Here is a 72089-nt window from a genome sequence, read left to right on the forward strand (position 1 = left end):
GCTGATCGCCACTCCCAAGAGTTCATTGAGGGCGTGCATTCTTTCTTACGTGTGGCCGAGGCAAGGAAACGCTATGGTTTCATGTGCTGCCCATGTGCCATATATAAGAATTTGAAGGAATATGCTAGCTCAAGGAGTCTTCATTCATACTTGTTGAAGTCGGGTTTCATGCCAAACTATATTTGTTGGACGAAGCACGGAGAAACCGGGGTTGTAATGGAAGAAGGTGAAGAAGAACAATGGGACGATGATGACATTATTGCTGAATATGGGGCCTTCAATGATACTGCAATGGGGAAAGCTGAAGAAGAGGTAGGGACAGAAGATGAGCCCGCTGATGATCTTGGTCAGGCCATTCATGATGCACAAAGAGAATGCGAAAGTGAAAAGGAGAAGATCAAGTTCGATCACATGCTAGAGGATCACAAGAAATTGCTATACCCAACTTGTGACGCGGGGCAGAAAAAGTTGGGTACCACACTGGAATTGCTGCAATGGAAGGCAAAGAATGGTGTATCTGACAAGGGATTTGGGGAGTTACTGAAAATCCAAAAGAAGATGCTTCCGAAGGATAACGAATTGCCCGCCACTACGTATGAAGCAAAACATGTAGTCTGCCATTTGGGATTAGAAATCCAGAAGATACATGCATGTCCTAATGACTGCATCCTCTATCGTGGTGAGGAGTACGAGAAGTTAGATGCATGCCCGGTATGTCATGCATTGTGGTATAAGATCAGGCGAGATGACCCTGGTGATATTGAGGGCAAACGTCCCACGAAGAAAATCCCTACCAAGATTATGTGGTATGCTCCTATAATACCATGCTTGAAACGTCTGTTCAGAAACAAAGACCATGCAAAGTTGTTGTGATGGCACAAAGAAGACTGTAAGGTAGATAATATGTTGAGACACCCTGCTGATGGGTCCCAGTGGAGAGCAATCGACAGAGAATTCCCAGAGTTTGCAAATGATGCAAGAAACTTAAGGTTTGGTTTAAGTATAGATGGTATGAATTCTTTCGGGGAGCAGAGCAGTAGTCATTGCACTTGGCCTTTTACTCTATGTATCTACAACCTTCCTCCCTGGTTATGCATGAAGCGTAAGTTTATTATGATGCCAGTGCTCATCCAAGGCCCAAGACAACCTGACAACGACATCGATGTGTACCTAAGGCCACTAGTTGAAGAACTTCTACTTTTGTGGAATAGACTAGGTGTACATGTGTGGGATGAGCACAAACAGGAGCACTTTGACCTACGAGCATTGTTGTTTGTAACAATCAATGATTGGTCTGCTCTAAGTAATCTTTCAGGACAATCAAACATGGGATATAATGCGTGCACGCACTGTTTTGATGACATTAAAGGTATATTCTTGAAAAAGTGTCGAAAGGTCATGTACCTTGGCCATCGTCGATTTCTTCCTGCGAATCACCCCCTAAGAAAGAAAGGCAAGCATTTTAAAGGTAAGGCAGACCACCAGACCATGTCGGGCAACTGAACTGGTGAGGATGTACTCAATATGGTTAAGGATGTGAAAGTAGTATTTGGAAAGGCACATGGCAGCGAACCTGTTCTGAACGACGCCGACGGTCACGCACCCATGTGGAAGAAGAAGTCCATATTTTGGGAGCTACCCTATTGGCAAGTCCTAGAGGTCCGTAGCGTGATCGACGTGATGCACCTGACGAAAAATCTTTGTGTGAACCTGCTAGGCTTCATGGGTATGTATGGGAAGCCTAAGGACACACTTGAAGCATGACAGGACCTGCGGTGTTTGAAAGAACGAGACAACCTGCATCCAGAGAAGACAGATGATAGACACCATTACTTAAGTCCTGCCAGCTACACTCTTAGCAAAGAAGAGAAGGAAAGTATGTTTGAATGCCTAGCAAGCATCAAGGTACCATCTGGATTCTCCTCGAATATAAAGGGTATAATAAATGTGCCAGAGAAGAAATTTCTAAACTTAAAGTCCCATGACTGCCACATGCTCATGACATAATTGCTTCCCGTTGCATTAAGAGGAATTCTACCTCCAAATGTACGTCTAGCCACCGTGAAGCTATGTGCATTCCTAAATGCAATTTCTCAGAAGGCAATCGATCCAATGGATCTAGCTAAACTACAGAATGATGTGGTTCAATGTCTTGTCAGCTTTGAGTTAGTGTTCCCTCCTTCCTTCTTTAATATTATGACACACCTCCTAGTTCACCTGGTCAAGGAGATTAGCATTCTCGGTTCTATGTTCCTGCACAACATGTTCCCCTTTAAGAGGTTCATGGGAGTCCTAAAGAAATATATTCATAACTATGCTCGACCAGAAGGAAGCATCGGCAAGGGCTATGGAACAGAGGAGGTCATTGAGTTTGGTGTTGACTTTATTCCCGACCTTGACCCGATTGGTGTTCCTGAATCGCGACATGAGGGGAGACTAAGTGAAAAGGGGACACTAGGGAAGAAACCATATATTGGTATGCATGACAATTATTTTAATAAAGCACACTACACAGTTCTGCAAAACTCCTCTTTGGTGGATCCGTATATCGAGACACATAAAGAGTTGCTCCGATCCGAGTTTCAAGGGAAGTCTGAAGCTTGGATTACGCGTCAGCACATGGAAACTTTCAGCGACTGGTTGCGAAAAGAATGTTAGGGTAACGAGAGTATTGATGAGCAACTTTATTTGTTGGCTAGGCAGCCATCGTGGCATATCCTCACATACAAAGGGTACGAGATAAATGGGAATACATTTTATACAGTAGCCCAAGATAAAAGGAGCATCAACCAAAACAGTGGTGTCCGCATAGATGCCACCAACCCTAATGGAAATAAGCAAACATATTATGGCCACATAGAGGAGATATGGGAACTAAACTATGCACCTACTTTTAAGGTACCTTTGTTCAAGTGCCAATGGGTAAAGGCAACTGGAGGCGGGGTAGCAGTCGACAACCAGTATGGAATGACAACTGTGGACCTCAACAATATTGGGTACAAAGACGAACCGTTCGTCCTTGCCAAGGATGTGAATCAGGTGTTCTATGTAAAGGACATGGCTATAAAACCAAAGAGAGGGAAAAACAACAACGACCCAATCAATGAGCCAAAGCGCCACATAGTTCTTTTAGGGAGAAGAAACATCGTCGGATTTGAAGACAAGTCAGACATATCAGAAGATTATGAAAAGGATGACCGAATTCCACCCTTCACAGCGAACAAAGACCCAAGCATCTAGCTAAATGATGAGGACCTATTATGTGATGTATTAGACCTATTATGTAATAATTGTGACTTCAGATTTTATTGTCGTGTTTTCATATTTTCTACGGTTTAAATGAATTTTTTGCTAGACGGTGGATTTCCCGTGGAGAATGTGTGATGAAAAACCAAATGATGAACGTTAATAAGATGTGAAAACTAATTTCCTGTCGAAAAACAATAGTTTTAATGATTTTAATTAAGTAGTATATTTTTGCATGGTGTAAATTGTAATTATTATTTACACTATGTCAAATATTTATACAGTAAAACAAAAGAGTTTAGTTTACAAATTTTTGTTGCGTATAATAATGCAAAACCAAGTCCAAGAATTTTTTTTATAATTTTTTGGATAATATTTTATTTATTAGGCAATTAATAACTCTCTGCATATTTATATAAAAGAAATATATAAAAAAGAAAAAAACTTATGGTAATTGGAGAAAGCGAACTGCAGCTCCCCCTTTGATCCACCCGGGACTAAAGGTGGAGCTTTAGTCCCGGGTGTATCCACTAGCTAGGACAGATCCCCCTTTACTCCCGGGTGGATCAACCACCCAGGACTAAAGGTAGAGCTGTAGTTTTTGTGGCCCGTCCAAATGCCCTTTACTCCTGGGTCGTGGGTACACCCGGGACTAAAGCTCAGACCTTTAGTCTCGGTTCTAATAATAGCCCAGGACTAAATATTCTTTAGTCCCGGTTGGTATCTCCAACTGGGACTAAAGGTATCTCTTTATAAACCACGCCCTAGTTCTCTTCCTCTCTGTCTCCGCCACGCTGTCGCCTCATCTTCTCCACCAGATCGATCCAGCAGTGCCGCCGCTCCTAGGCGACCACCCTAGCCTCGCCTCGTTAGCGTGCCTCTTCTTCGGCCAGCCAGCGCGCTTCTTCTTTGACCGGCCAGCAAGCCTCGCTCGTCCTCGCTGGAGCGCACGCCGTCCTCGTCCCCGGCTGCCACCTCGCTCGTGCTCACCGGAGCACGCCGAGCCTTCATCGTGCTGCCTCACCGGAGCTCGCCCGAGCCTTCCCCGCGCGCGTGGCCTCACCGGAGCGTGGCCGAGCCTTGTAATTAGTTTCTCTTGTATGTGCCTATCAGTAACATTATATGTTTGAGCGTGTTTGAGTTTCTTTAAAACACGACGTGCGGGACGGCGGAGAACTCGTGCTGCCGACTCCACACGGCTGCGGTGCCTAGCGGTGTGGCTTGTTTCCATCGGGAGCGCTAGGAAGGCGTCAGTCGTCGTTCAGCTCTGCCAGTCATGGTTTTGCGGTTGCGTTGCTCGTTTCCATCGGCTGTGGTGCCGGTCATGGTTCAGCTCTTCGTTCGTAGAATCGGAGCTCGAACAGTTGCATTCTTAGTTCGTGTTGTTTTTAAAGAACAGTATAAATGTAGACAACTATATGTATGTAACTGCACACATCCGATGAATAAGTACATAGAAATCATATCTTAGTACCTCCAAGGTGCTAAGCTAATATATCTTAAAATTAACGAAAGAACCAAAGTTATCTCGTTGTTGGGTATGTTGTTTACCATTAAAAAATAATTAACCACAAATACTAGCATTCATGCTGAGACTCAAACTATATGGACATGTTTCACCATAAAGATTCTGACCAATTGAACTATGACCTAGTATTTTTTAGCCTGCGTGATAGGTTGTTCATTTTGTTAACAACCTAAACTCCTAAAGCCTAATATTTGGCTTGTATAACACCATACAGTTCTAATTTATAATATGTAGCAAATATAGAACACATATTTGAGCATGATTTCATAAATTCATAGAATTTATGCATAAATTGAAATTGTTTAACAATTAACATAAATAAGTGCCAATAATTCAACATATCAAAGTGGCAACATCCATATTAGTTGAATTTGCGAACCGTGTTCATCTCGACGAGCATGTTCTCTACCGAGCGATAACGGACATCAAGGAGGAGCTTTGATTGTACGAGGGAGAGCGGCAACAGTCGTGGAAGACCGTGTTCCCTTCCTCGTAGAATCGGAGCTCTTCCTTGGCCAAGTACGGTGCCGTCCGGTGGAGAAATGCTCGCCGAGATGATCACGTAAGCAAGGTCAACTAGTACGGATGGTTATTTATTGAAACATGTTTTATTTTTTATAGATATATCTAGTGGAGTAAAAGCTAGATGGCTTCCCCGAGAGACAATATGGATGAAGAAATGATGAATATTATCAACACCAGCACTCAATTTGCCGATGGTGACCAGCAGGATGTAGATGATGGGAGTCAATACCTGGCTCTTGAAGAAAACCAAGAAAATATTGTGCAAAAAAATACTGGCGAGGTATATATATTTATATATATATTTGAATATTGTATATATATATATATTTGAATATCTATCATCTATTATGTGTACACATGATATTTATTTATTCTTTTTTTATATGTAGCCCTCTGGATCGACGACCACAACGGCGAAAAGCAAAAATATTCGAGGCCCGAAAAAGCCATTGGAGGGGCGCTACATAATATCGGAATTCAATATCGAGACAGGCGAACCACTTGGTCCACATGCAAGGAAATTCGTGCAACACTGTGGGTACCTTGTAAGGGACAAACTTCCGATCAGTGCCCGTGAATGGAAGCAAAAGATCAACGAGCCTCATGTTAGTTTTGTCTCAGATCTTGATAAGAATTTAATTTGGGATGATATCCTTCAACATTTCACGTTGCAAGCGGATGATTATGATGATATCAACGATAATGAATTGAAGGAGCTAGTTCGAAAGTGGGCTATGAAGAAGATGGCCACACAATTCCAGACTTGGAAGAAATCCCTATACACAAAATACGTCAAGAAGAACCTAACGCCGAATTTCAATACTAGTGACCCGCTCGCGAAGTTGAGGCCCTACTGGAATGATTTTGTACAGTATAATACATCGGAAGAGGGTGAGGAATGGGTGAGAAGGAACCAAGAGAATGCCCAACATAAGGTATACCACCATGGCATGGGATCAGGTGGCTACGCGACTGCCATTCCCAAGTGGGAAAAAATGGAAGCGGACATTCTTGCCAAGGGTATCACACCAGAATCACTCAATTGGCTCAAACATGCGAAGAAATTGTTTTTCGCTCATGGGGGAAGACTGGACCTAGAGACCAGGAAGCTGGTTCATGGCCCAAAACTTAAAAGAGCAACACAAAGATTATCTTATGCTCTACAAGCTAAAGCTATTGGTGCGTTCAGGCCTAATAAAGAGAAGGATGAACTGACGTATGCCATCGGGACTGCTGAACACAATGGCCAAACAAGAGGTTTAGGATGGAACATTTCTTAGGAGCATGGTTTCCCTAACGATAGATATACCTACAGAAGCCAACAGAGAAGGAAGGATGAGGAAACAGTGCGGATCAGCAGGTTGGAGGAATATGTTTGTGAGTCACGGGAGGCGTTGCTTCAAGCACAAGAGTGTGAAAAAACATGCAAGCTAGAATGCAAGATGAAATCATAAAGCAAGTGCAAATAGCAATAAGTGCCCAAAGGCAGGCATCAGATACATGAATCAACATTAATATTAGCCCCCTGATCAGTTAAAAAGCAGCTGCGCTTCCACGGAGTTGCCAAATCAAGATGACGTAATGCTATGTTTCCCTGTGGATGACATCACTGCACCGTTTACATCATGTGAGCTACATATTCTAAAAGAGAATGCCACAATCATGGTGGCTCTCGGTGTTTTTTCTCCTCTAGATCCTACCAAGACCCCAAGAATCCATGGGGCAATAATACCACCTGGATATGTTAGCGTCTCAGTGGATAGAGTTAACAAAGGTTTTATTGATCTGGCTCTTGACATTCCAGGAGGTGACGGGGAGAAGACTCTAGGAGAAGCAGAGAAGACATTCATACTATGGCGCAAGCGCTACATCATTATTCCCGGGGTCTCTAGTCCACCGCCGCTTCCTCAATTGCCAGACAATAGGTGCGGACAAAAGTGAACAAAAAAATTTTCACTAATTTTCTATTGACATGCATGATTAAAAATAACAATTTCTTATACCTAATTATTCTTTTTTGTACTCACACAGCAGGGTCTCCGCCAACCTAAGTCCAATTATCCAATCTCTAGATCATCATAGTGCTCCGAGAAATTAGGTGGCAACGCCACCACCGCCGCCACCTCCAAGGAGGTCTCCAATGCCTCCAAGGAGGTCTCCAACGCCTCTAAAGAGGTCTCCAACGCCTTCCCCGCCTCCCTTGATGACTAAGAAGAAGCCAGCTCCTAAGAGGTCTGCCCCGCAAACAAAGCCATTGGCCCATCAGCCGGCAAAGAAGAAAGCCACAACTAATCCAGTTATTCCCCAAAAACTGTCTTATGAGAAAAGTGAAAATGAATTAAATGCTGCATTACAAAAAGATGTGGACAGTTTCTTCAAAAAAGTGAAAAAGCAACGAGAAGCGAGGGAGAACCCGGAGAAACCGTACTTCTACCTACCTCCAGATCTTCTAAGAAAGAAGGTAGACCAGAAAAAGCGGGAATCTCAAAAGACCCTACCAAAATCGGACTATGACCGCTCTCTCACCAAGTCATTTGAGGCGGCGCAGAAAAAGACTAGACCAGGGAAAGGTGTTGCACAACTCAGACAACAATCGCAACAATCAGTCCCCCCTCTTGTTGTTCATAATGAATATGGTTCGAACTTAAACTTAGATGTCGATTTTGAGGAGCTGGCTCAGTTTTATGAGGAAACTGGTTTGGACCTTGCCCAAGTGCTTGCTGAAGGACCATCTGCTCCGAAAGTGGATCCTTAGAAAAAATTTGAACATGGAAAGAGTCTATACAACCCTGAGGCCTTAGGTGAACTGGGTACGCAAATGTACCTGCTAAACAAGTGGTACATGGCGGCGTGTGAACGGGGAGAGGCCTTTGTTCCTATCAGAGTTAGAAACCAACATTACTTCCATGGCGATGACGTTATATATGTCGAGTTTGTAGAATTACACCAACTATGCCACCTAGACTCTCGACAAAAATCTCATTAACTGCTATTGTTTGTAAGTGTGATTATTTTCTACTATTAAAGTATATATATATAAAGCTACATGTATATATATAAATTATATATCCTCACACTATATTTTTATATATGCAGATATGAGATGACAGAACTTAGAAAGAGAAATGATAATGATGTTGGTTTCATTGATCCAAATATCGTATTCAAACACCCTAACCCCCGCCTCAATGGAAAGCTGAACTCGAGAAAAATCTCATGAGGTTCTTAGTGAACCAACAAAACAAGAACATACTCTTCCCCTACAACTTCAAGTGAGTGTTAAATAATTAATGTCGATCATATAAACATTTGTTCAATTATTTGCTTACTAGCTAAGCTATCTCCCATATATATATATATGTTGACTCTAGTTAATGTCGATCATATTTGTGTATAAAAACATATGCAACAATCACTGGATATTGATGGTCATCGATATGGCCAATAGTCGGTTGAGCATCTTAGACTTGTTAAGAAAAGAGCAAACAGAGTATCAAGACATGATAGATATTATCAAAGGGTAATTTGGTCTTTCTAGCAACTATATATACCCCGACCTCTTAACTACAACAATTATTAAAGGTCAAATTAATTTTTTATTTTATTGGGCACAATGTTTGGAAAAGTTTCATTGAGGAACACCACATGAAACATTGCAAAGCGCCACTAGATGTAATCGCACACAAAGTAAGTACTAGCTACATTTATATATATATATATATAATTCAATTAACACCATGCATGCTTTCAATTCACCGGATCTTTTTTCTCGTAAAAGTGAGTTCTGAGGCAAGAACAGGGGAATAACTACTGGGGATACTATGTTTGCGAGTTCATCATGGCGTACGCAAAAAGAACTTCTGAAGAGATCCTCAAAGTAAGTTATATAAATATATTCATATATTCATAATTTCTTTTGTTGCTCATATATATATAAGTAATCACGTGACCAACATATATATATATATATATTAATACTTTTTTCTTTAATTTTTATTGAAGACTCTATGGTTAAAGGAAAAAGTCATACGACATGACCAACTGAAAGCAATTCAAGAGACCATAGCAGGATTTCTTAATGACCAGGTCCTCAACCCCGCTGGCGAGTTCTACAATGACGTCAACGAAACATGGAAGCCAAACCAGATGGAGTGAATTTGTTATCCCAAGGATATGATAGAATATACAATGCAAGCTTTATTTATAATAATATATATATATATATATATATATATATATATATATATATATATATATATATATTATATGTACATAAAATAACATACAATATATGTATATGCATGTAATATATATGCTAGTTTCATACTTTAGTTTGTATAAAATGTTCGAACATTATAAACGTGTAGAATACGTATATTAGTAGCAGCGTAGAATGCGTATTCGAAAACCTAATCGAAAACCAAAACGAATCATCAATTAAAAATAGAAACAAAAAGAGAAACCTTTAGTCCCGGTTGGCAATACCAATCAGGACTAAAGGGCCACCCCACGTGGCCAGACCGGAAGGCCTCTTTAGTCCCGTTTGGTCTTACCAACCGGGACTAAAGGTGCACCCTTTAGTCCACCTTTAATCTCGGGCGAGAAGCCGGGACTAAAGGAGGAGCCTTTTAGTCCTGAATTCATGCTCTCGGTTGAAAAACCGGGACTGAAGAGGTTCCCAACCGGAAGTAAAGCCGGTTTCCGTACTTAGTGCTCTAATTTCATAACGGAAATACATCAGCAACTGAGACTGTTTATATATAGTGAGCTAAATAGTGTTAACATAAATATAACCCAGAGGATCGATCCGATTCCGATCCACAGTACAGTGTGGTGTGGCCTGTGGCCATGCCCTGCGATGGTACGAGTACGGCCTGCAGTAGCTCTTTCTGCGCTAGCTTGTGGGGGTTTGGAGTTCCACGTCGCTTTTCTCCCATTTATTTATATAAATTCCCACGTGAGGTACTATTCCTAATATTTAATATATATATATATAGCTGTGTACCAAGACGATAGTCGGTTGAGCATCTCAGACTTGTTAAGAAAAGAGCAAACAGAGTACCAAGACATGATAGATATTATTCAAGGGTAATTTGGTCTTTCTAGCAACTATATATACCCCGACCTCTTAACTACAACAATTATTAAAGGTCAAATTAATTTTTTATTTTATTGGGCACAGTGTTTGGAAAAGTTTCATTGAGGAACACCACATGAAACATTGCAAAGCACCACTAGATGTAATCGTACACAAAGTAAGTACTAGCTATATATATATATATATATATATATATATATATATATATATATATATATATATATATATATATATATATAATTTAATTAACACTATGCATGCTTTCAATTCACCGAATCTTTTTTTCTCGTAAAAGTGGGTTCTGAGGCAAGAACAGGAAAATAACTACTGGGGATACTATGTTTGCTATAAATGTAGTGTTAGTCTATATGTGTTCCTTCCCACCCGAAGCGTGGGCACCCACGCTAGTTTACTATATATATAGCTGTGTTATATACTCCCTCCGTCTATAAATATCTATCATTTTCGCTTCCCAAGAAATAATTTTAACTAAATATATATATAAAAAACATTAATATTTACGGTACATAATTAATATCATTGAATCTAGTTTTTAATAATTTTATTTGAAAATACAAATGTTGCATGTATTTTCTACAAATCGAGTTCAACTTTCGGCATAGAAACCAACGGCGATAATTAATTGGGGACAGATGGAGTATAGCTGTGTTCACACGGGAGAGAGAACATTTACACACGCGCGATTGGATCAATTCTCCCAGTTGCAGAAAGATTGAGAGTAGTTAAGGAGTTGTTGGAGAGCGGTTTTTGTCCATCTTGCCAAAAACAAATAAGATTGGGAATGTGTTTTGGAAATTCTTAGAGATGCTCTAACTAATTGTTGGTTAAACTTTGTAAAAGTTGTATTTTTTCTGTACAAAATATGCTTATGTTCTAGCATGGAGTGTGTATTTTAGAAGAAATCAATAGTCAAAGATACTCATAAAAAACCGTACAAAGTCAAACACAACTAATGAAGCTGTATATTTGAACGAAGCCAGTCCAAAATATATGTCGTTTTCATAATTCTTATTAGAAATTCATATTCTTTCGAATAAACCATTAGTGAAAATGTTGCCACATACAGAACAGAACATGTACACTATCATTCAAAATGACATTCATTTTGGATCGAACGGAGTGGCGGAAGCTTGAGGTTAAATTTAGAAGGAGCCAAACTGGAATGTACATGGTTTAAGGAGTGTAAGAGTGGCCAATTTAAAGCTTCATTAGCAAAATATACTAAGATACTATAGCATCATTTATAGAATTGCAAAAGTGAGGAGAGGCCATGGCTCACTATGGCCCTAGTGAGCACATAGCATGGCCTCTAGACATGTTTTAATTTGTGCATCATATATTGAACACTAAAGGGCCTACCACTTGGATCCGGAAATTAATGACAAAAATTGAGTGCAATATATAACAACTACTCCCTCTCCATCTATAAAAGAATGCAACTATAAGTTGCGTAAAGGTCAAACTAGTTTAACTTTGACCGAGTTTATAGTAAATAGTATTAAAACATTTATGTCTCCAATTAAATTTACTAAAAAAGTATATTTCATAATTAATTTAATGATACCTATTTTGTATCATAAATGTTAGTATCTTTTATATAATTTTGATAAAACTTTAAATTATTTGACTTCTCGAAAAACGAGAATTGTATTTTTTTTTGGACGGATGGAGTATTTGATCTTTAACTCTAGCTAGCTAGCTCTTTCTCACCGGTTATTAACATGTAACTCTGATAAACACGTTAACATGTCATTTACTCATTTATGTAACGCAAGCACATCCAATTCTGATTTCAGAATCGAACTTCTATAGAAAAATATCAGTGAGCAGTCGTTGTGAATGCCTGTGTGCATCGACTGATGTAGAGAGGTATGGCAGGAGTGTGTTGTGTGCGGACGAAAAGTCCTATAAAAAGCCTAGGTAGTACTCGTAGCCAATTATTAATGTACATCATGTCATCTAGTGCTACTCTCTGTAATTAGGAACTGACTAGGGCTCCATTCGCTTCTCGAAAAAAAAAAACAAGCCGAAATATGTTGTTCCAGCTGATTTGTTGTGAGAAAAAAATACTGTTTAAACTGAAAAAACAAGTTGAAAAATACGGATTAGAAGATAAACAAACAGGGCCTATGAAAAGAAGTCTGATATGCCGTCCATTTAACTCGTGTCATCGACCACCCATACCCGTTCTACTACTACTACTGTTAGCAGATTTCGATTGCTTCTTGTTGTTGACCCTACATTGGTTATGTCATAGATATATCGTCAACTAGTAGCTACGTCATCGTGCAGGCTTGTGTTTAATCAATTCCTTCGTTTAATTAGACATGACTGCTGGCTTCTAAAAGTCCAAATAAAATGAACTACCAATAATACAAGTCTACGTCTCTCTTTCAAGCGGCTGGATATAGGATTATTATTATTAAATAAAACTCTTGTGACTTCTAATTTGTGATTACATGTTTATATATTTTACTTAACTCTTTGGTTATTCTAGCACTAGGACAAAATATATTTACACATGACCAATATGGATCAACATAGTCGGATGGTGGCTCTCCTCTGTCCTGAAGTCACTGTTAGAGTCAGGAATAACAAAGGCAGCCTCGGTAAATCAAAAAAATGAATAGCTAGCCAACAAAGCGTGGTGAGCAACTTGCGGACGTCGTCACCAAGCCGCTCGGACGTCTTCGACTCACGGAGCTGAAGGAGATGATCGTCATGGAGGGGTACAAGAGTTAGCAGTAGGATTAGGGGAAGATTGTTAGATAATCTACTGCTACCTTTTGTGAACACAGCAAGGGAAGGCGGCGCCGAAAAGACCCCCTGCTGTGATACTATAGTCGCTGCAGGTGCAGGCGCCGCACGGCTCACCTGCAGCGCTATAGCAACATGCAGAGGCTGGCGCAGAGTCAGCCCTGTATGTTATCTAGTTACTGTTAAAGCATGTGCGTTGTATTAGGACTAGATGGATAGAGTTGTATAAATGGACTACCATGACAACTCAGTAAAGAGAGTTCAGATTTGCCATCTCTCAGACAGGGCTTCGGCCAACGCTGGTGTCTTGTATTGTATATGTATGCTCTGTTCTCTCTTCTTCTTCAAGCTCTAGCCATAGTGCGTGGGGACGGACAACGCTTGTTCGTGGTCGACACGGCTAGTGGGTGCTCGGCAAGACTGATGAGTGGTTCAGTCAGCTGAGTCGATGATCCTGTAGGCCAACACACCCAACTTATTTAATTATCTGTATCACTATGCTGCAGGAAGTTTCCTTAAAGGCGGTGTAGCTTGCCTATGGGCTATGGCGTCCAGAAGTAAACATAAATTGACCACTCATGACTCATACTCAATTCCCATCTGCGGATTGGTTTGTGCCACTTGTGTTGCACATTCCACTGGGGCAGTCAGTTACACGTTATACATATTTGGTCCTGCCTTGGTCCCTCTTGTACTCTGATGTCTCTATCTTGATTGAGATGTATACTTCTAATCTATGCTTACTGTGCTCTCTGCAGGTACGAAGTTGTTGGATGCTTTGCATGGATAGGTTAAACATGCAGTTATGATGGCCTTGCCTTCAGTGGCGGAACTTGACTGGAAATTTTGAGGGACCACCACTTAATATAGTGAGAATACATGAGAAAGAGGGGATCAGTTCCATGCTTAAGCTTCAATTTAACCTTGAGGCCTAATGCTTCCCCCATGGATTAGCAAAAGTGACGGGAGCCATGGCCCACCTTGGCCATCACTAAGCTCCATCCATGCTTGCCTTAATCAACATACAACACATACACATGAAGATCGATCAAGTTCAGCTATTGTTTCATATTTTAGTTTGAATAACTGAAGAGTGTTGAAGGATTGCCTTTTTCTGGCTTGGTACAGATGGCCCCCACCCCCTTAGTCGCCTATTTCTGGCAGTGGCAAGAACACAGAAGGTTGCCGTCCTTCATTTGGTTGGAGACTTAATCATATCAGTTACCTAGATTATGACTTGACTTAAAATTCCTGTCTGTGGTTGGTGCGGAACAAAGCCTCAACGGTGCATGCTGATATGATATCTGGTCCATGCCATCTGATATTCTGATCTGAGACATCTAGATGCACCAAGCGAGCTGGGTCAGGTACTCTCATCAGGTGTGTGACATTGGGATTTCAGAGACAGGCTAGACGGTTGTACAGGCAGCACAATCAAAGCTTGAGATGTCGTCAGCCTAAGCTTGCTCTGTCAGGTCAGTTTTGACCTCATCTAACGATCTAATATACCTTTTAAATTGGACATTTTTAACAAAAGAAATATAGATCAGCCTAAGCACACGGCATTTTGTTGCAATTATTTATGCCAGTAGCATGCCAGGCTCAGTGTCTAGTGCCAGCGGTTGTGGGTTCTGGCTTATGCTGTTTTTCAATCAGCAGTATGTGATAGCTTGTCTCTGTTTCTTGGCCAGTAGGTTTAGTTGCTGTTGTGCATTGTAGATTACTTAGAACTCTTTGAGATATATGCATGGACTCTCGGAGAGTTTTCTTTTCTTTTTTTATTTTTTTTTATAAGCTCTCGGAGAGTTTTCTGTTGTTCTTCAAATGACATAAAAGGGACATATACTGAAGGACACGCCAATAATGTCTTAGTAATGGAATACTGTCATACATTCTCTGAGATACTGACGTCAGCAGTCTGAGTACACCTTTGGATTCAGTTTGACATGTATCTAACTAGTAATGCATTTCTACTTATGTTGATGATTTACTACTAGCTAGGCGACATCCATGCCAATAGTTTGCACTTTGCATCATGGTTCCAATTTTTCATTGCAAGTTGTCGCATAAATGCTTTAACACTTGTTCAATTTTGCATGGAAACATTGAACATTTGAAAGGAAATGGAATGATTTGCACTAAATGAATGCGGAAGTGTGGGTTAGGGGCGGGGGAGTGGGGAGGGATAGGGAAGAAAATAATAAAATAAAAATCAGAAGCTGGCAGGCTTTCTTTCTGCACTAAATGTGATCAGGGACCATCTGCTTGCCGATCGAGACTACAATTGCTTCACCTCTCTGCAGGTTCGTTCTTCTATTTATTTATTTTTCCTTGAGTACACCTCTCTGCAGCTTGTATATATCTAACAAAATAAAATAGTATAGTATGCTACTGCGTACGGCCAATAGATGCAAAAGAAGTGCGGCAACAAGTCATGGCATGCATGGTCTACTCCATGCTTGCCAGAGAAATGGAGCCTATCTCCCATTCAATTTTATGTTCTTGATGGGGTGAAGTTGGGTACCTATTGAAGGGGATCGTAACGGCTAAGAGGGAGAGTGAATTAGACAACTTAAAAAATTAACTCTAAACTATGGCATCTTTTTCTAACCCTAGCAAAACATATGCAATAGATAACCTATCTAAATGTGCAACTATGGTTTTGCTAGTGTGTTGCTATCTCTACCGCAAAAAGAGTAATACGATCGATGTAAATGCGGAAGCTAAAGAGCAAGGTAGAGATATACAAACTCCCGTCGACAACTCTGGTACTTTTACCGAGGTATCAAGAAGCGCGCAAGCTTCTCCCTAGTCCTCGTTGGAGCCCCTCGTAAGGAATCCCTCGCAAGGGCCAAGCTCCTGGTCGGGTAACTCCGTGGATAGCTTCGGGCTTTCTCCACACGCAAGTGGGTCTCCGACGTGCCTTCCGGCAAGCCTCTCCAGGATGCTCCCGCCGTCTTCACTATCAAGCTTCCGGTCGAAACGCCGCGGGCCTTGTTCCCTCCGGTACACGGTGGCGGCCACACCACAAACTCAGTTGGTGTGATGTCGGAAGACTACAAGCCCTTCGATGTACAACAATGGTGCTCGCAAGCACCGAATGGTAAGAGGTATGCAAACCTCACTAAACACTAGGCCTAAACCTAGAGCAAGCGCATAAGCGGTGGTCTAATTAACCTAAGCACTTCGCAAAGCACCTACGCTAATCACCTAATAAAACACTAAGCACTATGCAAGTGGAGATCACTAAAATGGTATATCAACACCCTTGGTATGTTTCCTTAGCTCCACTATCCTCATTTGGCCGGTTGGGAGTTGTATTTGTAAGCCCCACCGAGAAAGTAGCCGTTGGGAATAAAATCCCGCTTTTTTGCTACTGACCCGACGCGTTCGGTTGTCCCGACCGTTAGAGCTACGATCAACTGATCGGATGCTGCCAGCGTCCGGTCACATGCCACCGGACGCGTTCGGTCGTATTTTCGCCGCTCTAGAACCTCTCTGTACTCGACCGGACTCTGCTGTCCTACGTCCGGTCCAGCGTCCGATCGTTGCTGCTGACGCCTGTTTGCCGAGCCTCTTGATCGGAGCGTCCGATCACTTTCCTCTAGCGTCCGGTCCAGCGTCCGGTCACTTCTGTGAGCTCGTTTCTTCGTGATCTTGCGTATGGCTTGGTTTCCATCTTCGTGCTTGGAGTTTGCTTGATATCTTGATTCTTCTCTTGTGCTTCTAGGGTCTTGCTTATGGTGTTGATCATCGGATCATCATGTCGCCTTCGTCCAAGTCACGTCTTGCACCCTATTGAACTACAAAACAATCACTTGCAAATTCATTAGTCCAATTTAGTTGTGTTGGTCATCAAACACCAAAATCCAAAGTAAATAGGCCAAGGGTCTATTTTCCTTACAATCTCTCCCTTTTTGGTGATTGATGACAACACGACCAAAGCAAGCAAATAATAAAAAAATTTAAAATTTGAAAACTACCTATTTGCTAGGATGCAATGCAAGGGGCAAGATTATATGATGCTAAAAGATACTACTTGTAAAACTAAAAGATACTACATAAAAACTTATCTTGCCCTTGTAAAATGTCTCCATGTGGTATTATGGATTTAAGCCTTGCTTCCTACAAATTCTCCTCATTGCATAGACTAATCCATAATCCACTATCCTTGCTTTCTCGGACCATTACCACTTGTAGACCATTACCACCTGTAAATTTTCTAGCTTATGGCCCTACAAATTAATGCTTGCTTTTGGTCCTCTAAATTCTCTCTCTTTGGAATCAAACACCAAAAAGAAAGACATTAGTAGTACAAGGGAGGGTCAAACTTTGTGAACCTTTGTGTGTAGAGTGGAATAGGTCACAAAATTTGACTCTCACATTATATAGATTAAGCTTCCCCCTAAATATATGCATACATATGGTAGAAAGCAAGGCATATGCATATTTGGCAAATTATTGTTCAAGGGAATTTAATCTATATAATGCATGAAGAAAGCATATAAATATCAAAATGAAATCAACATGATGATATCGGTTTAGAAATACCACATGTGGAAACCAATTTGTTTTCTGCCACTTGCAATAGGTGGTGGATATTTGAAGTATGATGCTTAACTCCGGAGATACCATTTTCCTTGCAATGAGACTACTACACACATGATAAGCTTGAAAAGGTGTTAGTCTCAAGGCATCCAACTTATAGAGTAACCTCCCCCCTAAAATTGTGCACACAAGTGTGGGATACTTGTAGAAGTCATGTACATTGATTTTAGAATCAATAATACCACTTGAAAGATGACATCTCATGAATGTGAGAATCATTTTCGAAGATGATATTCGGGAGAAATTATCTATAATTTAGACTTTGGCACATACTAGATGAACAATCAAAAGACAAGCTATGTGTCATGCTTCTAAACAATTTTAAACCATGTAGGTTTGCTCCAAGGGTTAAGAATGAAACCAAGTAAGCCTACATAAGATATACCTAGTGTATGCATGACAAAAGATATGAGCATGCAAATGAAAACATAGGCATGAAAAGTAACTAGATGCTTAAAGATACCAATTTGTAAGAAATACCACTTATAGGAAATGCAAATTGATACTACTTGAAGGAAATTGAGTCTAGTTACCTAACATGAGAAGGGCAATTTGGGTCCATAGTATTCACTAACCCTCTTGGCAATGATTTTGTCCATCATGATGCACCCCATGAAATGCACACATACTTTGCCAAGTCTCAAAATTCCCCGAAGTCCATAGGACTTCTCACTTCCCTTTCGGGATCCAAACTTTTTTGGTGCTCTTCATGTTGGAGATGATTTCCTTTGGCACCCAAAAGCGTTTGACCTCATTGTTGGCATGCTTGTTCACCTTGATAGCCACCACCTTGTCATTTTTCTTCTTCTTCAAGAGATAAGGTGTGGAGGCCTTCTTGTCCACCTTGTTGGTGTAGGTGTTGGAGAGCTTGCTTGTTTGCTTTTTCTCCTTCTTCTTTGCTCCTCCCCCATTCTTCACCTTGCACTCATAGGACTTGTGGCCTTCTCTATGGCACACATAGCAAACCATGGTTTGTCCTTCATCAAGCTTCTTCACTCCCTTGATGGTGTTATCTTGATGAAGTTGGGCTTGCTTCGCCTTGCCTTTCACTTGAGTTAAGTCCTTGGTGAGGTGGGCTACTTCTTGCTTGAGTTGCTCATTCTCCTTTGCAACCTCTTGTGTGCATGTATCTACAACAACTTTCTCAACACAAACTTGTTTGCACAAAGGTGAGTCTAAATATAAATCATTACAAGAAGTAGATGCATCCTTTTTAGACATGTTAATGATAGAACTTTTCTTTTTTGATGCCTTGGTGGGGGTTGTGCTAACGGCTTCAAGATTAGCAACTTTATTAGTTAGCTCATCACAATGTTTGCACATGGTTTCCATTTTAGCAAGCAAACTTTTATAAGCATCTTGTGAGCTAGCTAACTTTTCTTTTAATTTTTCATTTTTCTTTACAAGTTGCTCATCATTGATTGTGCATGCATTTGTTGTTGCACTAGCCTCAAATCGCTCAATTTTAGTAGATAGTTCAATATTAAGATTAGCAAAGTTCTCATATTGTTCAAGCAAAGTTTTGTATGCCTCTTGTGAACTATCTAGCTTTTCTTTAACCTTTTCGAGCTTCTTTTGTTGACTAGTGCAAACTTTAGCATAATTAAGATTTTGTTACACAATTTCTTCATAAGAGGGTATTTCATCATTATTATCACTCTCACTAGAGGATGAGCTTTCGTTACCTCGTGCCATAAGGCACATACGAGAAGAGCTTGATGATGAGTGCTTGTGCCCTCGCCTCTTGTGATGGTGTTCTTCTTCACTTGAAGAATCATCCCATGTCCTTATTGATGTGAGGGCTTGTTTCTTGCATGCCTTCTTCTTTATCTTGGGTGTGGGCTTATTTGGACAAGCTTCCACAAAGTGCCCCAACTTGCCGCATCCATAGCATCTTTTCTTTCTTTGCTCATTTCTTTGATTTGTGAAAATGAGATCTTTGATTTGGATGGGCACACCCTTGACATTGAGCTTTTGGATCATCTTCTCTACCTTGTTGATTAGTTTGATTGATTCTTCATCAAGGTCAGAGGTGGAGGAGGAAGATTGATCATCATCACTTGAGTCTTAATCATCATCATCATCCTCATCTTCTTCAGCATCTTCACTTGAGGAGATTGAGCTTGAGCTTGTCTTAACTTGCTTGCCCTTCATCTTCTTTTTCTCGCCACATGCGAGAGCTTTGCCTTTGCTTGATGAAGAGGCTTCTTCTTGACCCATCTTGTGTGACATTTCAAATGCCGCTATCTTGCTAGTGACTATGGCCGGGGTCATGGTGCTCAAGTCCTCCATGTTGTAAGGATGGTGATGATGCTTGCATATTTCTTTTGTGGTAGCACGGAGATGATCTTCCTCATGATGTCCGCATCATCTATCTTTGTTAATCCTATAGAATGGAGCTCATTGATAATTAGATTCAAACGAGAATACATATCACGAACCAGCTCATCATCATTCATTTCGAAGGAATCATAATTTTGTTTAGCTAGATAATGTTTTTGCTCACGGACATTACTTGTGCCGTCATGGAGCTCTTGGAGTTTTAACAATATTTCATGTGCTGTATTTAAAGTGAATACTTGGTTAAACACATCCATGCTAAAAGATTCAAACAAGCAATTTTTAGCTCTAGCATTGAAATGAATTTCTTTTTCATCACTCTTCGTGGGTTTATCGGGATTCTTAATGGGTTTCATCCCGTCATGAGTGACTCTCCAAACTCTCAAATCAACCGCCTCAAGGTAGCAAGCCATTCTAGCTCTATAATAGGGAAAGTTAGTGCCGTCAAAGTGCGGAGGCCTAGAGGTATCCATCATAACCACTCTAATTAGCGTTGGCTCAACGACGGTTAAGCCAAAGGTCTAAATTGAGCCAACCGGCTCTGACACCAATTGAAGAGGACCGTGACGCCTAAGAGGGGGGTGAATTAGGCAACTTAAAAAACTAACTCTAAACTATGGTCTCTTTTTCTAACCCTAGCAAAACATATGCAATAGATAACGTATCTAAATGTGCAACTATGGTTTTGCTAGTGTGTTGCTATCTCTACCGCAAAAAGAGTAATACGATCAATGTAAATGCGGAAGCTAAAGAGCAAGGTAGAGATATGCAAACTCCCGTCGACGACTCTGGTATTTTTATCGAGGTATCGAGAAGCGTGCAAGCTTCCCCCTAGTCCTCGTTGTAGCCCCTTGTAAGGAATCCCTCGCAAGGGCCAAGCTCCTGGTCAGGTAACTCCGTGGATAGCCTCAGGCCTTCCCCACGCACAAGTGGGTCTCTGACGTGCCTTCCGGCAAGCCTCTCTCGGATGCTCCCCACCATCTTCACTATCAAGCTTCCGGCCGAAACACCGCGGGCCTTGTTCCCTCCGGTACACGGTGGTGGCCACACCACAAACTCGGTTGGTGTGATCTCGCAAGACTACAAGCCCCTCTGATGTACAACAATGGTGCTCGCAAGCACCGAGTGGTAAGAGATATGCAAACCTCACTAAACACTAGGCCTAAACCTAGAGCAAGTGCATAAGCGGTGGTCTAATTAACCTAAGCACTTCGCAAAGCACCTATGCTAATCACCTAATAAAACACTAAACACTATGCAAGTGGAGATCACTAAAATGGTATAACACCCTTAGTACGTTTCCTTAGCTCCACTCTCCTCATTTGGTCGGTTGGAGGTTGTATTTATAAGCCACACTGAGAAAGTAGCCGTTGGGGACAAAATCTCGCTTTTCTGCTACTGACCGGACACTGATCACGTCCTGACCGGACACATCCGGTTGTCCCAACCGTTAGAGCTGCGATCAACTGATCGGATGCTGCCAGCGTCCGGTCGCATTTTCGCCGCTCTAGAACCTCTCTGTACTCGACCGGACTCTGTTGTCCTGCGTCCTGTCGATTTTGCCGCCAGCGTCAGGTCCAGCGTCCGGTCACTGTTGCTAATGCCTATTTGCCGAGCCTCTTGATCGGAGCGTCCGGTCACTTTCTTCCAGCGTCCGGTCCAGCGTCCGGTCACTTCTGTGAGCTCGTTTCTTCGCAATCTTGTGTACGGTTTGGTTTCTATTTTCGTGCTTGGACTTTGCTTGATATCTTGATTCTTCTCTTGTGTTTCTAGGGTCTTGCTTATGGTGTTGATCATCGGATCATCACATCGCCTTCGTTCAAGTCGCGTCTTGCACCCTATTGAACTACAAAACAATCACTTGCAAATTCATTAGTCCAATTTAGTTGTGTTGGTCATCAAACACCAAAATCCAAAGTAAATGGGTCAAGGGTCCATTTTCCTTACACCTATTATTTATTTTCTTAATTAAAAGGCCACCTAGTTTATTCAAGCTTGGTTGATTTTCCTTTTCATTACTCCATACCCACTAGGCAAGTAGGCATAGGTATAAACTTTCACACTAGACATATATAATTAAGTAAATTTACATTTATTTTGTTTAGAAAAGGAAATAATTCTAAACAAAACACTCATTCAACTGATCTGAAATTCTGAATGCATCTCAGTTATGCACAAAGGAAAATATCAAATACAAGTAACGTAATTACATCATCTTGACATGCTTACATAACATTTATATGGTCATAATTGCTTATTCATGTTACTATCTCTTACAGCAGGACTAATAATACAACCACTGCTGGCTGGATGTACATTTACAGCCCTAGCTGGTTGTAAACTTATATATCACTTCTCTTATCTCTCCTACGTCTTAGCCAAGCCTTCAGCTGCCAACTACTCGGCCAACCCTAGCTAATTTATGCTATTTTTTTAGCTCCTCTTATCTCTCCTACGTCTTAGCCAAGCCTTCAGCTGCCAACTACTCGGCCAACCCTAGCTAATTTATGCTATTTTTTTTAGCTCCAGCTAATAAGTAGCCAAGCCCTTATACTTGCTCTTATTTTTCTGACTTGTGATCGGCAGTGTCAAACTATCTACCACAAGTATCATGTCACTAACTAGATGGCGGTGCCAGTTTTGACTAACTATGCATGTATTGTTCTTGTCTCATGCTTGTGTAAAATAAAACGTGTGTGTGTGTATATATATATAATAAAATTCTCCTAAAGTAACTTGCACCGACAAATTAACCTACCCAACTCGATCACGTGTATATCGGCTATCATGTTCGCTTCTTTCATGGAGCTAAAGCAGCATGCTGGGAACTGAGCAACAGCCGTCGGAGATCTCCATCTGCTCGGCAGCCTCGTCGAACAACCACTTCTCTATGGAGGACAGCTGCTGCAGCTTGGGCTTGCGATAACCGCCGTGTCCCGTCAACGCCTGCTGCTGCTGCGGTGGTGGTACGTCGTCGGAGATGGGTGGTAGTGCGCTGCCGGACTTGTGATCGTAAGGGTTGATGTCGATGACCGAGGAGGGCTTGATATTGGTAGCAGCGTCATCCTGCGTCGGGGAGCTCTTCATGAAGCCGTTGAGCAGCTTGGATATGTTGTCCATGCTGGAGGCGTACGGCGACGAGAAGGTGTCACTGTTGGTGGCAGCGAACGGCGGCGAGCACTGGCCGATGAATTGGGTGACCTCATCAGCTGGAGCTGGTGTGCTGCTGGCTGGGAGCGCATAGCTGTCCTTGGAGAGGGTCATGTCATCGTGATGGCAATCGGCATGGCCGGCGGCAGCGGTGGGTACCGCCACCGGTATGATGGAAGGTTCGGAGGGCGGAGGTGGCGCGAAGATGGCGTCGATGGCTTGCTGCTTCTGGAGCTTCTTCTTGAGGTGGGTGTTCCAGTAGTTCTTGATGTCGTTGTCGGTTCTCTGCGGGAGGTAAGAAGCAATGGCGGCCCACCTATTGCCCAGCAAGGACTGGAGGTGGACGATGATGCCGTCCTCGTGGGGGGTGAAGTTGCCACGGCGGATGCCGGGGCGGAGGTAGTTGGTCCAGCGGAGGCGGCAGCTCTTGCTGCAGCGCATGAGGCCGGTGTTGATGGGCACGGAGCGCCAGTTGCCGGGGCCGTGCTCCTCGATGTAGGACACCAGGACGATGTCCTCCTCCGGCGTCCATGGCCCCTTCTTGATCCCCACCTTGTCGCAGCACGGCGGCCTGCCCATCGTCGATCCGGCCACTAGCTTGTGTCTCCGGCGGCCGGTGCCTGGCTAGCTGCCTGCAGCTAAGCTTCTGGAGTTGTGCCCATGAAGTGTGACGGTACGTTATATATATAGTAGGACGACTGGACGAGAGAGCTGCGTTTTGACTTTGTGGGAGTGACGAGCTCCTTTTCACTGACCAATAAGCCTAGCTTGCTAGCAATTACGTGAGCACAGCTAATTTGTTTTCACCTCATGTCTAAGAGCAAGTACAGTAATGGTTTTGTTTTCACTCGTGTCTAAGAGCAAGTACAGACGTACAGTAATTTGTTGACCTCTGGGATTACCTAGAGGGAACTGTTTGACGTTGTTGACTACTACTGCTATTACTGTATGTGAAATTTAAAGCTAGGGTTTCTACACCTTTGCACACTCACTCGAGGCAATTTGTTCCGCCATATGTATGAAAGAGGTCTCCAGAGTTGGATGACAGCTATGTTCCATCTACATACTAATATATGGTTCTTGCAAATTTGTTTTTCACATTATTGTTACTTTGGAATGAAAAATTCATGATGTCCAAAGAAAAGATTGTTGATACGGTAGTTCCTTGCGGTTGAAAACTCTCGAAGTTTCTCCTTGTCTAGATTTTTTTTGTCATTCAAGCATTAACGATTATTATAACCAAGGTACGCATAGTAGTATTTAGTCGCAGAGAACATGTCAAGTGAATGCATGGACCCGGCCGGCCCACACACATCTGCATGATCGAGTGCATATATGACTTTATCAAGTGATGAAGAAGTAGGCCCACCCCTCATAACACGGCAATTTGCGGTGTATATAGTAGGTCCACATATATACATGCATATGCATAATGCATTGGCATGCAATGCGCTTCCAGCCCGGTAGCCACACTGCAAATTATGTGGAGAAACTGATAGTTACTCGTATATTATATTATCTCCTACGTACATTACGTACGGGTCAGAAATCGGCACCCACACATGCATGCATGCAGGATCTTTTTCTTCTTCTTCTTCTTCATTAATCATTTCTTGCGTGGATCATAATAAAATAAATCGATCAGTCGTTTCAAAAAAAAAAAAAGATCAATCGATCAGGATCTCGTTACTCTTGTATCTTGATGATGCCCTCCATTAATACTCACTGCAACTAGCTATATGTAGTATATGTGTGTGTGCCTCTCTCTACACACGCATATAGCCCATAAAGTATAGACTATATATTATACACACACATATATATGCGAGCAGTGACTTCTAAAAAAGCATTCGTAGAGGCGTCTCTCTCTTTTTTTAATAGAGAGGCAGTTCAATCTAAAATCGTCTCCAACAGTAGTTTCCAAAACAATCCGTCTCTATATAAATCGATTTGTAGGGGCTGCTCTAGATCCAATTGCCCCTATACAAATGGATTTCTAGAGACGGCTGGATCTACAACCGACTCTAGAAATGAGCGTCAAACAGTAAAATTACATATTGAAATTTGAATTTTTCAAACGGTCTTGGATGGAGAAACGGCCAAAACAAAAGTTGAAGATCTCGAAAAGTTACCGAACTTTGTAGTCGACAACTTTTTTTATTTAAAACCATTTATCCATAGAAAATTATGTTTAAAGTTCTCACATTTAAAATTTAAATTCTAAAATGACCTCAGATGGAGAAATGACCAAAACTAAAGTTGTAGATCCCAAAATGTTATACAACTTTATAGTTGACAACTTTTTCATTTAAAATAATCGAATGAGTATAATACGAGAAGAAAGAATATCTCATATGAACACAAGTAAGTATGGGGTGGAGTGGTTAGAAGAGTAATGTGCAAGGCATGAAGTCGTAGGTTCGGACCTGCCGTGACTTTGTGACTTGAGCTGGGCAAAAAGAAAAATGTAAGGACGGTTCGATGATTTCATAGATGTATGGGTAGGAACGGCCGCCCCAACCATCCCAACAAACCATCATAGACCATCCTAGAAAAGCAGTGAGCGGCGATGGCGTGGTGGGGCGAGAGCAGCGGTGATGGGCACGATTGGACCAACACCAGCGATGGGTGCGGTGGAGTCCGCCCAGGGCCTGTCGATTGGAGCAGTATTTGTGAGGTTGTGCATGATTGAGGTTGGCAAGTGCTAGCGCTCGGACTTTTGGACGGGCATGCCCGTGGCTGCTCTCCGTTTCCCGCTCTTGTTCCATGCAGTGCACCCCAGCCGCTCGGATTCCGCGCTGCTCGGATGAGTTGCCCTGCCCCACACGTGGGGCCGTATGTGCCCCTCTGTGTCCCCGCCAAGCTCGAACTGCTATGGCGAGATGGAGGGAAGGGAAGAGAGGGGATGGAGAGGAGAGGAGAGGGCGAGGCGCACCGCGCGAGGTAGGAGCTGAAGCCCTGTGGCAGGCCGCTGTCCGCCAGCCATCGGCGTCATTGCAACATGTATAACACATAATCTACTTTTAAAACACACGGATGAAACATTTACAACATACGTATGAAGACAGACGAAACACTCGAAACATGAATCTAAAACAGTTGCAAATAAACTAAAAACACTTGAAAAGCCACTGCAAAACATATGCAACATCTATAAAAAATACTTGCAACATATGTGTGAAACATATTCAGCATCCAAATAAACATACTTCTGAAAACACGGATGAAACATTTGGAACAGACGCTTACAACATACGTATATAGCCATTACAACATATGCAACGTTTCGATCTGTCGGGACTCCCTCCACTAATACTCACTGCAACTACAACTAGCTATATTGTAGTATATGTGTGTGCCTCTCTACACACATATATAGCCTACAAAGTATAGAGCACGTATATGTAATAATATTTATATATATTATATTTGTGTATATATAATAAACACACACGCGAACAGTGCGACGGCAGGGTGGGGCCGAGCAGCGGCAGACGGGCACGATTGGGCCAACAACAGCGACGGGCCCGGCCCCGGGGATTGGAGCATTATTTGTGAGGTTACGCGCGATTGGGGTTTCACCTAATTTACAGTTGTGATAGTGTGGACATTCAAAAAGTTTACTACTGCAGTCTACAGGAGGTGGCTCGGGATTTTACTGTCGGTAAGGTGATTCAACACGTAGTGAGCTAAGTAGTTTTTCTTTTTCTTTTTTTGCAGCGAGGGTGATCGCCCATTCCCACTAATGGCATAACGGAAATACATCAGCAACTGAGACTGTTTATATATAGTGAGCTAAATAGTGTTAACATAAATATAACCCAGAGGATCGATTCGGAATCCACAGTACAGTGTGGTGTGGCCTGTGGCCATGCCCTGCGATGGTACGAGTACGGCCTGCAGTAGCTCTTTCTGCGCTAGCTTGTGGGGGTTTGGAGTTCCACGTCGCTTTTCTCCCATTTATTTATATAAATTCCCACGTGAGGTACTATTCCTAGTATTTAATATATATATATAGCTGTGTACCAAGACAATAGTCGGTTGAGCATCTTAGACTTGTTAAGAAAAGAGCAAACAGAGTACCAAGATATGATAGATATTATCCAAGGATAATTTGGTCTTTCTAGCAACTATATATACCCGACCTCTTAACTACAACAATTATTAAAGGTCAAATTAAAATTTTATTTTATTGGGCACAGTGTTTGAAAAAGTTTCATTGAGGAACACCACATGAAACATTGCAAAGCGCCACTAGATGTAATCGTACACAAAGTAAGTAATATATATATATATATATATATATATATATATATATATATATATATATATATATATATATATATATATAATTCAATTAACACTATGCATGCTTTCAATTCACCGGATCTTTTTTCTCGTAAAAGTGGGTTCTGAGGCAAGAATAGGAGAATAACTACTGGGGATACTATGTTTGCTATAAATGTGGTGTTAGTCTATATGTGTTCCTTCCCACCCGAAGCGTGGGCACCCATGCTAGTTTACTATATATATAGCTGTGTTATATACTCCCTCCGTCCATAAATATCTATCATTTTCGCTTCCCAAGAAATAATTTTAACTAAATATATATACAAAAAATATTAATATTTACGGTACATAATTAATATCATTGAATCTAGTTTTTAATAATTTTATTTGAAAATACAAATGTTGCATGTATTTTCTACAAATCGAGTTCAACTTTCGGCATAGAAACCAACGGCGACAATTAATTGGGGACAGATGGAGTATAGCTGTGTTCACACGGGAGAGAGAACATTTACACACGCGCGATTGGATCAATTCTCCCGGTTGCAGAAAGATTGAGAGTAGTTAAGGAGTTGTTGGAGAGCGGTTTTTGTCCATCTTGCCAAAAACAAATAAGATTGGGAATGTGTTTTGGAAACTCTTAGAGATGCTCTAACTAATTGTTGGTTAAACTTTGTAAAAGTTGTATTTTTTCTGTACAAAATATGCTTATGTTCTAGCATGGAGTGTGTATTTTAGAAGAAATCAATAGTCAAAGATACTCATAAAAAACCGTACAAAGTCAAACACAACTAATGAAGCTGTATATTTGAACGAAGCCAGTCCAAAATATATGTCGTTTTCATAATTCTTATTAGAAATTCATATTCTTTCGAATAAACCATTAGTGAAAATGTTGCCACATACAGAACAGAACATGTACACTATCATTCAAAATGACATTCATTTTGGATCGAACGGAGTGGCGGAAGCTTGAGGTTAAATTTAGAAGGAGCCAAACTGGAATGTACATGGTTTAAGGAGTGTAAGAGTGTCCAATTTAAAGCTTCATTAGCAAAATATACTAAGATACTATAGCATCCTTTATAGAATTGCAAAAGTGAGGAGAGGCCATGGCTCACTATGGCCCTAGTGAGCACATAGCATGGCCTCTAGACATGTTTTAATTTGTGCATCATATATTGAACACTAAAGGGCCTACCACTTGGATCCGGAAATTAATGACAAAAATTGAGTGCAATATATAACAACTACTCCCTCTCCATCTATAAAAGAATGCAACTTTGAGTTGCGTAAAGGTCAAACTAGTTTAACTTTGACCGAGTTTATAGTAAATAGTATTAAAACATTTATGTCTCCAATTAAATTTACTAAAAAAGTATATTTCATAATCAATTTAATGATACCTATTTTGTATCATAAATGTTAGTATCTTTTATATAATTTTGATAAAACTTTAAATTATTTGACTTCTCGAAAAACGAGAATTGTATTTTTTTTTGGACTGATGGAGTATTTGATCTTTAACTCTAGCTAGCTAGCTCTTTCTCACCGGTTATTAACATGTAACTCTGATAAACACGTTAACATGTCATTTACTCATTTATGTAACGCAAGCACATCCAATTCTGATTTCAGAATCGAACTTCTATAGAAAAATATCAGTGAGCAGTCGTTGTGAATGCCTGTGTGCATCGACTGATGTAGAGAGGTATGGCAGGAGTGTGTTGTGTGCGGACGAAAAGTCCTATAAAAAGCCTAGGTAGTACTCGTAGCCAATTACTAATGTACATCATGCCATCTAGTGCTACTCTCTATAATTAGGAACTGACTAGGGCTCCGTTCGCTTCTCGAAAAAAAAAATAAGTCGAAACGCTGTTCTAACTGATTTACTATGAGAGAAAAATACTGTTTAAACTGAAAAAAACAAGTTGAAAAATACGGATTAGAAGACAATCGAACATGGCCTATGAAAAGAAGTCCGATATGCCGTCCATTTAACTCGTGTCATCGACCACCCATACCCGTTCTACTACTACTACTGTTAGCAGATTTCGATTGCTTCTTGTTGTTGACCCTACATTGGTTATGTCATAGATATATCGTCAACTAGTAGCTACGTCATCGTGCAGGCTTGTGTTTAATCAATTCCTTCGTTTAATTAGACATGACTGCTGGGTTCTAAAAGTCCAAATAAAATGAACTACCAATAATACAAGTCTACGTCTCTCTTTCAAGCGGCTGGATATAGGATTATTATTATTAAATAAATCTCTTGTGACTTCTAATTTGTGATTACATGTTTATATATTTTACTTAACTCTCTGGTTATTCTAGCACTAGGACAAAATATATTTACACATGGCCAATATGGATCAACATAGTCGGATGGTGGCTCTCCTCTGTCCTGAAGTCACTGTTAGTCAGGAATAACAAAGGCAGCCTCGGTAAATCCAAAAAAAGAATAGCTAGCCAACAAAGCGTTGTGAGCCTATTGTAAGGGCCTATCGAGCTCACCGGAGGCCCATGAAGCCCGCTCGTGGATATTGTCATAGCTTGCCGTTTCCCTCAACCACTAATCCGCCAACCCTCACCCCTTCTTGTCCCCTACCATCACCATTGAGCCTACTTACACCTCGACCACCAGATCCACCACCATCTAGCCCACTCCTGCCTCCCCTTGCCAACAAATCCGGAACAGAGAGAATGAGGGGGGGGGGGGGGGGGGAGGGAGAGGTGCGCTCTACCTCATCTAGCTCGTGCGCCGTTGTTAGATCTAGAAGGGGGTGTGGGGTTAGTGCGCTGCCACAAGATGTTGTGTCATTAGCTACGCCCTCTTTCGTGCTCTCGGCGGTGCCCTTGGGCATACCCTTGGCCAAGGCTACTGCTGCCACTACACCCTTCGCTAGAGACGAGAGAGAGAGAGGAGAGCGAGAGAGAGAGAGAGAAGAGGTGGCTGATGAGGGAGAAAGAGAGAACGATGAAACCTAAACCCTAAGTGCTTGTATGTATATGTGCCCATAGTGTTGGGTGGTGCCTAGGCTTCAGGCCCATTTCCTGAGGCAGATCTTTTAACATATTCACCTATGAGAGGATACACTATTTTAGAGACATACATCTTAAAAAGACCGCCTCTATTAATATATTTTTACGTGCCTCGATAAATGAGCCGTCTACCTCTAAAAATTGCAAGGTATTTTTGGAGATAGAGAGATTTTTTACTTTTTACCACCTTTGTTAATAAAAGAAGCTATCTTCTAAATTATTTTTATATCATCATACACAAGTCCATTTTACTACAATCCTATATCCTATACATTGTATAAAAGCTGCAGCCATATTGAGCCACACCATCTGCATTTCACAACCGTTGGATCACCACACTAAATTTCGAGGATCTAGCATCCATAATGTTCACCTTTCCCTATGTCCACTTCTTGCAGCTCTCGCTCGGCAGACCACACTACAGGAGCTCGAACAACGGACAAGAGATGAAATAGCAAGGCTCACCCCTGAGCCCATAGAAGAAGGAATGATCACAAGATCGTGCACCACTTGGTGCCTGTGCTTCCTCTCCCTCTCGCCCGCTTCCTTGCACGTGGGGAAGGCCCGTTGGTTCTCCATGGAGTTACCACACTAGAAGATTGGCCTTTGCGAGGGCATCCTTGAGAGGGGTTTGAACGAATTTACATTTCCACACTTATTTGCATTCCTTAGGTTGTGTGTTTATCTTTCTTCGTCTAACTTGTTAGGTTAGTCGATAGAATTGGAACCTAGAGTGCAAAACTATTTTGCATTAGAGATAGAAACACTTAGCAAAAACGTAGTGCACATTTGGATAGAATCATGCATATATATGTTTTGATAAGTTGGTTTTAGTTGGCCAATTAGTTTAAAGAAGCCTAATTCACCCCTATTAGACGTCACAGTCTCTTCAACCGTCCTATACATTCATTTTCTTAGGGCCACCAAACCCTAGCCTCTGTTGAATGTCCTCTAATTATCCAGTGGTAGTGTCTTCCACTGACTTCACTGGCCGGACTCCACAATACGTGGGTGCATTTATCTTACCACTGGACAATCTTGTGATTGCATCATCAACTATTCTTGCCTCTAACTTATTCTCATGAATTCCGATTGAAGCGAGACTTGTTTCGTTGGGCTCCTTGCATTAAGCCTAAGCTCTTTGGACCAAATGTTCACCAATATTGCACCACCATTCACACTTGAACATTAGGACAAGCTTTAGCACACTTGACTCCCCCTGTATTTTTTTTATCCTAACTCTTGAAAAGTCTTCAATTCTTGAGTCCTACCATGCCGCACTTGACTCCTTCATGGATCTCCTACTTCATCCTTGAGTTCTTGATCGTCTTTGTCATCAACCATTGGGGATATCTTCATTCTTCATACATTGTGGCCTAGCGTTGACCCTTGATCCTCCAATCCTTGTGCTAGCCACACATGCTAAGCTTGTCCTCATCTTGCTTCTTCACATCCAGGCCACCAATGCTGCCTCCATTGCGGATTGGTGGGAGGTTGCGGCAAAGGTAGTACAAAGGAGCAAAGAAGCGCTTTCAACGGTGTAGCCAATTATGTTACGTGGAATTTGTGGGACAAAAAGGAATCGCTGACTTTTCAGCTTTGGCCATGGCCTACGAGCAAAGGAAGATATTGACCAATCATGGTGTGTTTACAGGTTTCAGTAGTGAAATGTCCTTCTTGTCTTAGGATGTTTTGTTCTCTACTTGTGTTTGGTGCTACCCTCCAAGCAATTTGTCTCCTTCCTCTCTGGCTGTGCGGCCGCAGGGCTGAACTTTCTGTTGTACGTTTTGCTTCTCCTTTCTCTAATATACTCCTGCAAGGTAGAGCTCCTGCCATTTCTCAGTTAAAACAAAATCATACACACAATAGAAACAGCTAAAAAAAACCAATAAAAAATTTCACTGCCTTTTGAGGCCAAAGTACAGCACGATTAGCCCTCAAGGGCGACACTACGTTGATTTTCCCTTATGCCAATGCACCACGGTGAAGAATTTACCCCATGCAAGGTTTGGAAGGCATTCCCCTAAAAATGGTCTGGGGAAACAAACTGTTAATAATAGTCAGCAAAAGAGCATATCAAAGAATGTTGAATTCCAAATTGCTGACTAGAATCATCAAATGGGGCCAGGCACAGTTATAAACAAATAATCACTATCGAAACATAAAAAATAAGTTCTACATTCTGCAATAACTTGATAAGTCCACTCTGATTCTCTTACATTCAGAAAAACTTATCTTTAGGTAACTTGCATTTCCATGCCCGCATCATGAAATGTGAGTGTAAAGCCTTTCTTTTTAAGGCAACCACAATTGTATTTGTCGAAGTGTACATAGATTGCCATCGTATTCTGAATCTCTGAGTTGGAAAATAAAATACTGTATCCCAACGTCAGATATGGTCAAGCCTTCACATCAAACGACCAGCGTAGCATGCTCGAGGATACTCATGCTGCAGCTGGGGCCACTGCACAAAGAACTGGTCAGCTATCCGTAGCTTGAACAACAGCAAAGCACTCAATGACAGCTTCTTCACTGTTGCAATGCTTTCAATGTAGAAAATGGAGGACCATCCCTGAAAGGATCAAGATGCCCAAGAGGGGGTGAATTGGACTAATTCTAAATTTTCTTGCGATAATTAAATCCTACGGTTAGCCCAATTAACCCCTTGTGCCTAAAAAAGTGTTTCTATTAAACTAACACATAACGGACTTGCAACCTATGTTTCAAACTTACTCTAGCATGATAATTCTATTAATGTAAAGACAAGTATTGAATTGCTCAAAGTAAATGCTCAAAGTAAATGCTCGAAGTAAATAGAGAGAGAGGAACGCGATGATGTTTTGCCGAGGTATCAGAGAGTCGCCACTCCCCACTAGTCCTCGTTGGAGCACCCACGCAAGGGTGTAGCTCCCCCTTGATCCGCGCAAGGATCAAGTGCTCTCTACGGGTTGATTCTTCAACACTCCGTCGCGGCGAATCACCCAAAGCCGCTCACAACTTGAGTTGGGTCACCCACAAGCTCCGCCGGGTGATCACCAAGCTCCTAATCACCACCAAGCCGTCTAGGTGATGGCGATCACCAAGAGTAACAAGCATGAACTCTCACTTGACCACGCGAAGCCTAATGAGAAGATGGATGCACACTTTGCTACTCTTGATTCACTAATGAGGCTACTCTCTTGGATTCTCAAATCTCAATCACCTCACTAGGACCTTACTCTTCTTGGCACTCACAAATGTGTTTCTCAGCTGTTGGAATGAGCAAAAGTGACTCCACACATGAGTGGAGCTTCTATTTATAAGGCAGTCTGAAAAACGAACCGTTATGAGCTTCTGCGGAGTGACCGGACGCTCCGGTCATGTTGACCGGACGCTCCGGTCAGTTCAACCCACGAACCAGTGATAAAGTGTTGACCAGACGCTGGCAGGGTCCGATCACCACTGACCGGATGCGTCCGATCGCATTAAACCCTCACTGGAACCTTACTGTACTCGACCGGACGCTGAACCCTTAGGGTCCGGTCAGCACTGACCGAACGCGTCTGGTCGCAGATTCACTTCTCTGGAACCTTACTAGAGTCGACCGGACGCAGCCTCTCAGCGTCCGGTCACTTGATCACTCCAGCGTCCGGTCGCACCGAACGTAGTCTGCTTGATCAAATAAACTGACCGGACCCTACGGCCAGCGTCCGGTCACACTGGAGCCAGCGTCCGGTCAGCATTTGACCCTCCATTCACTTCCAACTCTCGATCATATGTGAATGAAGTTTGCTCCAATGGATCTTAGGCATATTGAGGAGCTACCTAGTGCTAGTTTTAACAAGTGTGCACCACACCTAACTCACTAGACTCACCTAGGTCAAGCTATCTGTCCATACCCCCTGAAAGGATCAAGATGCCCAAGAGGGGGGATGAATTGGGCTAATTCTAAATTTTCTTGCAATAATTAAATCCTACGATTAGCCCAATTAACCCCTTGTGCCTAGAAAAATATTTCTATTACTCTAACGCACAAAGGACTTGCAACCTATGTTCTAAACTTACTCTAGCATGACAATTCTATGAATGTAAAGACAAGTATTGAATTGCTCAAAGTAAATGCTCAAAGTAAATAGAGAGAGAGAGAGAGGAACGCGACGATGTTTTACCGAGGTATCGGAGAGTCGCCACTCCCCACTAGTCCTCGTTGGAGCACCTGCGCAAGGGTGTAGCTCCCCCTTGATCTGCGCAAGGATCAAGTGCTCTCTACGGGTTGATTCTTCGACACTCCATCGTGGCGAATCACCCAAAGCCGCTCACAACTTGAGTTAGGTCACCCACAAGCTCCGCCGGGTGATCACCAAGCTCCCAATCACCACCAAGCCATCTAGATGATGGCGATCACCAAGAGTAACAAGCACGAACTCTCACTTGACCACGCAAAGGCTAATGAGAAGATGGATGCACACTTGGCTACTCTTGATTCACTAATGAGGCTACTCTCTTGGATTCTCAAATCTCAATCACCTCACTAGGACCTTGCTCTTCTTGGCACTCACAAACGTGTTTCTCAGCTGTTGAAATGAGCAAAAGTGACTCCACATACGAGTGGAGCTTCTATTTATAAGGCAGTCTGAAAAATGAACCGTTATGAGCTTCTGCGGGGTGATCGGACGCTCCGGCCGTGTTGACCGGACGCTCCGGTCAGTTCAACCCACGAACCAGTGAAAATGTGTTGACCGAACGCTGGCAGGGTCCGGTCACCACTGACCGGATGCGTCCGGTCGCATTAAACCCTTACTGGAACCTTACTGTACTCGACCGGACGCTGAACCCCCAGGGTCTGGTCAGTACTGACCGGACGCGTCCGGTCGTAGATTCCCTTCTCTGGAACCTTACTGGAGTCGACCAGACGCTGCCTCTCAGCGTCCGGTCGCACCGAACGCAGTCTGTTGATCAAATGAACTGACCGGACCCTGCGGCCAGCGTCCGGTCGCATCGGAGCCAACGTCCGGTCAGCATTTGACCCTCCATTCACTTCCAACTCTCGATCATATGTGAATGAAGTTTGCTCCAATGGATCTTAGACATTCGTAGGAGCTACCTAGAGCTAGTTTTAACAAGTGTGCACCACACCTAACTTACTAGACTCACCTAGGTCAAGCTACCCGTCCATACCCCCCTTAATAGTACGGCCAAAGGAAAAATAAAGTCCTAAACTACTCTAAGTGTCACTCCAACTCCAAACGACACTTAGAACTAGTCATCCTTAACCTTGTCGTCCATCCTTTGAAAACCGAAATGATTTCCATCGTAGGGGCATGACAACCTTGATTGCCCAATTGATCTCCATTACCATGACCTAACTTAATTGCATCTGCAAAACATACGTTAGTCATAGTAATCTTGTATTGTCATTAATCACCGAAACCCAACTAAGGGCCTAGATGCTTTCACCCCCCTTAATAGTACGGCCAAAGGAAAAAAAAGTCCTAAACTACTCTAAGTGTCTCTCCAACTCCAATCAACACTTAGAACTAGTTATCCTTAACCTTGTCGTCCATCCTTTGAAACCGAAACAATTTCCATCGTAGGGGCATGACCATCTCGATTGTCCAATCGATCTCTATTACCATGACCTAACTTAATTGCCTCTGCAAAACACACGTTAGTCATAGTAATCTTGTATTGTCATTAATCACCAAAACCCAACAAGGGGCCTAGATGCTTTCAATCCCAAACCAAGCACCTACAGAAAGACAGCAATCCTAAACTAGTTAGGTACTGGTAGAAAATTGGCATCAACTTGAAATTTGGGACGCGGAATTAGCAATCACAATATCCATTTATCCTCCAAGATCAATGGCACAAGTCTCATACTGCATCAAGTAAGCAAGCATAGATGTAGGCTGTTCTTTTTAATAACTGAAGCTAGGCTGTGAGGGCTACCTTCAGAAGGAAAGCTGAGATGCATAGAGGAAAGCATGTCCCTGGACCATTGCAAAATATCTGAAGGAGTATCACAAACATTAGTATTTGAACTCATGCTGCAAATAGCCACCATAGCTTGAACTACGTACACAACACTTGTGGTCTGATTCTTATTACTAGCCACATAGCATGCAATGTGGCTAGCAATGTTGTTGCGATGGATGTAATATAAGACTGGCCTACTTCACGACTACGATATATCTGCATGAAATGAGTATTCTCGACAGTCTTCATTCCATCACTCTGAAAAGGAACTAAATATAATCACATTCCATATTTTAAATAGGGAAAATTGGCTATGTACCATCAAAAGATTACATATTTGGCAATGTACCATTAAAATATTGGTTCTTTGATATATACCATGAAAAGATCACAACATTATAGATCGGTTGCATTTCTGTTAACTTTGCTAACGCCATCCGTTCTGTCTCTTTCTCTTTCCACTTCGGTCAAGCGACCAGTGGAGGTGAGGAGAAGCCGCGATTGCGCTCCGGTGCGGCCGCACGAAGGCGTAGAAGCAGCATTGGGTCTGGAGCGCCCGGAGCCTCGCCATCACCGCGGAGGAAGTGGCGGGCCGCGTGGGCAAAAGAGACGAGCGCAGCGAAGCAGTTCCCCGTGCACGCCAGCGAGGTCCCAGCACCCGTGGCCTTGGTCGCGATGACAAAGTTCCGGGGGCAGCTCACGCGCCACCGCCTACACGGCCACCTGCGCGGCTCGCGCGCCATCGCCCACGCAGCCGCCTGCAGAGCTCGCACGTCACGCAGCCGCCGGGGAGCTCGTGCGTCTTCCTCGCCCCGCTCCGCGTCTGCCTACCCCGCCGAGGGAGAGCCCCGCTCCACGTCCGCCCAGCACACCGAGGAAGAGCCTCGTCGTGCACTCATGCTCTACACGCTCGCGAACATCAGCCTGCTTTTTTGTTCTTCCTCGTGAGCCCCGAGCTGAACCCAGCCGCGCCCCGCCACACAGGACGCAGCGCGCTCACCATCATCATGGCTGGCATCTCGCTTCCCTTCGCGTTCGGCAGCGGCTTCCCGACCATGTGGGACGGGGACGGGGACGGGGACGGGGACGGGAGTAACGGGACGGCTGCCCCTGCCACGGCTGCAGGTGGTTGGAGCCAGAGCCGAAGCCGCCCGTCTCCACGCGCGGGGCGGGGTCCTTGGCGGCGCGAGTGTGCGGACGCAGACGCGAAAGACGCTAGGCGGGCATGCAGCGCGAGCATGGACAAGCAAAGGAAGGCCCCCCATGGCGAAGCGCCGCTTGCCGCCAAGGTCGTCGTCAGCAGGAAGACCGCTGGATCCTTCTCACCTCGCTCATGTTCCTCCCCGAGACCGGTCCTGCTGCCCCGCCGGCCTTCGCCTCCCGGGCTGGCAGTGGCGAGTGCCAGGCCAACCCGACGCCATCCTTGCCTGCTGCGTGCCCGTGTTCTTCGTGGAAAGGCTTCAAAGAAGACGACTCGAGAACGGAGATACAACAGGACGTTAGCGAAGTTAAGGGAAGTGGTAGAAACCAACAACTTTGTGACCTTTCGGTGATATGCAGCAAAGAAAGAATCTTGACATCTTTTGATGGTAGATATCTAAACTTGACATCTTTTGATGGTACGCAGCCAATTTTCCCTTTTAAATAGCCTAGCAAGTTCCCAACATAACCATTGGTTCAATGGAACATAATAATTGACCTCCACCTGAATAAGTGATTGTTCATAGACCTGTGCCTTTTGAAGACTCATGTTGTCAGTAAGTGCGGCCACATAGTATCTTGGTGCGAACCTATCTTTCTGAAGTGTTGTTACAATATTCATCTTTTCTGCAGTATGCCCTCCTAACAACCAAAACACAAAATAATACATGTTTCATCAAGCTACATATCTTACAACTTAGACACTTGATAACTCAAGAAAAACTACCAAATGTTCTGGCAAGAGTGTGCACATGAGTCCAGTAAAATATTATAAATACTAGTGATATGCTATTTGATAGTGATCCAACGTGTTAAAATAGAATATAATTTCTCAATGGGAAAAAGAAAAGCCAAGAGAAAACTAAAGCATAAATATACTTATCGCTAAGAGATACAAGTGTGTTTTGCAATTGTATATTGTAAAATGATATAATCCTGACATTTTTCATACTGTTATTAAACAAGCCAACACATGCTAAATAGGGCGAGAATGAAGAAGACAAGATATTGCGACACTAGCAAATTGGCAACTAAGAATAGCATTTGCACATGAGCAGAATAAACTGAAGGAAGTCAACCAAAGTGCAAAAAGATTATTAAAAAAATGCGCCCTTCTTAGAATAGATACCGGAGCTGAAAAATGTCTAGCAGAGGCTACAAAAGGGAACTCATAACTCAGTTCAGGGTCATCAGAGTTGCACAAGGAGCATGATCTTGTGTTGTATAAACATCATATATAAGCTGTCTTAGTTGACACATCTTTAGTTTGATCTGTTTTATGAACTTTGAACATGGCAACGAATATAGGAACCAAGTTTAAATTTAAACATGCACCAAGTTTGTATAAATTGCGACAATGCCCTCTAGAAAGCAGAATTGCTGTGGCACAAATGTTACGGTTGCCTGGGAGCAATAACTTCTCTGGATGAAACAAAATTTTGTCCCAAGAACTCTTCTGTGACCAGCGGCGGATCCAAAGGGGGGGCTGGGGGGGGGGGGGGCTCCAGCCCCCCCTAATGGCTTGATTTCAAGCCTAATTACTGTAGCAAAAGCTTGATTTCACCATTAAATCTTCATGCAAATCAACATCTCCATTGTTTTAGCCCCCCCTTATCCCGCATCGTGCATCCGCCACTGTCTGTGACAGTCTACCGTGATTAAGTCAGTGAAAAGCCAATTCCCATATACAGAGACCAAGAGTTGTGCTTTCATTACCGTAGAAAAAGATCAATTAGCATATGAAGTTGCAGTTACCAACAATTATTCAGTATTGCCACATGTTGGTACTACTTATGTATGCGCTTACACCTTTGAGTACTGTTTTATATACCAGGCAACCGCATTTAAAACTTGTCCATAAGGTATTTGACAGGCAAGACAAGACTGCAATACGTACTCACCGGAGCCAAGGACGATGAGACAACGCAATCCGGTGGTGCGTGGCCTTGATGCTGGTTGGCCACTGTACCACAGCACGTAGAAGAAGCGGACTGTGAGCACAGAGACGAGTACCGGAAGGGCATAGCAGGCAGCCACCACGGCGTTGAGATCCATCTGCATCAAAGTAGCAGAGCATGGAACAAGAAGTTTACACATCTATCAACAATATTTACTTCTTGTTTGGCCTGTGTCACCTAAACCAAAGCACGATTATGTAAGGCACAAAGAATTCATGTCAACTTCAACACTTTCATCTAAATTTTAAACAGAAAAAGAGCAAAACCACATTCCATATTCAGTACAGATAACATGTTGGCAGCCATGGTACTCTAGTCCATTGCCATGGCCGATTGCTTAGATTCACAGAATCAAAGCTCAGAGGGGACAAATTCACCTTGCATAGTGTTTCTTGAATCTCAGCGCTCTTGAATGTTGCATCTGTTAGGACGAAGGTCCAGACATTGTCACAGACCCTGCAGGTGTGCAGATGTACAGCAACAAGGAAAGCCATCACAGATCTAGTCTGATAAGGTTTCAAATACCAAAATGAAAAGGAATACTACTGAGTACTGAGCTGGGAAAGCTACCAGTCTGAAACCATAAATGTACGAGAAAGTAATGACAGGAGAAATAATCACAAGAGAACAAATGAATAGAAAGCTCCTATTTTTCTTCCATCGCCGGAAGGAAAGGAACTGGTTTCAATAAAGCTATCAGTTTCCAGATCCACAAAATAATAACTAATTTTATGTGTGACCGAAGAAGTAACGCGTTGCAGTTTTCTGTGTTCCAATCAATGAATCAATGCACTTATATAAAGGTACCAAAGGGAAATCTGTCGAATTTTAAACTAAGAAAACGTTATCCCCATACATTTGTAGGTGGTACCAGTATTTATTTAATTCATCCATGGGAACATGGGACAAACTGATCAGATGCCTTTCCTAGCCCATGCCTGTGAAGGATCCAGATAACTTTGCCTAGTATCCAGGTGGCCACAAAAGGCACTGCTGATATTTCAGATGAACGCAAAGCTGTTGGAGATTTCCACAGCAAAACTCAGGAATGAGTACAGATGAGTTAAATGAATTGCTGCCAGATTGGTGCTTAAGGTTGCTAAATACAACAAGACAGCAATCTAAATAAGACCAGTACTCCCACAACTAGTGCAACCAAATGCAACTCAAAAGAAAATTCATTCTTCATCGTTCTGCCCAGTAAGTACATTTGAAGTCAGCACAAAATGGTCCTTTGTAGTGATACTGATACCAGCTGTGTCTTTGTAACTTAGGAGCTATACCATGGGCAATTGATTTAGCATGAAGATGAAAAGTATAATAATAATTGTAAAAACAGTATGACAGAAGAACACAACTGAAGCAACACAGATGTGCGAAAAAGAGACCCGGAAAACATTAACAGGCTTACAGGCATGTACAGCCATATTAAATGGTGCTAGTAATATTGCTATGGTTCATGGCCTGAAGAAGCACACCTGTAGCAAGCTGACTATAGCACCTGTAAATTGGTGTACGAAATGCAGACAAAAAAGAGGCACTTGAGCCTTCAGCTGATTGAATTAGCAATCACCTACTGCTTTACATTAAGACAGAGTAATGCAGGTCTGCCCAATGTGCAGCACCAAACAGATCCTACCAACACAAGCCACAGGCCTGTATCTCAGGATTAACCGCAAAATACACAACTATGAATGATAACTAATGACCAAATGCCTGTCATATATACACAACATTACCGGTAAAATGATTTACAGCAAACCGGGGTCATTCATTATTTCAGGTATATGAGTCAGCCTCCACCAGGAATCCTCTCGACCAAACAAACAAACAAAAAACTCAATCAACGGCGGGCGGTAACATATATAATCTTGTTGACCGGGCTGGGGTTGGGAGTCCTATTATTCAGGGCAGGGAGATGAGATCAAGACTACAGTGGCAGCGGCGGCGCGGTGGTGGCGCCGGGGCAGTGGGGGCAGCCAAGCTAGGGCTGGGTTTAGCGAGGGGGCGCGCGGAGGTGGAGGGGCAGCAGCGGGCCGTGGGGGACGGGGGAGGAGAGCTGGGAGGAGGGACGTGGACGAGCCCGGCGGATCTCCTCCGCGAACACGAGCAAGGAGTCGTGATGGGGGAGGAGGATTCACGATGAGGGAGCGGCCATACCTGCGGTCACCGGTCAGTCGCCGGCAGCGGAGAGGAGAGGCAGACGGATCTTGGTGAGTGGCGGACAAGTGAAGTCCAACTCTGAATTGCCGGACTGCTCTGAGCTACTTGGAAGCAAGATCTTCTTTGCTTCTACATAATTGCTCATGGAACTCCGATACAAGCTGAAGAAGAACACCGGCATGGTTGGTAAGGCTGCATGCCCAGATGCAATGCCGGTGTAGTTTGACAACATGGGATCTTGCAGCTAGTTCAGTTTAGTGTATCCCCGTGTTTCCGAACTTTCTGGTTCAGTTAAGACTTCAGACTACATACACATACTGGTATTCTTGATGAACTCTCTGTGGCTGTGGGGGCAACTGAATGTTCAGTGCTCGATCGATCAAACAAACAGTTTTGCAGGTGTGACCATGGAATGCTTTGGCTCGGCGAAGGCATAGTCGTCCAACCGTCCTACATCCATCTAGTTTGCAGTCTGTTCCTAGTCGAGCTTGCGGTTCTTGGCAACAGACTTATCGAGTTTGCATTGCATCAGGCAACAACATGAAAGTTGGTGCAGAAGTAGCTGACAGTAGTTCAGACTTCAGAGTCTGCAGCATGCATTTCTAGAGGTTCAGACTATTGTCACGCTCCAGCCAGATGGATAGGTTGTCGGCGTGCACGCGTGGCTGGGGAGCACGGCGATGGTGCCGCCTCGAGCAGATAACAGAAAGACGGAGAGGATTCGGAACTAGGTTTTTCTCATTCGCTAACCTCTCAACCACCCACACAACGAGTATATGAGTTCAGTCTTACAATAAAACGGGCTGAGCCCAGACAATACATCCACGTGGCCCACAGGCCGGCTTACAGGCCATTTCAGCTAGTGCGGTCCAATGCACGAAGAGCAGTCGGAGGCCTGGTCGTGACATCTCCCCCTCCTTAAGCAGCAGCGCGCCCTCGCGATGCAGAAGCAGCTGGCTGCAGCAGTGAGGATGGTACATCCGTGGCACGCTCCCAGGTAGCCCAATGTACTGGACAGGACTCACGCCGCATCAAAGCGACCGGTACCACCCGGTGACCCACCAGATGAAGCCGCTGATCCAGTACCTGGGATGGTGGAAGATCTTCCAGCATGTAGAGAAGCTGAAGGTCATCATCAGTAGACAAACTGGTGTTCGGAGGTAAAGCCTTCTTGAGCTGTGAGACATGCAAAACATGATGAATTTGACTATTGGTAGCTAACTGAAGCTTGTATGCTACTTTACCGACGATTTGGAGCACCAAATATGGTCCGAAGTACTTGTAGCTGAGCTTTTGGTTGGTACGACGGGCAACAGATTGTTGTATATGTGGTTGCAGCTTGACATAGACCCAATCGCCCACAGCAAAGGTTCTTTCTTGGCGATGCTTATCTGCCTGATGTTGCATGCGCTGCTGTGCCCGAGCTAGATTATGTTGGATGTACTGCATCATAGTATTTCTGGACTAAAGCCAGTCATCCAGATCAGAAACTGTGCAAGTGTCAATGGATGTGATGCCGAAGTGTTTAGGTGGATGACCAAACAAGGCTTCAAAGGGTGTGTGTCCATGTGCGGAATGATAGGTCGTGTTATACCAAAACTCAGCCAATGGAATCCATTGTGCCCACTTCTGGGGACAGGAATGCACCATGCAGTGGAGATAAGTTTCAAGGCATTGATTCAATCGTTTGGTTTGACCGTCAGTTTGTGGATGGTAGGCAGAACTCATATTAAGTGTGGTTTCTGTGAGCCTGAATAATTCCTGCCAAAGGGCACTAGTAAAGATTTTATCTCTATCAGAGATGATGATGGAAGGCAAGCCGCGCAGTTTGTACACATGGGCCAAGAAGGCTTGGGCTACAGATAAGGCAGTATAGGGGTGGCCTAAACAAATAAAGTGTGCATATTTTGAGAGTTTGTCAATGACAACAAGGATAGTGTCAAAGGTTTTGGATTTAGGAAAGCCCTCAATGAAATCCAGACTAATGGTGTGCCAAGCATGGGTAGGAACATGTAGTGGTTGCAATAAACCAGGTAATTTGCAGTGTTCAGGTTTAGCTTGGGCACATACCTCACAAGCATTAATGTAATCTGTGATAGACTTCTTCATGTGTGGCCAGGCAAACAGTGATTTTACCTTGTGATATGTGGCTGTAATGCCACTGTGTCCTCCCAAGCCACTAGAGTGAAGAGCCAATAAAACAGCTTGCTGTGCTTTCTTATGGTTCCCCAACCAGATTTTGTTTTTGTATTTGATCACACCATCACTAAGAGTAAAGCCTTTGTCATTGGATCCAGTGATACTGAGCTCAGTGAGCAACTGTTTGGTTTGGTCATCTTGCTGATACCCCTCCAAAATGATCTCCAACCACTTGGGGGTGCTTGCAGTGATAGCAGTCAAAGAGACAAGATCAGCTTGTCTGGAAAGAGCATCTGCAGCTTTGTTTTCCAAACCTTTCTTATAAAGAATTTTGTACTGCAAGCCCAACAGCTTGATGAAGGCTTTTTGTTGCATACCCTCATGTAGCTTCTGCTCCCCTAGGTGAATGAGGCTCCTGTGATCAGTGACAATGGTAAATTCCTTGTGCTGGAGGTAAGGCTTCCACTTGGTGATGGCCAAAATGAGTGCCATGCACTCCTTCTCATATGTTGAGAGTGCTTGAGCTTTGGGGCCAAGGGCCTTGCTGAGGTAAGCCACTGGGTGTGTGTCTTGAGATAACACTGCACCTATGCTAGTGGATGAAGCATCGGTCTCAACTGTGAAGGCCTTGGTGAAATTTGGTAATGCTAGCACAGGTGCTGAAATGAGAGCTTGTTTCAAGGTGTCAAAACATGTTTGCAGTTGTGGTGTCCAATGAAATAGAACATCCTTTTTCAATAGGTCAGTAAGAGGTCGACTGAGGATGCCATAATTCTTGATGAACTTCCTATAATAACCAGATAGACCGAGAAATCCTCTCAATTGCCTGGTGTCTGATGGTTGGGGCCAATTAGCCACAGCCTCAATCTTCTTAGGATCTGTAGCCACACCCTGCCCACTAATGATATGACCCAGATATTCTAACTATTGCTGAGCAAAAGAACATTTAGACCTCTTAAGCAAGAGCTGATGATCATTTAGAATGTTGAAGACTTGCTGCAGATGATCTAGGTGAGCCGCTAATGTTGGACTGTAAATAAGTATGTCATCAACAAAGACCAGGACACATTTCCGCAACAGTGGCCAGAAGATATTGTTCATCAAGGCTTGAAAGGTAGCTGGGGCATTTGTGAGTCCAAACGGCATGACTCGAAATTCCCAATGCCCACTGTGAGTACGGAAGGCTGTTTTGGCCTCATCCTTAGGGGACAACCTAATTTGATGATAGCCTGATCTCATATCTAACTTGGTGAACCAAGCTGCTCCATTCAACTCGTCCAAAAGCTCATCAACCACGGGTAATGGATACTTGTTTTTTACAGTGATGTTGTTGAGTTGCCGATAATCAACACAAAATGCCAACTGCCATCTTTCTTTTTGACCAAGATCACTGGGGAAGCAAAAGGACTGTGGTTGGGCCTAATGATGCCATTGGAGAGCATTTCTTTGATCTGACGCTCAATCTCATCTTTTTGTGTCGGTGAGTATCTGTATGGCTTGACATTTACAGGTTTCACGCCAGGGATCAGAGGAATTTGATGATCAAACTCCCTAGAGGGCGGCAAGGAATCTGGATCCTTGAAAAGGTGAGCCTGACTGTCAACTAACTGTTGTACTAGCGTAGGAATAGTGTCTGGAGGCAAAGGTGGTGTTACTTGACACAAATGAATCAGCTGAGCTATACCACCTTTCCTGATAAGGCCCTGTAATTTTCTAACTTTGACTTTGGGACAACTGGATAAGGTATCTTTAATGCCCTTTAAGCTGATTCTGCTGCCCTGATAAGAAAACCGCAACAACTTCCTTTTTTAGTGTATCCACATGGGACTGTGTTGTTCCAACCAGTCTATGCCTAACACCATGTCATAGTACTACAAGGGCAACACACGAGCATTAGTTGTGAATGTGTGCCCCTGAGACCACCAGCTGAAGTTGAGGACCTGATGGTTGCTCTGAAGTTTATCACCATTGGCCACAGCTACTTGAATGGGAGGAGCAGGCCTCAGGACACAGTTGAGGGCGTTTGCCGTTTTGGAGCTAATGAAGGTGCAGGAGCTGCTCGAATCAATAAGGATGAGCAGTTGTTGATCTCCGACGATGCCATGGAGCTTGATTGTTTTCTTGCCTGAAACACCAACTGCTGCGGACTGAGACAGAGCAAACACCGCTTCCTCTTCATCACTAGAATCTGAAGCATTCTAGTCAGGCACACTGTCATATGAAAGCAGCTCCATGAACTCTTCCAAGACATGCAAGGCTACTTTATTTGGACACTTATGGTTACGACCCCATTTCTCGCCACACTTCATGCATAGACCTTGTGCACGCCGCTGAGCTCGCAATGTGGCTAGCTTGTCTTCCCACTTTGGCTTTGTGTCGGCGGCAGGTGGTGCTCCCAGAACACCAGGAGCTGCGGCTGGCGGTGGTTTTCCAGGATACTTGTTGTAGTCACGATAATTGCGCTTGACAAAATACTTTGGTTGAGATTCCAACACATCAGCCTGCATAAGAGCCAATGACAAGGCCACATCAACTGTTCTCGGCTTATGTAAAACAATAGCAGCGCGGATGTCAGGATGCAAGCCTTGAAGAAATTTACTGACAAAAAACACATCATCTAAATGGTTGTTATGCACCAGCACTTTATGCATGACAGTTTGAAATCTATCATAATAATCTTGAACATCAGAGGTTTGCTTAATGCTCAGTAATTCGTGCATGGAGTTATGATAGAGGTCTTTCCCAAATTTAGATTCAATAGCAATGCAGAGATCAACCCAGTTATCCACCCCATGCTGTGCCTCATAGGTTTGTAACCATAAGGTAGCATGCCCTTTGAAATGTAGGGTACCATACTGAGCCCAGCGATGGACCGGGACATTGAACATATCAAAGTATTTTTCTGCTTTTTCCTTCCAGACTTTTGGATGAGACCCATCAAATTTGGGAAACTGGGCCTTAGGTAAACGAGTTTCATTGTGGGAAGACGCAGTAGGATAATGAACTGGGGAGGTGGAGGAGGATAACTGACCATTGGCCAGGGGATGAGTGAGGATCAGAGTCCCCCCCTGCATTCCCCTGTGGTGATGTGACGACACCGTGGCCCATGGCCCGCCCCTCTTCCTCGTGCTTCGGGGCCGATGGTGGAGCATTGTTCGCCTCCAATGCCTCCACGCGCGATGTGAGAGTCTTGATCTCCATGGTCAGCTCGGTGGATGAGTGATCGACCTCAGGACGCCAATGATTGAAGGACTCCATTAGCAGGAGCATGGACTTCATCTGTGCGCTGAGCGCATCGAGTTTTTCTTCGGTGGTCGCCATTCGAGAGGTGAGGGTTGGGGGTTTGGGTTTGCGCGCCAGCGAGTGGGGTGACGGAAATGGATTTGGTGGCGGATCGACGAAAAGTTGGGAATCAATCGGATTTGGTGGTGGGGAAGGGATGGGGGAGGAGGGAAAAAACTGGCGACACAGTGGAATCGGTGATGGTGGAGGTAGGGGAAGGAGGTGGTGGCGAATTGAACGGCGACGAGAACGAATCGACGGCGGCGGCGATGGGAAAATCCGGTGTATGCCCGCACGACAACTTCTGGATCCAACCGTCAGCGACGGGATTTTACAGATCCAGTATCGGCGACGGATCGGGAGGCTCTGGTACCAAATGTCACGCTCTGGCCAGATGGATAGGTTGCCGGCGTGCACGCGCGGCTGGGGAGCACGGCGATGGTGCCACCTCGAGCAGATAATAGAAAGACGGAGAGGATTCGGAACTAGGTTTTTCTCATTCGCTGACCTCCCAACCACCCACACAGCTAGGGATGAAAACGGTACGGATATTTTCTGACCGTATTCGAAACCGAATCTGTTTAGAGGGGTTGAGATCTGTCCGTATCCGAGTCCAGATATCCAACATCCGATACCGTATCCGTATCCGTATCCAAATACTCAAATCGCATATTTATGATGTCGATATCCAATCGTATCCTATCCGACATAGTTGACACTATCCGTATTCGAATCCGAATCCGGACAGAAATATGAAAACAAATGTAATATCGGTGATATCCGTCCGTATCCGATCCGTTTTCATTCCTACACACAGTGAATATATGAGTTCAGTATTACAATAAAACGGGCCGAGCCCAGACAATACATCCACGCGGCTCACAGGCCGGCTTACAGGCCATTTCAGCTAGTGCGGTCCAATCCACGAAGAGCAGCCGGAGGCCTGGTCGTGACAACTATGTACCAGGGAAATGCTCATTCCATGTTACTCCGATCCATGTGAAAACTCCAAGCACAGTTTTAATTAACAAGACCTTTAGAACAATCATTACAAGACCTTTTAGTAATTGCAGCGAGTACTTTTTTTTGGGTGCGTTACTGTTTTTGCAAATGCACAAGTCTCACGCGGCTCACAGGTTGGCTACGTGCTTTCTCTTGAAGCCGAGGTGCGGTGCAGTGCAGGTGCAGCTTCGTCCGTGTTCCCACAAGCTCGATCTATCATCTATGCGTATGTATAATAGGAAACAGTAATAGCTTCCCGTCGTAGTTTTCTTAAAAACGGCAACGGCGGCGCACTAGATGCGTCGTTTAGCTGAAAGTCACCTTGAATCTTAAGGTCCTAATCTGAAATTTCTTATGTGCGAGTCAGCAATGACAGGCACAAAGTCGAAGTAGATCTGCAAATAATTGGTTCAAAAATGTTTGCCTGCGACGTAGAGTGTTCGTGTGCTCAGATATCTAATTGAGATGCACACGTAACAGGAGTTGTGGAAAATTTATCATAAAAGAGGAGTTATGGAAACGGAAAATCAAACCTTTGTGTCATACAAAGTGATCCCCTTAAATATCCATCCAAATTACTCACCTATGCCAGTACGACCTTACTAGTGATACAAACGGTAGCTCAAATGGGAATGATTTAAACAAAAGTAATGCTCATGGCGTTCGTCTGTTCGGACGCCGCGCTTTTATGATAAGGCTTGCCGCCGCGCACAACCATCGCTGGCTATGGTCGGCGTCACCGTAGGCTTCGCCCTCGCGCCGCCTTCCATGCCCCGGGCCCTCCTTGTCGGTGCGGTTCCCGACCAAGCCGTGGCGTGGGCGCCGCCGGCGGGGTTCGTGGTGGTCACATGGTACTTGCCCTCGTACGAGAGCGAGGAGGAGGAGGAGGAAGGAGAGGGGCTTTGGGGGGGGGGGGGCGGTGGAGTCTGGGGGAGGAGGGACCTCGAGCCTACTGGATACTGCAGTTACCTATCAGGTAGGCCGGTGACATTGTGTTTCAAGTGTTTCAGGCGTTTTAGACTCATGTTTCAAGTGTTTCATCTAGATGTTGCAAAAGTAGATCCTAGGATGTTGCATATGTTGCAATGACAATATACGCATGTTGCAAGCTTATGTTTCACTTGTTTTTCAGACGTATGTTTCAAGTGTTTCATCTGAATGTTAAGTATATATGGATGTTGCATAATGCACATGTTTCAACTATTTATGTTGCAAGTGTTTCATATGAATGTTACAAAAGTAGATCTGGATGTTGCATATGTTGATATGGCTATACATGCATGTTTCAAGCGTATGTTTCAAGTGTTTCATCTGTTTTCAGTCATAAGTTGCAAAGTGTTTCAACTTGATGTTTTAAAAGTAGATCTAGGGGAGCACATGTTGTAATGGCCTCGGTGGCTGGGACAACAGCCTACCATAGCCGCCTGCTACTGTTGCAGGGGCGCCGCTGTGGGTTACCGTGTGAGCGCCTGAGGCCGGCAGACGCCTCCGCATCGCGCATCTGCAGGCGGGGTGAGGCGGGAGCGCTCCTGTCTGTTACGGCCCTGTTACACGAGTGCGATGCGTTTGAACAGGGAGCAGCGTCCGAACGCCTCCTGTGGTCGGACGTCTGGGTGCTACCCGTCCCGTTTAAACAAACTCAATAAAAAAGGGGCATACCTAGTACAGAGAGCTCCTGCTCTGTGCAGGGTCTGGAGAAGGGGTCAGTGGCAAGCCTTACCCTCGCCTGTGCAATGTAAAGAGACCGCGATTCGAACAAAAATAAAAACGAGTGCTTCTACTAGGTAAGATGGAACGATCTCCCCAAGTCTTAAAAAGAACCATCACAAGCAAAATGCAAGCCATTTCTTGGACCAACACAAGAAGTATTAGAAGCATGCCCACAGTCATGTCGACTGAGCATGTATGTCACCTTGGTTATGCTTGATCTTTCATTCATTTGAACATCTTGTGCTATGCTTATGATGATGGGTGATGAGTGTTCCTCCCTTCGTGCACGCTAATTGGCTGGGTTTAACTAGTTTTTAGATATATGATGAATCTTGCTACTATTGTTGCATTTGTATGATCCATTGCATGAGTATGGCCATTTGCTCTCAAGAACATAAACATGTTTTTTAATTTAATATCCAATTCTTCTTCTATAACGTGGTGATTACTTTGACTTCTCGATATGATGACCCCCAAAAGTTATGCTAGTATCTTTTGAGTAGCTCTACTATTGATATTGAGAACTCCATATGGCCTGATAACTTAGAACTTTTTGAAAACCTTAACCTATGAACCTCTGAAACACTTGTGCATTCTCTTGCTATGATCACACCTACCAGAGCCATATACTTGCTAGACAACAATATTTCACCATGAAGTTTTAGATTAATGTTGAGGTGAGTTAGTTTAAGAATTTTTCGGTGTGAGACTTAGAAGCTGGTTATCCCTTCACATCTCTCTTAGTTTCTAACTTTTTATCCCACACCGGGATAGATTTATGCAAACCTCGTTGGATATCCTCCCTGAAACCTAGATATCTTTGTTGGTTGTTACCTATTCCTTGAACACAACCGATTGATACAAGTTTATATATCTTTGAGCCATTGTGTGGAAGCTTATGAAGTATGCACACAATTCAAGAGTATCTTGCAAGGACAAGTATAGAAGAAGACAAGACACACAGCGCAGAGGAGTGACGTGCACTGGATGACACACCTATGGTGTCGTGCAGGGCCATTCCGGGAGTTGTTAACAGATATGTGGTCTGTTTCTGTGAAGCATATGAAGATCAAGGACTATTTTTGGAGAGAGTGTGAAAGGGCAAGCATGTGGATTTTTTGTGCTTTGTATTGTCCATTATTATGACTACCCTCACAAATGTTTGTGCAATGCACTCAATTTATTATTCAATCTTTGTCATAGGACCTTCACTGGTTTATTCCAAACTTCTACAACACGGTCATAAAAATCGTGATGAGTAAACCAGGAAAGTTCTATTTTTGAATTTCTTTCATTTCCTATAAAAGATGGTGTCCCTATATCTATGGAATAAGTGTTCTTTGGGCTAGACCCCAGAGGCAGTCCACCAAACTCATGCCCTAGATCCGCCCCTGTGTGGCGTGGACCACCGGAGGGTAGAAATATTGGTAATGCTCCCTACCGAGCGTCCGGCCGGCCAGACGCGCGTGTGCCTTCGCTGGGCCTGCGGACTAGGTCTGATCGGCCCAACTCCCCTCACGGCTTCTCCACTTTATTAAAAAATCTGGACGCTTCTCTTTCCTATTCGCCCGCTATGGCCGATTCTACCGGGACAGACCCGCCACGCGCCGCTCGTCCCTGCGCCTCACGCCAGACCCGCCTCGTGTCGTGCCCCCTGTACCACATGCCTCGCATGCGGATGCGCCTCGTGCCGTGCACCCCGCCCGTGCCTCGCCCACGTGCCGTCCGCGCCTCGCGTCCCCGCTCGTGCCTCACGCTGCGCTCGTAGTGAGCACATGTTGCAACCGTATGTTTCATGCGTTTCATATATATGTTGCATATGTTTCATCTGGATGTTGCAAAAGTAGATCTGGTGTTGCATATGTTGCAATGGCTATACATGTAGATTGCAAGTGTATGTTCCAAATGTTTTAGCTGTTTCAAACGTATGTTGCAAGTGTTTTATCTAGACGTTGCATATGTTGCATTGGCTATACACGCATGTTGCAATTGTATGTTTCAAATGTTTCCACTGTTTAAAAAGTATGTTGCAAGTGTTTTATTTGAATGTTGCGTATGTTGCAGTGGCCATACACATATGTTGCAAGAGTATGTTGCAACGCAGCAGCAGGCGGGGCGGGCATAGGCGGTGGCAGCAGCGCGCGCGACAACAGCAGCAGCGTGCGGGCATGTGCTGCAGTATTGTGTGGGCAGGAGTTGTATGCCATTTTCTTTGATCTCTCGGTGATCACACGGTCAAACTCAAGCCCCACTAGCCTTTTTCTGACTGATTCATGGCAGCTTGCGGGCGAACGTTCGGACGGACACGGCGTCTGCACGTCCGAGCGCTAGTCTCTCCCTAAAAATATTTAGAGATGCATGGGATGAGAATTATGTTTGCTTTGCTCAATGGTTATATAGAGTTGCGAGATGTGCGAGTATGTGGATGTGATCAGTCTATCCCATGGAGTAGTTTAGATCTATTTCGATCATGTACATTTTTATTAGTTTCACTACTGAAAACCTCAAATTTGTCGAGTGTTTTTATGTTTGCGGAGTGCATTTTCTCGGGCACTCGGCAAACAAATTCTTTACCGAGTGTTACCCTAAAAACACTCGGCAAAAAAAACACTCGGCAAAGAGGGGGGTTTGCCGAGTGTCAAACAAAAAACACTCAGTAAATAGGGGGTTTACCGAGTGTCACAAAAAAACACTCGGCAAAAAGAAAGATTGCCGAGTGTCCAAAAAGAACACTCGACAAAGCAAAAAAATGAATAAAAACCCCCCGCCGACCCTAAACACGCAGACAGCCGCGGCGCCCATCACCCCTCTCTGTCTCCTTCCCTCTTGCAGTCTCGCCCGCGGACCGCCCCTCTCTCTCCGTCTCCTTCTTCCCACTCCCCCATAGGCGGCGGCGGCAGGGCTCCTTCCTTCTCCCTCTCCTCTTCATCTCCCCCACAAGCGGCGGCGCCTCTCTCCTCTTCATCTCCCCCACAGGTGGCGGCGGCCCTCCCTCTCCCCTGCAGGCGGCGGCGCTCACCCTCCCCCCGAGCGTGGATCTGGCCTTCCCCCACCACCGGCAAGCCGGAGCACCTCCTCAACTGGCGAATCCGGTGCCCCTCCCCCTTCTTCCCCGCCACTGAGCATGGACCGGGTCACGACGGCACCTCGGCGGTGGATCCAGTCGTGGCGGGGGCAGATCGGGCTAGAGCGGTGGCAGATCCAGTCGCGCCAGGGGCGGATTGGGTCACGGTGGCGGTGGATCGAGACGCGGCTGGGGCGGATCGGGTCGCAGTGGCGCCGATCGAGGCGCGGTGAATCTGCCCCGTCCACCTCTGGCGATGGCGGAGGGAGGAGCGGCGGATCCGGTGGTGGATCGAGCAACCCTGGCTGCGGCGGCGCACGGGGAGGGGCCTTCTTCCTCGGCGGCACCGGCGTGGTGGTGGTCCTGGCTGGTGCTGGCTGCTGCGGGCTTCGTGGCGTGGCGGCGGGAGGCAAGGGTGGCGGCGGCCGGTGGTGGCGGCGGCTGGCTTGTTTTTTTTTATTTGTTTCGAAAAAAAGTTTGCCGAGTGTTTTTTGGGCACTCGGCAACGTCTTTGCCGAGTGCGCGATAAAAAACACTCGGCAAACTAGCGTTTGCCGTTAAAACGTTTACCGAATGTCGTTTACCGAGTGTAACACTTGGCAAACCCTTTGCCTAGTGTTTTTGGGGCTTCGCCGAGTGCCCCTGTCACTCGGCAAAGCTCCTGTATCCGGTAGTGTTTATTTTGAGGATGATCTTAATCCTCTCTTTTAACTTGGGTAAAATCATAGAATCTTTTATATGAATGGTTAGTATAGGCATGCTGCCCTCCTTTCCTCAAATAAAAAGAAGCTGGGTGCCGGGGTACTGATGCTCACATGCATGCTTTGCAGGTTGAATGGCAGAATCTTTTTTTGTTTATCAATAAAGAGTACCATTAATTCCTGATGTCAAACAGAGAATCAATCACCATGCTTACCCTTGACTGGTTCTTCCTCGAGTACCAACAAGCCACATGCAGAAGTTCATTGAACAGTACTACACGCGTATGAGATCTGAACTTCTGAAGTTCTGAAGGAGCGTCGTCAACTTGTGACGTAAACTTGCACTGTAACTGGACGACTGGAGCAAGATAGTAGAGCGAGCTAATAAGTGATTAATCCTCTTCATACTATATGTCAACTAGTGACATGTTGCAAGATGCCTTCGTTGAAGTCTCAAATCGCAAGTTTGGTGCCTATAAATAGCTAGCAAATGATACAGGATACAGGCAGGTACCGATAGTCAATTGAGTTGTTTGCCCATGCATCTCCATTTGTAGCATCTCGATCGTGTCATCTCAAGTTTTGCTTATTAGCTTGCTGGTCCCATCCAAAAAGATATGGCTTCAGCTGTTGCTGCTCTGAAAAAGGCCTTGCTCGTCGCCGTGTGCGTCATGCTGCTGCTCCACTCTTCCATGGGACAGCAGCCACCGACGACGTCGCCCGCATCCACTCCCCCTTACACGGGCCAGCCGCCACCGCCGCCTGCATCAGCGGGTTGCCCTTACACGGGGCAGCAGCCACCGCCGCCCTCGCCAACACCGGTGGTGCCAGCGCCCACGCCGACGCCGACGCCAGTGCCAGCGCCCATGCCGACCCCGACGCCTGCGTCGCCAGCGCCGTCACCCATCAGCAATTGCACCTATAGTGACTGCGCCTCGCAATGTACTCCGTCTTGCGAAGCCGGTTACCACCCCAGCAACTGCACGAGCTTGCTCGAAGGCGCCTTCAACGGGTGCTATGAGAGCTGCACCAACCATACCTGCCCTGGCAAGTCCTGTGTCCATAGTGGCTGCGGCTTCGGCACCTGTTCCTGCGACAACCCCCACGCAGTCAGCTGCTGTGAATCATGCCGTAACGCTGTTTACCCAGCCGTGGGTAGTGCGGTACAACGATGCCAGAGTTACAATGAAAGGTATATGGGGTACTGTCTGACATACTGCTATGACAGGTGCTCCAAGAACTGTACCCAGCAGGGCGCGTAAGAGATGAGATGCTCGCCGCTTGCATTGTTTCCGTAGGTTTGTGTGTGTTTGGATTTGGATTTCCCTGTTGGAACAACTCTGTCTCCGCAGAGCTAATCTCTTGTCATCTCATGTCCAATAATATGGTAATAAATGTGGTGCCTAGCAGATAAGCCAGTGAATGTTACTGTATGTTCACGTTTCTATGCATTTTGCATATGTAGTCAGTTATAAGCCTTCTATCGAAAATAAAGCAACGTGAGCTTTTGAAGAATTCTCGGTTTACTGCTCTTGCGAGAACAAACTGAGAGGCGACTCAATTCCCGGCCACACCTCTACTATGTAGGGATGAAAACGGTACGGATATTTTCCGACCGTATTCGAAACCGAATCCGTTTAGAGGGGTTGAGATCTGTCCGTATCCGAGTCCGGATATCCAACATCCGATACCGTATCCATATCCGAATACTCAAATCGCATATTTATGATGTCGATATCCAATCGTATCCTATCCGACATAGTTGACACTATCCGTATTCGAATCCGAATTCGGACAGAAATATGAAAACAAATGTAATATCGGTGATATCCGTCCGTATCCGATCCGTTTTCATCCCTACTACTATGACCTCAATGGGACCCACTAATTTATTAGCTTGCACTTTCAAGCATCTGGGAAGGGACATTTTCCGAAGTGGTATAAGTGAGATCCATTTCTATAAACGCACACTACTATTTGAAGAGATAGCTCTACTAACGAGGCCCGGTATATAAAGCAGCCTCCTCCCCTTCCTCGTTCTCGGGACAGAATTGTAGCCCGAGAAGGAATGAAGGGGAAGCTCAAACAACCACAAAATTATGAGTCTAAGGGAAATGTTTTGCTCATAATTTTTTTTTGGAAGGAGGAAACTTATCTCGAAGATAAGGCATGCCATTCCTAACATCTTTTTGAAGGTTTACCGTTAGATTACTAGATTAATTAGGTTCTTGATTTTGTCTCTATTTGCAAGGTTTGAGACAATTATAAATGAAATTAGACCGAATCTTTGAAGGTCCTAGGTTGAATTTAGTAGGGGAATAAGTTCATAAACTTGTTTAGTGGCCATGTCTCGATTTTTATGGTCTACTATCGGTTTTTGAATAGGGATTACATTCGGCTCTATGACTAGATCCAGATCTAAAATTATTTTGTTAGTCAATTAGTTTGTGACGATACCTGCACCTAGGGTACCCTCACCCCTCTTGGTATCGGTGACTTCATACATTGCCGAGTTCATACTCCGTGGAGTTTGTATGTCGCCGAGTTCCCTAGGCCCTGTTCTGGCAGAGAAACTTAGGCCGCAGGGTCTGCTAGCTTTCGGCGGCCCTCAGACCCGGCGCCCAGGGGACGCTGCTACCCAAAAAAACTCCGTCAACGGAACTCAGCAACTCCCTCAAAAGGAGGGAGACTCCTAAGCATCACATACACAGGGAACTAGGCTGGTCTATCCTTATACTGGAATGGTGAAAACATTGTCGGTCGTATGTAGAGACATTGAAAGCATCTGAGCCCTTTTTTAGGTTTTGGTAATTAACGATAATACCTGTGGACTAACATTTTATGTGATAAATGAAGATTATAAGTTAGGACCACAAGGATGATTTGAGCAAAACATTGGTGTTATGGTGAAAGATGGCATGGATGGATGGTGAAGAGCTCAAGGCAAAGATATATGATAGGGTTTATGTTTCACTAGCAAAAGGTGTCAGTCAAAAGAGAAGCTAGTTCCGGTTATTGATATTTGTAGGTTGAGTGTCCTTTGGAATGCAGGAATTGTATAGGAATTACACATGAATCAGTTCATGTTCCCGAGAAAAACATAGGAACAGAAAAAAAATCATGTGTTCCAAAGGGGGCTTGAATGGTAGAAAAGGTTTTGGTTATCATTAATGAGTAATGACTAGTGTTCCGATCCCAATCTAGAACAAAGAATCAATCACCGTACCCGTGGCCGGCCCATGCTCCATGGTTTAACCCTTGAGGTCTAATTTAGAAGCAAGCGGGAGGCACACCTAGGGATGAAAAATCCTCGATGAAAAACTAAATGAGTTATTTATATGATATCCCCATGATTTTTTCACTCAGGAAAAAGCCAGGGCTCCTGAGAAGATTTGAGTTTCCAAATAGCCCTGACTGGTTCTTCCTCGAGTACCAACAAACCATATGCATGCACAAGTTCATTGAACAGTACTGCATATCTGAAGGAACGTCAACTTCTGACTTCTGACGCAAACTTGCAACGCGACTGGAGCAAGATAGAGCTAATAAGTAATCCTCTATACGTCAACTTGTCACTACTACAATAATCATTTATAGGGGCGGCTAAAGATCGTTTGTAGAGGCGGCTCAGCCAGCCGTCCCTACCATACCGTCTCTACAAATCATACATTTGTAGGGGCGGTTCTCAGACCGCCCTTACAAATCGATTTATAGAGGCGGCTGGTGTTATTAGCCGCCCCTACAAATCGATTTGTAGCCGCCCTTACAAATCGATTTGTAGGTGTAAGGAAAAATGGACCCTAGGCCAATTTACTTTGGATTTTGATGTTTGATGACCAACACAACCAAATTGGATAAATGAATTTGCAAGTGTTTGTTTTGTAGTTCAATAGGGTGCAAGACGTGACTTGGATAAAGGCGACGTGATGATCCTATGATCAACATCTCAAGCAAGACCTTAGAAGCACAAGAGAAGACCCCAGATATCAAGCAAAGTCCAAGCATGAAGATAGGAACCAAGTCGTACGCAAGATCGCGAAGAAACAAGCTCACAGAGGCGACCGGACGCTGGACCGGACGTTGGAAGAAGCGACCGGACGCTGGACCGAAGGCTCGGTAGATAGACGTCATCAGCAACGACCGGACGCTGGCGGCAACCGACCGGACGCAGGGCAGCAGCGTCCGATCGAGTACAGAGAGGTTCCAGAGCGACGAAACTACGACCGGACGCGTCCGGTGGCAGGTGACCGGACGCTGGCAGCGTCCGATCAAGTGTTCACGGCTCCAACGGTCGGGACGACCGGACGCGTCCGGTTAGGACGAGTTCAGCGTCCGGTCAGTAGCAGAAAAGCGGGATTTCATCCCCAACGGCTACTTTCTCAGTGGGGCTTATAAATACAACCCCCAACCGGCCAAATGAGGTGTGTGGAGCTGAGGAAACATACTAAGGATGTTGATACACCATTTTAGTGATCTCCACTTGTATAGAGCTTAGTGATTCATTAGGTGATTAGCATAGGTGCTTTGCGAAGTGCTTAGGTTGATTAGACCATCGCTCATGCGCTTGCTCTAGGTTTAGGCCTAGTGTTTAGTGAGGTTTGCATACCTCTTACCACTCGGTGCTTGCGCGCACCATTGTTGTACATAGGAGGGGCTAGAAGTCTTGCGAGATCACACCAACCGTGTTTGTGGTGTGGCCGCCACCGTGTACCGGAGGGAACAAGGCCCGCGGCGTTTTGGCCGGAAGCTTGATAGTGAAGACGGCGGGGAGCATCCAGGAGAGGCTTGACGAGAGGCACATCGAAGACCCACTTGCGCGTGGGGAAGGCTCGAGGCTATCCATAAAGTTATCTGACCGGGAACTTGGCCCTTGCGAGGGGCTCCAACGAGGACTAGGGGGAAGCTTGCGTGCTTCTCGATACCTCGGTAAAAATACCGGAGTCGTCTACGGGAGTTTGCATATCTCTACCTTGCTCTTTAAGCTTCCGCATTTACATTGATTGAATTACTTCTTTTGCGGTAGAGATAGCAACACACTAGCAAAACCGTAGTTGCACATTTAGATAGTTTATCTTTTGCATAGGTTTTGCTAAGATTAGAAAAAGAGGCCATAGTTTAGAGTTAGAATTTTAAGTTGCCTAATTCACCCTTCCTCTTAGGCGTCACGGTCCCTTCAATTGGTATTAGAGCCGGTTGGCTCAATTTGGACCTTTGGCTTAACCGCCGTTGAGCCAACGCTATTTAGAGTGGTTGGGATGGATACCTCTAGGCCTCCGTACTTTGATGGCACTAACTTCCCTTATTATAAGGCTAGAATGGCTTGCCACCTTGAGGCGGTTGATTTGGGTGTATGGAGAGTCACTCGTGACGGGATAAAACCCATCAAGAATCTCGAAAAACCCACAAAGAGTGATGAAAAAGAAATGCATTTCAATGCTAGAGCTAAGAATTGCTTGTTTGAATCATTTTGCATGGATGTGTTTAACCAAGTATTTACTTTAAATACGACACATAAAATTTGGTTAAAACTCCAAGAGCTCCATGATGGCACAAGTAATGTCCGCGAGCAAAAACATTGTCTAGCTAAACAAAATTATGATTCCTTTACAATGAATGATGATGAGTTTGTTTGTGATATTGATTCTCGTTTGAATCTAATTATCAATGAGCTCCATTCAATAGGATTAATAAAGCTAGATGATGCGGACATCGTGAGGAAGATCATCTCCGTGCTACTACAAAAGAAATATGCAAGCATCATCCCATCCTTCACAACATGGAGGACTTGAGCACCATGACCCTGGGCATAGTTATTGGCAAGTTAGTAGCATTTGAAATGTCACGTAAGATGGGTAAAGAAGAAGCTTCTTCATCAAGCAAAGGCAAAGCTCTCGCATGTAGCGAGAAAAAGAAGATGAAGGGGAAGCAAGTTGAGACAAGCTCAAGCTCAAGCTCCTCAAGTGAAGATGAAGAAGAAGATGAGGACGACGATGATGATGATGAAGATTCAAGTGATGATGATCAATCTTCCTCCTCCACCTCTGACTTTGATGAAGAATCAATCAAATTAATCAACAAGGTGGAGAAGATGATCCAAAGGCTCAATGTCAAGGGTGTGCCCATCCAAATTCAAGATCTCATTTTCACCAATCAAAGAAATGAGCAAAGAAAGAGAGGATGCTATGGATGCGGTGAGTTGGGGCACTTTGTAGAAGTTTGTCCAAATAAGCCCACACCCAAGACAAAGAAGAAGTCATGCAAGAACCAAGCCCTCACATCAATAAGATCATGGGATGATTCTTCAAGTGAAGAATAACACCATCACAAGAGGCGAGGCCGCAAGCACTCATCATCAAGCTCTTCACGTATGTGCCTTATGGCACGAGGTAATGGAAGCTCATCCTCTAGTGAGAGTGATAGTGATGATGATATGCCTTCTTATGATGAAATTGTGCAACAAAATCTTAATTATGCCAAAGTTAGCACTAGTCAACAAAAGAAGCTCAAAAGTTTAAACGAAAAGCTAGATAGTTCACAAGAAGCATACAAAACTTTGCTTGAACAATATGAGAACTTTGCTAATCTCAATGTTGAACTATCTACTAAAATTGAGCAACTTAAGGCTAGTGCAACAACAAATGAATGCACAATCAATGATGAGCAACTTATAAAGAAAAATAAAAAATTAAAAGAAAAGTTAGCTAGCTCACAAGATGCTTATAAAAGTTTGCTTGCAAAAATAGAAACCATGTACAAATATTGTGATGAGCTAACTAATAAAGTTGTTAATCTTGAAGCCGTTAGTACAACCCCCACCAAGGCATCTAAAAAGAAAACTTCTATCTTTAACATGTCTAAAAAGGATGCCTCTACTTCTTTTAATGATTTATGTTTAGACTCACCTTTGTGCAACCAAGTTTGTGTTGAGAAAGTTGTTGTAGATACATGCACACAAGAGGTTGCAAAGGAGAATGAGCAACTCAAGCAAGAAGTAGCTCGCCTCACCAAGGACTTGACTCAAGTGAAAGGCAAGGCGAAGCAAACCCAATTTCATCAAGATAACACCGTCAAGGGAGTGAAGAAGCTTGATGAAGGACAAACCGTGGTTTGTTACGTGTGCCACAAGGAAGGTCACAAGTCCTATGAGTGCAAGGTGAAGAATGGGGGAGGAGCAAAGAAGAAAGAGAAGAAGCAAACAAGCAAGCTCTCCAACACCTACACCAACAAGGTGGACAAGAAGGCCTCCACACCTTATCTCTCTTGAAGAAGAAAAATGACAAAGTGGTGGCCATCAAGGTAAACAAGTAAGCCAACAATGGGGTCAAACGCTTTTGGGTGCTAAAGGAGATCATTTCCAACATGAGGAGCACCAAGAAGGTTTGGATCCCGAAAGGGAAGTAAGAAGTCCAAAGGACTTCGGGGAATTTAGAGACTTGGCAAAGTATGGATGCATTTCATGGGGTGCATCATGATGGACAAAATCATTGCCATGTGGGTTAGTGAATACTATGGACCCAAATTCCCCTTCCCATGTTAGGTAACTAGATGTTATTACTTTCAATTGATACTTCCTTCAAGCGGTATTTCTTACAAATTGGTATCTTTAAGCATCTAGTTACTTTTCATGCCTAGGTTTGCATTTGTATGCTTATATCTTTTGTCATGCATACACTAGGTATTTCATATGGTAGGCTTGCTTGGTTTCATTCTTATTTCTTGGAGTAATCCTACATGGTTTTAAATTATTTTGGAGCATGGCACATAGCTTTTCCTTCAATTGTTCATCTAATATGTGCAAAAGTCCAAATTATAGATAATTTCTCCTGAATATCGCCTTCGAAAAATGACTCTCACATTCATGTGATGACATTTTTCAAGTGGTATTTTTATTCTAAAATCAATGTGCATGTTTCCTACAAGTAATCCATACTTGTGTGCACAAATTTAGGGGGAGGTTAATCTATAAGTTGAATACTTTGAGACTAACACTTTTTCAATCTTATCATGTGTGTAGTAGTCTCATTGCAAGGAAAATGGAGTCCCTGGAGTTAAGCATCATACTTCAAATATCCACCACCGATTGCAAGTGGTAGAAATCAAATTGATTCCTACATGTGGTATTTCTAAACCAATATCATCATGTTGATTTCATTTTGATATTTATATGCTTTCTCCGTGCATTATATAGATTAAATTCCCTTGTGCAATACTTTGCCAATTATGCATATGCTTTGCCTTCTATCATATGTATGCATATATTTAGGGGGAGCTTAATCTATATAATGTGAGAGTCAAATCTTGTGACCTATTCCACTCTACATACAAAGGATCACAAAGTCTGACCCTCGTGCTACTAATGTCTTCCTTTTAGGTGTTTGATTCCAAAGGGGGAAAATTTAGAGGACCAAAAGCAAGCATTAATTTGTAGAAATGGTCCGAGAAAGGGAGGATAGTGGATTATGGATTAACCTATGTAATGGGGATAATTTGTAGTAAGCAAGGCTTAAATCCATAATACCACATGGGGACATTTGCAAGGGCAAGATAAGTTTTTATATAATCTTACAAGTAGTATCTTTTAGCATCATATAATCTTGCCTCTTGCATTGCATCCTAGCAAGTAGGTAGTTTTTTCTTGCCCCTTGCATTGCATCCTAGCAAGTAGGTAGTTTTTTTGCCCTTGCATTGCATCCTAGCAAGTAGGTAGTTTTTTTTAAAATTTCAAAATTCTATTATTTGCTTGCTTTGGTCGTATTGTCATCAAATCACCAAAAAGGGGGAGATTGTAAGGAAAATGGACCCTAGGCCCATTTACTTTGGATTTTGGTGTTTGATGACCAACACAACCAAATTAGACAAATGAATTTGCAAGTGTTTGTTTTGTAGTTCAATAGGGTGCAAGACGTGACTTGGACAAAGGTGACGTGATGATCCTATGATCAACATCTCAAGCAAGACCTTAGAAGCACAAGAGAAGACCCAAGATATCAAGCAAAGTCCAAGCATGAAGATAGGAACCAAGTCGTACGCAAGATCGCGAAGAAACGAGCTCACAGAGGCGACCGGACGCTGGACTCGACGCTGGAAGAAGCGACCGGATGCTGGACTGGAGGCTCGGTAGACAGGCGTCATCAGCAACGACCGGACACTGGCAGCAACCGACCGGACGCAGGGCAGCAGCGTCTGATCGAGTACAGAGAGGTTTCAGAGCGGCGAAACTGTGACCGGACGCGTCCGGTGGCAGGTGACCGGACGCTGGCAGCGTCCGATCAAGTGTTCGCGGCTCCAACGGTCGGGACGACCGGACGCGTCCGGTCAGGACGAGTTCAGCGTCCGGTCAGTAGCAGAAAAGCAGGATTTCGTCCCCAACGGCTACTTTCTCAGTGGGGCTTATAAATACAACCCCCAACCGGCCAAATGAGGTGTGTGGAGCTGAGGAAACATACCAAGGGTGTTGATACACCATTTTAGTGATCTCCACTTGTATAGAGCTTAGTGATTCATTAGGTGATTAGCGTAGGTGCTTTGCGAAGTGCTTAGGTTGATTAGACCATCGCTCATGCGCTTGCTCTAGGTTTAGGCCTAGTGTTTAGTGAGGTTTGCATACCTCTTACCACTCGGTGCTTGCGCGCACCATTATTGTACATCGGAGGGGCTAGAAGTCTTGCGAGATCACACCAACCGTGTTTGTGGTGTGGCCGCCACCGTGTACCGGAGGGAACAAGGCCCGCGGTGTTTTGGATGGAAGCTTGATAGTGAAGACGGCGGAGAGCATCCGGGAGAGGCTTGCCGAGAGGCACGTCGGAGACCCATTTGCGCGTGGGGAATGCCCGAGGCTATCCACAGAGTTACCCAACCGCTAGCTTGGCCCTTACGAGGGATTTCTTGCGAGGGGCTCCAACGAGGACTAGGGGGAAGCTTGCGTGCTTCTCGATACCTCGGTAAAAATACCGGAGTCATCGATGGGAGCTTGCATATCTCTACCTTGCTCTTTAAGCTTCCGTATTTACATTGATTGAATTACTTCTTTTGCGGTAGAGATAGCAACACACTAGCAAAACCGTAGTTGCACATTTAGATAGTTTATCTTTTGCATAGGTTTTGCTAAGATTAGAAAAAGAGGCCATAGTTTAGAGTTAGAATTTTAAGTTGCCTAATTCATCCCCCCTCTTAGGTGTCACGGTCCCTTCAGTAGGGGCGGCTACAGTACCAACCGATAGTCAATTGACCTTGCATGTTTGCCCATCCATCTCCATTTGTAGCATCTCGATCGTGTCATCTGTCGTCATATATTCTAGTTCTAGCTACCTCCTAATTCGTTTTCGTGTCATCTCAAGTGTTGCTTATTAGTAGCTTCACTACTACAGAAAGACTTTGTAGGGTATCTCCAGACCATTTCTAGGGGCGGTTTGGCCGGCCGCCCCTACGCCTCGACTCTACAAATCGATGATTTGTAGGGGCAGTTTGCCAGCAGTCCCTACAAATCAGTTTGTAGGGGCAGCTGAATATTTGTAGGGACGGTTGGATATAGAGCCGCCCCTATAAATCCGTTTTCCAAAAATCACAAATCTGGGTCAAAGAAATAGAAATTTTTTTAAAAAATCCCGGACGACACCACTAGGCAGCTTCACACCTGTGGTGGTGTATGTCGCCGACGAGGATGTCGTTGGGTGGGTTGCCTTGCCCATGGCCTGGCAAGAATCAACCGAAGAGCCGGGCATTGCTGATGCAGTGCAGCATGCAGTTGTGGTGGCGATCGGCATCAGGGGCCGCTTGGTGCCCATGGTTACAGAGATGACCATGCTAGCGCAACACGACCGGATGGAAGGCGAGGCCTCATGGTGGGTGACAAGGGAGAGGAGCGCCCCAGCGGACTTTTTTGTGATCTCTTCTTCACCGTAGCGAGCTATGGAAGCATTGGGAGCCAAAAGGAGATGGGAACTATAGAGGTGGCTGGAGGCGACGCTTCCGTTGGAGCGGTGGGTGTGTGGTCACCCCGATGGTCTGCGTCGGCAATGTGGATGCTGTAGGAGTGGACGACACAACTGGGGTCGTGGTAATCGTTAGGGCGAAGGAGGTGGGTAGGGCTGGACCTCTTCCATAGGCTTAATATGCATGGGCTGATACTACATAGGTGGAATTAGTGTTCTTTGGGCTGGACCCATGAGGTAGTCCACCAAGCCCGTGCCCGAGATCCGCCCTTGTGTGTGGTGTGTGGACCACCAAAGTGTAGAAATTATTTCGAGATGCATTATTGGATGAGAAGTATGTTTGCTTTGCTCAATGGCTATAACCTATATAGAGTGCGAGATGCATATATAGTTTGAGTGAAATTTTAGAGTGCTTGAGAAAAATTAGAGCCGTCCATTTGGATAGATCTAATGGCTATAAAATAAGAAGAACCAATACAGAGAAACTTAAGTTGTGGGCTGGAACCAAAATTATGTGGGTTAGGAACTAGTTGTAAATTAAATCTTAAGGGTAGAATAGTAGTTTCGCATCTTAGAAGTTGCACTTTTATCTTCTAGTGCGATCTCTCGTTCTCTCATGTCTCCTGCAGGATCTCTTCGAGCGCGGGTGGCGCGGCAGCCTCCGGTGGACACGGCTCACAGGGCACGTGCTCTGGTGTGGAGGCTCCCCGACGCGTGCCGCCCCTGGTGGGCGGTCCCCGCAGCCAAATAATACATGCATCCAACAAATCCCCTTGGCTTCAAGTTTTGGCGCTGTTGAAGAATGGTTCAAGGTCATAAGCAATGAAAATGTCAATCTACAGTTTACTAATGCGATTATCAGATCTGCAGTAGGAGGCGCATCAGACAGATGTCAGTATTCTCTACTTGGCCTCAGATGTATGAATCGTGGAGGCCAAATAAGGGCCTGTTTGGTTCAAAGCTGCTAATTTTTAGCCAGCTAACGCAGTTGCTAAACTTTAGTCACTCCTGTTTGGTTGGGTGGACTAAAAGGGACTAAACCTGACATCATGATGTGTGGGATGACCAAAACACCCCCCCACAGCACATGTCTTCTTCCCCACCGGCGAGGGCCTGCGCATCCTCGAGCTGGAGTTGCGGGCGTCGGAGCGCCTGATCCGCCACCCGCCCACCGAATCTAGATCTCGTAGTGGTGGAGCTCGTCGGATCTGCCACCCGCTCGCCTGATCCGCCACCCACTCGTCGATGGAGGGAGCTCGTCGGAGGGGCGGGCGCCTCCACCGGATCCGCAGGGCCCACGCCGCCAGCCTCGCCCTCCACTGGATCTGCCTTGCCCGAGGTAGAGACGCTGAGGTGGCATCAAGGTGGAGGTGGAGGAGCTCACCGCCGCTGACCCCTTGCTCCGAGAGAGAGAGAGAGAGAGGCACCGTCGCGGTGATGGAAGGGAAGGGGGGGCGTCGCGGTTGAGGAGGAAGGGAAGGGGCGCTAGCGAGGGGCACGGCGGGAGGAAGGGCGGAGGATACGGGAGAGAAGGGATGGGGGTAGGGACCAGGGAGTGCATTGATGAGGGGCGCCCCTGTACTTTTGGCCTTTTAGTTCCATTTAGCAACCCCTTGATGACTAGTCGGCTAAATGTCCTTTTAGTCCCATTTAATTATAGTGTTTAGGTAAAATAAAAGTGACTAAATGGGACTAAAATTAACCAGCTAAACATTAACAGCCCAAACCAAACACCCTTAAGTGCAGGCAGGTGATAGGAGGAGGCAGGCTACCGAGCCCCTACCGGCCAAATTGATGACCTGCAGCTGCAGGTCGCCAGGCCGCAGCAGATGGCTGGTGCAGAGCTCGTGCAGGTTGCCGGCGGTGACCCCTGGTGGTGGCCCCAACAAACGGTCGGTTGCGAGCTCCTCTAGTTAGCCGGTGGTGATCCTCAAACAGGTGGCGCCGGCAGTAGTGTGCCCCCTGCAGGCTTGAGGCGGCGGCGAGCCCTTCCCAGATGCTTGCAGCGTTCAGTTCGTCAGAAAGAAAAAAGATGTTGGAATGCCCAAATTACCCTTATTTACTTTTAATTAACGAGAAAACTTCACGGGCTCCCGATCACCGTAACAAACCTCATATTTTGAAACTATTTTATCATACCTTATGTCTCATTATGTGGATGTGATCATGTCTATCTCCTGTTTATGCTAGTTTAGATCAGTTTCATGTACATTTTTATTAGTTTGTTTTGAGGATGATCTTAATCCTCATTTTTTTTATATGAATGGTATTAGTATAGGCATTTCTTCCCTCCTTTCCTCAAAGGAGAAGAGAAGCTGGGTGCCGGGTACTACTGATGCTCACATGCATGCTTTGCAGGTTGAATGGCAATTTTTTTTTGTTTATCAATAAAGAGTACCATTAATTCCCGATGTCAAACAGAGAATCAATCACCATGCTTACCCTTGACTGGTTCTTCCTCGAGTACCAACAAGCCATGCAGACGAAGTTCATTGAACAGCACTGCATGCGTATGAGATCTGAACTTCTGTAGGAGCGTCAACTTGTGACGTAAACTTTGCATTGTAACGCGACGACTGGAGCAGGATCGTAGAGCTAATAAGTAATTAATCCTCTTTATATATATATATCAACTTGTAACATGTTGCAAGATGCCTTCGGTGAAAAGTCTCATTTGTAGTCTATCTTATATGTACTCCACTCTATAATATACCAGTTAGAATAAATCTACAGCCACACAACAAATGTCTGCTCCACAGTCATGACCTATGCTACATTCACACCTATGAATGCACCCAGAAAATATAACACCATTAAAACGGATGCACTAGATTATCTCTTAGTCATTCTCTCTCATTATTCATCCAAATTCAACGGCTCATGTTTAGTGTGTCTGCACATCGCCAGGCAGGGACGCCACCGAACCAGGTGGCTCACACGATGGAGCGGCTGTGCCGTGCGGTCGGCTCATCGCGTACATCCGGCTCGGCGCGGACAGCCTCCTCGACACCCTCTTCGTCCCCGGCGGCGCGCCCCCGTACAGCTTCCCCTGGCATGTCGACAGGATGGAGCGTGTTGTCGTCAAAGAGGAGCCCGCCATGCGCCTCCGCTTCCAGGACCTCTGCGCCCCCGGCAGGTACCAGGCTACCAGCCCCCATCATCTCATCCCGCCCTAACACCTCCGTTCTCCCTTCCCTCTCGATCCGGGAGGTTAGGGATAGTTCATCTCGCTTTCTATACACCGAAGAAAACTCGGTTGCGTTTTACTGACTGTAGACAAATGTAAAAAATTTACCCAAAACAGCACCGACACTTCTTTGCTGATGAGAGATTCAACGTAGCACCTTTGATATTGTCTAACTGATGTTCGTGAAATTGGTAACTGTGGTCCGGAATTGCTTTGCTTTAGGGATTGGGTTGGTCACTCTACGTACTAAAATATGTCATTGTTTTTTCAGCTATGCCAACTTTATTAGTGTTATGTCAGAACTTGGATCTACTTTGTGGTTGTTCTTAGTTTTTTGAGTTACTGTTGTCTTATACATTGCTCAGGCTTTCGATTGTTGAGGTACTGTAAAGATTGGACATCATTGGTTCTATTTACACATGTTAACTGTCCTGTTGAGTGTGTACCTGTAATTTGGACTTGTTGGATCATTCCAGCCCAATTGGTCTGTATATCTTCAATTTCAATTAGCCTGCTGTTTTATTTGGCTGTTTAATATTCTTCCATACTCCCTTATTCTGGTATGTGTATTTCAGAATTATACCAACGTTGTGGCTATTCTTCATGGGTTCACACATACGGTTTATTTTGGAGGAGAAACTCGATGCTTCTTGGTCTTGAAACATGGAAGCTGAGAGCTTATCAAAGCAAGGTTAATGACCAGAGTTGTAACAATTATTATATCAGACTTAGTGGCTGTCAACTTATTGATTGCCTGGTTATTTTGCAGTACATCTTGCACACATGTATATTATGTTTTTATATAGTTATGGTTTATTGACAAAGAAAAAAGTGGCGTGGATGAACACCAATGATATTGTTAACTGAGCCAGTTTTTATATGCAGCTTAATGGGGCTATAGAGCACAATATTTTTATTACATATGCAGATCAGTATTATGGATGAAGACGTAGAGCCAGAAGAGGCCCCCGCCCTCAATGAAGAAGAAAGTCAACCGTCGTAAAACAAAGCCCCCTCTAGAGAAGCTACCTTATGAGAAATCTGAAGAGGAATCAAAAGCGGCGGCAGAAAAAGATTTGGATAATTGGCGGAAAAGTTTAGAAGAATCAAACGCAAGGAGGTTGGAACTTCAGAAAAGCCCGCCAAAGCCGCACTACATAGCTCGACGAGAACTAAGAAAAAAAATCAATGAGCGTGAGAAAAAGTAGCGTGATGCACGTAAGCCCTCGCCATTATCGTACTATGAACGCTCTCTTGACAAGTCATATAAGGCGTCGCTGAAAGCAAAGAGAGAAGGGAAAGATGTTGCACAGCTCAGGCAGCTATCTAAGCAATCTATTGACCCGCTAGTTGTTGAGGGTGATTTCACAAACGCACAAGACGGTCCAATAAATAAGGAGGCACTAGAAGACTTCATGGCCACTATAGGTCTCACAGCTGAACAACTCATGGGTGGAGCATCAATACCAACAGGCGACTATGATATTTATCGGACCTATATGTATGGCCAGAGTCTTGTCAACCCTAGGTACTACTACTCATCACTGGGTATGTAGATGTTCTTGTTGAACAAGTGGTACTTAAAAGTGACCAAGAATGATAAAGCAGCATGGCTTGTTGACAGAGTGAGACCAGAGCATTGCTTGGGCTATGACGTTATACATATTGAGTTCAATGAATTACACCAACTATTAAACCAGGACGCTCTTGACAAATCTCTTGTTAGCTGTTGGTGTATGTAAGTGATTATTTCTACAATTGAATTGAAGTAACTTGCATGTTAGTTCGTTGTTCATATATAGTTATCCTCACACTATATATTGTACTATATATATGCAGATATGAGATGCTGAAACTAAAGAAAAAAGCGATGACTGAGGTTGGTTTCATTGATCCGAATCGCGTATTCAAGGACAGGGTTACTCCATATGATAAATGGCGACCTCAAGTGGAGAAGTTTCTGTTCACGTTCTTAGATAAGAACGCTGATAAGACACTAATACTCTTCCCATACGGCTTCAAGTGAGTGTGAATGTCTTGTACCCATTTTATTTTGCTTACCCCATGTTGACTTTAGTTAATGAGTTATGCCTACGTATAAACATGTAGCTTTCACTAGGTACTGCTGGTCATCGATATGACCAGAAATCGGGTAAAAATCTGACTTAGTGACAAAACCCAAACCAGATTACCAAGAAATCCTCGATATACTCTAGTGGTAATTTTGGTCTCGTACACATTGTATACTCTCTTATGCCATTTTAATGATATAACTCTATTTATTTATTTTGTTGAGCGGGGCTTGGAAAACGTTCAATGAGAAACACCATTATGGTAATTGGGAAGTGCCTCAGCATATAGTCCAATACCTAGTAAGTACTAGCTAGGTCACCGCATCTTTATTTAGTTCAATTCATTACTACCATGCTTCATTAGTTGATGATAAATCTTTTTCTCATAAAGTGGTGTCTACAGCAGGGATCAAGGAACAACTTATGTGGATACTATGCCTGCGAGTTCCACATGGAGTACTCAAGGAGAACAAGTGAAAAGATACTCGAATTATGTAAAAATATACACAATTTATTTATTACCATTGTGTCGATATATATAATCATTTATATAGTCATACTTTTGCTTTCATTCGAATTGAAGATTGAATGGAGGAAACAAAAGGTCCTGCGATGTGACCAGATCAAAGCAATTTAAGAGGTATTGTCAGGATTTCTTTTGAAGTAGGTCATAGATCCCAAGGGCGCGTACTATTATGACCCTAAAGAATTCATACCTAGTAGCCAAACGACGAAAGATTAGGGTTGCAAAAAATCCCAAGGACATGAGTACATTTGTGACTTTATTATATATGTACATATTTCATGCATGCACAACCTCTTGAAATATTTGTATAGATATAGGTTCATACATTTTAGTGTGTTTTTTTTGTATAATGCTCGAACAAAAAAGAACTGAATTGAAAAGAAACCATAAAATGAAAAGGAATGAGATGGAAAAAAAGAACCTTTAGTACTGGTTAGAAACACCAACCGAGACTAAACGTGCTAGCCCCGGTGCAATGTCTAGGGGCCATTTAGTCCCGATTGGTAATAGCAACCGGGACTAAATGTCCACTTTCAGTCCTGGTTCCTAGAACCAGGACTAGAGGGGGGGCTTTAATCCCGGATTCGTAATCCCGGTTGGGAAACCGTGACTAAAGAGGGTTTACCAACCAGGATTGCAACCGAGTCCCGCTCTAGTGTTATAAGCCTTCTATCAAAAATAAAGCAACATGAGCTTTGAAGAATTCTCTGTTTACTACTCTTGTGTGTATGTCCGATGATCATCTATCACTGTTACAGTGCAAAATCAAAGTGAGGCGACTCAATTCGCAGCCACACCTCTGCTATGACCTCCATGGGACACAACAATTTATTAGCTTGCCCTTTCAAGCCTCCGAGAAGGGACATTTTAGAAGTGGTATAAGTGAGATCCATTTCTATAAACGCACACTACTATTTGCAGAGGCAGCTCTATTAATGAGGTCCAGTATATAAAGTAGCCTCCTCTCCTTCCTCGTTGTCGCGACAGAATTGTAGCATGCGAAGGAATGAAGGGAATGCTCCAAGCAATCACAAAATTGCAAATGTAAGTGAAAGATTTTGCTCTTAATTTTTTGGAAGGAGGAAACTTATCTAGAAGATAAGGCACACCAATCCTAACATCTTTTTGAAGGTTTAGCGTTAGATTACTTGATTAATTAGGTTCTTGAGTTTCTATCTATTTGCATGGTTTGAGACAATTATAAATGAAATCAGACCAAATCTTTGAAGGTCCTAGGTGAATTTAGTAGGGGAATAAGATCATACCCTTGTTTGTGGCCATGTCTTGATTTTTATAGTCTATTATCTAGTTTTTGAATAGGGATTTACATTGGGCTCTATGACTAGATCTAGATCTAAAATTATTTTGTTAGTCATTAGTTTGTGACGAATACCTGTACTTAGGGTACCCTCACCCGCCTTGGTATAGGTGACTTCATACGCTGCCGAGTTCGTACTCTATGGAGTTTGTATGTAGCAGAGTTCCGAAGGACCTATTTGGGCGGAGAAACTCAGGTTAGGGTCCACTAACTTTCAGCGGCCCTCGGGCCCGGCGCCCGTAGGACGCTACTACCCGAACAATCTCCATCGTG

The 72089-nt window shown here is 44.1% G+C and overlaps 3 protein-coding genes across 5 annotated transcripts; 1 reads left to right on the forward strand and 2 right to left on the reverse strand.

Annotated features, from left to right (window-relative positions):
* Nucleotides 1-22931: 22931 nt before the first annotated feature.
* Nucleotides 22932-23852, reverse strand: LOC136506070 (MYB transcription factor 69-like). Its single transcript, XM_066501194.1, has one exon. It carries the CDS (start codon nt 23850-23852, stop codon nt 22932-22934), a length of 921 nt encoding a protein of 306 aa, XP_066357291.1.
* Nucleotides 23853-32789: 8937 nt separating this feature from the next.
* On the reverse strand, nt 32790-42018 carry LOC136505204 (uncharacterized). 3 transcript variants are annotated; one of them, XM_066500341.1, is made up of 7 exons: nt 41882-42018; nt 40099-40177; nt 39665-39818; nt 38269-38405; nt 36668-36821; nt 36537-36596; nt 32790-33072 (listed from the first exon to the last, which is right to left on the reverse strand). In XM_066500341.1, the coding sequence occupies exons 3-7, from the start codon at nt 39816-39818 to the stop codon at nt 33053-33055; spliced, it is 525 nt and encodes a 174-aa protein (XP_066356438.1). In that variant the 5' UTR covers nt 40099-40177; nt 41882-42018; the 3' UTR covers nt 32790-33052. The 3 variants fall into 3 exon arrangements, with proteins under 3 accessions (XP_066356438.1, XP_066356437.1, XP_066356436.1); XM_066500340.1 differs by having other exon boundaries at nt 32790-33180; XM_066500339.1 differs by lacking the exon at nt 32790-33072 and having other exon boundaries at nt 33217-36596.
* Nucleotides 42019-54310: 12292 nt separating this feature from the next.
* LOC136506128 (arabinogalactan protein 1-like) lies at nt 54311-55125 on the forward strand. The gene has a single exon (XM_066501246.1). The coding sequence runs from the start codon at nt 54400-54402 to the stop codon at nt 55042-55044; it is 645 nt and encodes a 214-aa protein (XP_066357343.1). The 5' UTR covers nt 54311-54399; the 3' UTR covers nt 55045-55125.
* Nucleotides 55126-72089: the final 16964 nt, after the last annotated feature.

The sequence above is a fragment of the Miscanthus floridulus genome, chromosome 14, assembly GCF_019320115.1.
Source record: "Miscanthus floridulus cultivar M001 chromosome 14, ASM1932011v1, whole genome shotgun sequence".
In the NCBI taxonomy this organism is placed as follows: Eukaryota; Viridiplantae; Streptophyta; class Magnoliopsida; order Poales; family Poaceae; genus Miscanthus; species Miscanthus floridulus.

What these genes read in the sequence shown, in the direction of transcription:
- LOC136505204 (XM_066500339.1), bottom strand. Translation starts at nt 39,818, where the DNA reads ATGGATCTCAACGCCGTGGTGGCTGCCTGCTATGCCCTTCCGGTACTC. An exon ending in ATGAACAATCACTTATTCAG is followed by an intron (nt 36,822 to 38,268) that starts GTGGAGGTCAAT and finishes GTTCCTTTTCAG; the next exon opens with AGTGATGGAATGAAGACTGT. An exon ending in AATCAGACCACAAGTGTTGT is followed by an intron (nt 36,597 to 36,667) that starts GTACGTAGTTCA and finishes ATACTCCTTCAG; the next exon opens with ATATTTTGCAATGGTCCAGG.
- LOC136506128 (XM_066501246.1), top strand. Translation starts at nt 54,400, where the DNA reads ATGGCTTCAGCTGTTGCTGCTCTGAAAAAGGCCTTGCTCGTCGCCGTG.
- LOC136506070 (XM_066501194.1), bottom strand. Translation starts at nt 23,852, where the DNA reads ATGGGCAGGCCGCCGTGCTGCGACAAGGTGGGGATCAAGAAGGGGCCA.